The sequence below is a fragment of the Sander lucioperca genome, chromosome 10 (genome assembly GCF_008315115.2).
Source record: "Sander lucioperca isolate FBNREF2018 chromosome 10, SLUC_FBN_1.2, whole genome shotgun sequence".
In the NCBI taxonomy this organism is placed as follows: domain Eukaryota; kingdom Metazoa; phylum Chordata; class Actinopteri; order Perciformes; family Percidae; genus Sander; species Sander lucioperca.
In genome coordinates, this window is record NC_050182.1 from 16,686,119 (window position 1) to 16,758,207 (window position 72,089).

Here is a 72,089-nt window from a genome sequence, read left to right on the forward strand (position 1 = left end):
GTCACTTTCAAATTATTATAATACTACACAAGGAAAGTTGTGAAGGATAATTCACAAGGACTGACAACTGGGTGCTAAGAAAATCTAGCTGCCACTACATAGCCTACTTCTTACGGATCTACCCAAACTCTAGAACCCGAGACCCAAACCCGGACCCGTATGGGTTCAGATTCAGATCCACAGTTTATACCATGGAAGTAAAATTGTATTTATATTGTGTGTGTGTGTGTGTGTGTGTGTGTGTGTGTGTGTTCAAAGTGCATCTGTGGCCACAAGTACCAAATGACCTGCGCAAGTGAGTGCCCCTGCTCAGGAAGTGAAGGGTCAGAGAGCACAGGTCAGGCAGAAAATTAGCGATGCTGCAACGACAACGAGCAATGGTTATATTAGTTCAAAAGGGCAAATGGCCGAAGTTATCTTTTTTATGGTAGATGCAAAAAACTGAATTAAAGCTGATTCTAAATGAGCCGCGTTTGTCATGATCCGTCGCCATGACAGCAAGTGGACTTTTAAGATGAAGTGGATTAACAATGCTGTTACAATCAGCCAGAGAGGGATAACAGAAAACCTGGATGTAGCCTGTATATTACCAACTATCTTGGCAAGGAGGATGGCCAGGCCCAGGAGAGAAGGCTACTAACGTATTAGGTAAGACAAAGTTTTGTTTTGACAACTAAAATGAATGTTAACATGAATCAGCTGTCTCTTCTTGGATCCATGGCGACCCGGTGATTCTTCCTTCAGTTGCATATCCCGATATGGTCAACTACCTGGTTTTCCCGCCGAGCCCATACACAGCGGAAGACCTTAAATCCTACAAAAGTTTGGAGGCTTATAACCAGATGGTGTGTGGATGGATGAGGGAGACGCCGTACCAAGTCATTAACGACCAATGTGTTGTGAAGGCCAAAGTAAGTAACGCAATAACGTCTTTAATCAACCTAACCTTAACTGTATGATATAATTGCGATACTCAAGGTGTAGCCAAGTGACTCTCAATAGTTTTTTTTTTCATTTCAAAGACCGAACAAGACAGATTTTTCCCTCGTAGATCCTGGTTGAGCTTTGCCAACCACAAGCACCTCCTTTCCTCTGATAACTTCTGGCATTCCTCTCCCTGGTTTTTTTTCTTTTGGAAGTCGATAATATTCCAAATTTTTTTCTCGGTCTGACCTATTGGTACAACCTAAAACACGGCAATAATTAACCATTTTCCTTGACGCCGTTCGGGATCTACTTCAGCTACAAGCTTTCAAATAATAGACGGGTCCGGCTCGGTTCCGCGAGTACATTTCCTGGTATTTTTGGGTTTGGGCACGATTTTTTTGGACCCGTGAAGATGTACTTCCGTTAGGAACCATACCTATCAATGTTCCTAAGCAAAAAAGACTATTTGACCGCTAAGCCTTCTGTTGAAACAAACGTAGCCTACGTCCATTAATCAGACTTCATTATGGGTAGGCTCTATGCTAACCTCTGTGCCCTAAAATCTCAGAGATAGGCCTACATTAAGTCCCAAAGTCTATAACTGAGTTGTAATTTTGGGCAATTTATACTCAGTTTTCAAAATTAGCACCATTTACAAGCCAAATGCTGGTAAAATATGAATGTGGCTGGTAGATTTGCTTCACTCACCAGCCAAAAAAACAATGGTAATCTATTAAATTGCTGGTAAAACATTCACACGCCATTTGGCTGGTGGATGAAAATGTTAATTTTGGACCCTGGCTCCTCTGTTCTTGTACAAAATTAATGCATGGGGTACACAGGGGCGTTTTAACGTGAAACATAGGTCTACAGTAAATGTATACTGTATCAGCATTGACCAGGATTTCTAATCTGTTTGTGGATTTATACTAGTACACTTCAGTTTATAGCCTAAATGAGAGAGGTGAAAAGGCATTTGAGCACTGCCAACATTGGTTTCAAATAAAACCTTTCATCTCAGTTCATCACTGTAACATTTGTCTTTAAAATTAGGTCTTTTTTTAGGTGATTTTAATTCCCCACCTTGTGACCATGAATTGAGAGTAAACACTTTGAAGACAGAATGAGTTAATTAATTAAATAATGAATGAATGACCAACCTCATGTTTTTCATTTGCCAAACATCAAGGCAGACATATCAGAAAAAAACGTGTTCAAGCTTGAACCAGCAGCGGTAAGTGTTGCATCAAGTTAAGGTCACGTCATGTGCAATGTCTAGACAAGCACACAATAGTATGAGTCGGTTATACAATGTTACTGTTCACAGCCTGTTACATTCCATTAATCCCATGTACTGCAGGCATTACACTTCATCAGTTTAATTTATCAGGATGGTGGAATGGACAATTATTTGGTATGATCCCTTCCGTTCCTTATGAATGGCAACATAAAGCATTTGAAATATCTATTGTTTATTTCAGAGTCATTTATTTCCAGCATTGTTTTTAGTCCTATTGACTGTCTTTGTAGCAACTGACACACCTGGTAGGAATAATTGTGTCAAGAGGGTCTCACCTTGATTACTGATTGGGAAACCTGCTCTGGTGTGTATAGGGAGCTTCTCATGTCGCTTAAATTTCCTCTTCGACTCCTCCACTTGCCTCCCTTTCTCACGTCTTAGTCCCTCCCACTGAGGAGGCACGGGAGAGACGCGAGGAAATCATGGGAGGAGAGAGGAACCGAGGAAATGTGTCTTAGAGGGATGAGACATCCTTTCCTCTGAAGCGTCTCTGAATTTGTCAGCTGCATCGGCAGAGTTAGCAACTCCTTCAGCTGCACGGCTTCCGGGAAGGCTGCTCTTGTGTATCCTCGCCTCCTCGATGATTCTTCCTCGATGCTCGCTCCTCGGGGTAGAAATAAGAGCTTTGAGATGGCCTTCACCGAGGAGGGACAGAACAACTTCCGGTTCAGCAGAGGACCGAGGAGTCGAGGAGCTAGGGCTGGGCATTATATATCAATATTATATTGATATTGATATATGAAGCTAGATATCGTATTAAATTTTGGATATCGTAACATTGCAATATGACACAAGTGTTGTCTTTTCCTGGTTTCAAAGGCTACATTACAGTATATTAAGTGATGTCATTTTCTGAACCTACCAGACTGTTCTAGCTGTTCTTTTATTTGCCTTTACCCACTTAGTCATTATATCCAAGTTATTGATGATTATTTAGCAAAAATCTCATTGTGTAAATATTTTGTGAAAAATGATCAATCCTACAATATTGCCGCAATATCGACATTGATGTATTTGGTCAAAAATATTGTGATATTTGATTTTCTCCATATCGCCCAGCTCTACGAGAAGCTATCAAATAAGCGACATGAGAAGCATCCATAGTGAGGTGTGTCATTTGCTCTTCTTACTGCTTGACGAAGTTCAGTGTAATCAAGACACTGAATAAAATATTTTCTGCACTAACAATATTTTAAATTGTGGTTTTGACTGAGAAATGTAAGCAGTTTGGGGAATTTCCTCCAACGATCAACACCTCAAAGATTCCTCAAGCAAGATTGAAGTGTGTCGACAAATTGCAGTCAATATGTTAAAGCTCACTTATAATTTGTACTAACAGACCCACGTCCAAATATCTCATCATTAGTATGTAATTTCACTTGAAACAATACCGGAGTTCAGGCATTTTTCTGTGACTTTCCAACCTTGAATTAAGTTAATATCCGTTAGATGCCGTGTTGCTCCAGATGGTTAAGCGAGCAGGCCTAAGCGTTCTTAAAGCAATGTTTAATCAATGAAGACTCCAAAAAGAACTTTACTTGTCATTCTAACTCCCATGAATTAGGGGTCCATTGGGAGCTCCATCAGATAAAATTTCATATAATCTTTTTAATATTCCTACCCCAAAGAGTGTAACTGGAAGTGTGGGAGTCTACAGCCCAGTGATCAGCAGTGACTCAACAAAAGCTAAAAAACATTTCACTGAGGGGGGGGGAAAGATCTCTCCTTTCATCACTGGGGTTCTGTTTTGTGAGTGAGTCACTCTACAAGTGAGTGCAATAAAAAAAAATAAAAAAAAAATATCCTTGAACATTGTAGAAACAAGTCTGATTAATGCGGGAATCAAACGTTGTCATTTAGTGCTGTTAAAGTAATTACCTTTATTCCAACAATCCAATATTCTCATAGGATTTGACTTATTAAAAACATTCAAATACATTTTGCTATAAAGTGCAAGAGCTATGAGTTTATTCAACAAGCAAAGGTTGCAACCACAAACAGTAGCTAGCCAAAAAGTACAAAGAGTTTTCAAATATCAGATCATGTTAATACGTCAGAAACATACAATATACACTGTGTTCCAAATTATTATGCAAATTATATTTTACACTGATTTTCCTAAATAGTCGATGCAAATGATATAATATAATTTTCAAGTCATCAACCGTTAGGGTATAAGTCGAATTTCATTGAACAAACCACCCAATGAAAACAGTATTTTTTCAAAAATAAAAAATTCAAAATGCACTGTTCCAAAGTATTATGCACAACAGAGTTTCAAAACATTTTATAGGTTGTAAAGAACTGAAAATGGTCATTTGCTGAATTTGCAGCATTAGGAGATCATATTTACTGAAATCAAAAGCTATTTCAATCAAACACATCTTAACACAGCAAGTTACATGAAGAGATTTGTGGCTGATTCAGAGCATACATGGGTTTGTGCAGATAAAGGCATAATAAGGAAGGTTTCTGCCAGACAAATTCATCGGATTAAGAGAGCAGCTGCTAAAATGCCATTACAAAGCAGCAAACAGGTATTTTAAGCTGCTGGTCCCGTGAACCTCAAGGGTAGGATCCTCCAGAGGCTTGCAGTTGTGCATAAACCTACTATTCTGCCACCCCTAACCAATGCTCACAAGCAGAAACGGTTGCAGTGGGCCCAGAAATACATGAAGACTAATTTTCAAACAGTCTTGTTTACTGATGAGTGCCGTGCAACCCTTGGATGGTCCAGATGGATGGAGTAGTGGATGGTTGGTGGATGGCCACCATGTCCCAATAAGGCTACGACGTCAGCAAGGAGGTGGCGGAGTCATGTTTTGGTCTGGAATCATGGGGAGAGAGCTGGTAGGCCCCGTTAGGGTCCCTGAAGGTGTGAAAATGACCTCGGCAAAGTATGTAGAGTTTCTAACTGACCACTTTCTTCCATGGTACAAAAAGAAGAACCGTGCCTTCCGTAGAAAAATCAACTTCATGCATGACAATGCACCATCTCATGCTGCAAAGAATACCTCTGTGTCATTGGCTGCTATGGGCATACAAGGAGAGAAACTCATGGTGTGGCCCCCATCCTCCCCTGACCTCAACCCTATTGAGAACCTTTGGAGCATCCTCAAGCAAAAGATCTATGAGGGTGGGAGGCAGTTTGCATCAAAACAGCAGCTCTGGGAGGCTATTCTGACATCCTGCAAAGAAATTCAAGCAGAAACTCTCCATAAACTCACAAGTTCAATGGATGCAAGAATTGTGAAGGTGATATCAAAGAAGCTGTCCTATGTTAAGATGTAACGTGCCCTGTTAAGATGTGTTTGATTGAAATAGCTTTTGATTTCAGTAAATATGATCTCCTAATGCTGCAAATTCAGCAAATGACCATTTCACCGGTTGGTGACTTGAAAATTATATTGTATATATATATTATATTATTTGCATTGACTATTACTAGGAAAATCAGTGTAACATATAATTTCCATAATAATTTGGAACACAGTGTAGTGTTTACTAGTTTGAGAGACAAAAGAGACACATGTTTTGACAGACATATTACTTTCTAAATATTTTCCATAGTGGAAAAGGAGGCTACCACAGCTGTCAATGGACAGAAAGTTAAACCCTGTGCCCTCTGGTTTCCTCCTGCTCTCCCCTGGCCTGTGTCATTACTCAGTTTAGCGCTAGGTGTCCACTTGACAAAGTGCACTGGTCCACCGCAGTCATGTCTCTAGTATGTAACCTCAGTAGACGTGGGTTAACCCCAAATGTCTGAGAGATTACACTCTCATTGGTAATTTAGCATACCTCAGTGACTACTTAACTGCATGTTTGCTACTGGAGAAGCTGGAGGATGGAGTGATGATTCAGAATGAAATTAAGTTACAAAGCATGCCAGTTTACCGTTTAACTCAAATACCGGAAAGTTTCCATTTGATGACCAAAGCTGTGGAAAAATTGCGTTGCGAACACCAGTTTGAAGATGTATCTGTTCACTGATAGATAACACGCTGCTGCAAAGTAAGTCACATTTTCAGAGGTTACATGCATCGTCAATGAAAATTGATCTCCATGATGTCTTCAGGGTTTCCCGCAGAAAATGTGTTAGTTAAGGTGGTAGGGTTGCCATCTCGTAACTTGGTAGGGTAACTCGCCGTTACCTTGTTTCCTACAGACTGTGTTGATGCGACTTTTACATTACAGTCACTCAAACAGGACAGAGTAACACGGCGGATATTTATTTTTTTTATTTTAATTTTTTTAAAGACTTAGTTAAGGCGGCAGGCGCGTGTTGTTAAGGCGGCTGCCTTAACCGCAAAGTGCTGCGGGAAACCCTGTGGTTGAAAGATATTTTTGTACTTTTAGAATGGTTTTGATCTGGTAACTTCTATAGTATTTTAATATATGGTATTTTATATTTTCTGTTTAATTTTGGGTTATTGACATGACAGGACTGCTAAGCTATTGCTACACAATTATTGTGTATAGGTAAAGTATAACAGTACCGTTAACTTTGACCTAAAGGCTTTTTATTACAAAACTAAGTGTTTCCTAGTCGTTAGCAGCTGGATTAGCACCAGGTGTGTTGTGTAGCCATTGCCTTGTCCCCATGCATTCATCTTTAATGTTTTCCTTAAATTGTTTTTTTTTCTTATTATATGGCGTTTTTTTTTAGTGTGTTGGAGTGTGGCATATATACTATATATAGGCCATTGGTTAAAACCTTTGCAATCAACTGTATTCCTTCTAGTTGTTTCTAAAAATGTTATTGGTCATTTGGTATTTAGTTAGCGGTATACATTTTGTATTTTAATATCGGTGATCCCCTGACTCCTCCTCTAGCACCAGGTTAAAATTTCAGTGTGTCCAATACTTTGGTTTATGACCAAATACCTGCAAAACTAACAACCCTCCTATCAGCTTCAACTGTACTTTATGTTTATTGCTGACTTGCAAATGCCATATATGTTATATGGATGGAAGACTCTTACTCTTGTTTATCTTTTCTAATTCCCAGAGCAGTAATGTAACCACCAAGAGAAACGCTTTCTACTAGTTATATTTTCTTTGTCTAAATTTGTTCTGTTCCTTTGGCTGAAGTACCGTACCACAACAGAACTTAGGACTCCACAGCAGAGCAGCTGTAGCGTCTCACTGTGTACTGAAAGCCTATGTGCATAAAAACAACATACGTACATTTGTGTCCCAAGCTGACACTCACGGGACTGGTGCCTGTTGGCGAGGTTTAGAGTCTGCGTCTGTGGCTTGGCCCGAGCTCTTGTCCCCTCCATTCACTCCCATCTGAGGTCAAGGAGTTGTACTTGCTTGTGGGAAGCTCTTATACCGTCTTGTAATGAGCGCGCTCAGCAGGAAAACAAGGCCTTGTTTTTCCAGAGTTCAGGGTCGGATGCGTCCACCACTTTGATCCAACCTCTGTTAAATCCTTCCTTTCCTGAGGATGACTGATGGCATCTGCAACTTTGGACGGCATCCTAGTCGGTGTGCTGTTTAATATTCTCATAAAGCATACCTGACACTTCAGCTACAGTAACTGACCACATACTCTTGAATGTAAATAAAGAACCACCACAACTACTAGAAAAGTTTGTTAAAAAAAAATCCTGATCACCTCATGCTGATAATTGTGCAGTAAATGTTCTGTGTATAGGCAATTATACAGTAAATGCATTGTATTTGGATTTTACACCCACACTGCATTTCACACATTCTACAGTGAAAAATGTGTGAGGACACGGTTTGTTTGTTATGTTGCCGTTTTCTCCCTCCCCATACATTTTTTTTCTTCACTTTTAAGGGTTTGATGTGGTTTTGGAACTAAAGCAGTCTACAAACATCCTCGGGACACAAGAATATTAGTCACATCTATTGTCTGACTGTGGTTTTGAGCTCTGCCCTTCTTGGTAATTTCTCTGGTGAAAACCATAAAAAAAATATAATGTCTGAAATGTACAGTATGCAGTAAAAGCTTCTTTGTTCCTGGAGACAAAAGCAATTAGCTTCAGCAGATTATCATCTCAGCTTAGTTTGAGAGCTAGAATATGTATTTATTTACTTGTAATGCAGTTTGAAGAAATGTTTGGCAGCAGTTAAGGCAATATTCAAGCAGTGAAAAAAATAAAGATATATGTCCTGGACAAAACCTCCTGTCTGCTTTTGATTTTGTTTAGGTTTGGTTTTTTGGCATCAAATGAGCCAAAGCTGACGGAAAATGACAAACCTCCTGATCACTTTTCTGCTTCAACGGGACCAAAGGTTGTCTATAAAAACATTTCTAATGCAGGCTGTGTTTGAATCTGCATGGGTTTGTGAAACAGAGGTGAATCACAGGGTGAAGGGCAGTTTGCTGAGCACGCATGCAAACAATCTCATATTAATATTCCTACAATTGCATTGCTTTCCATCTTGGAGCAGCCCAGTATAACTACAGTCCTCTGCTGTTGGCAGCTGGGCAGCTCTATTTGGAACAGTTGTTTGCAGATGAGATGTTTGGAATGCAAAAAAGTTTGAGGAGTGGATTGACCATGATTGACTGTAATTCAAAACGTCAAGAAGATTTAGCATTGAAAAAAAGCAGATATGCTCTCCAGCTCTTTGTAAATAAGTGATGTTTAAAAAGAGAACTTGTATAAGAGAAAAGCAAGTACGAAGACCTTGGATATCTATCATTTGAACAAATCTCTTGAACTATCAAGATGATGTATGACATGTCAAGTGGATCAATAATAAAAGTCACATATCTATCATCAAAGGGACACCAGAAGAAGCAAAACATGTAGGTGTAAATCCTTTTGTTTTGATATTCTGGAAAAGAACAGAATTGTTTTGGGAAAATAGAGATGAAAAATAATATGCGTAATAATATACGGGTTACTTCTTCAATACAGTAATGAATGATTGTTATATTGAATTATTTTTTTTGTTTTTCTCTTTTCTTTTGGCTTTGCTGCTTTCTTTCCCAGTCCAAAGCCTTTCAAAACTCTTTTGACAAACCTCTGGAAAAGAAAATATTTTTTTTTTGGATTGCCAAATTGTACATCACATTTACTATGGTCTCATGAATAACAGTAAACCTAACATCAATTTCAAATGATAATGCCATATATAAGTTTTTTTTAAGTTTAATTACTAATGGCTAATTTGTCGGCTAAGACATGTTTGTGTGTGTATTCATGGCCCCCTCTTGTGGTTATTTCTTTCAATGCAGTTGTGTACCACCACAAGTGCATGAGACCTCAATCTACAATATGTTATTGTGAAAGTAAAATTAATGTCATGATATAAAGTGTTGCCTAGCCTTGGTGCCTGTATATTTACCTCCTACCAGCGACCATGTTTGTTGCTTATCTCCCTTTCTCCATCCTCACCCCCAAACTAATACATTCTTGATGAAGTCATGATTGTTGGGCTTAGAGCCAAATAGTGTGAAGTAATAATGTTGTGGTTCAATTATTAAATACATAATGTTCATGTCCATTATTAATTTTTGGTCACAAAATTGCCATTTGATATTAAGATCAGTGGTTCTAAACATAATGCAGGTTGTCATTTAAAAAACAAATCTAATAAATTAAAGTGGCCATATTATGCTCATTTTCAGGTTCATAATTGTAATTTGAGATTGTATCAGAATAGGTTTACATGGTTTAATTTTTAAAAAAACACCATCTTTTTGTTGTACTGCACATTGCTGCAGCTCCTCTTTTCACCCTGTGTCAGGTCTCTGTTTTAGCTACAGAGTGAGAACTCTCAACTTCTGTAACGTCTTTGTTGTCAGTCGCACATGCGCAGTAGCTAGCTAAGGATTACATGAGCTAGCTAGCTGTTTCTCCAACTTCGGCCTGTACAAGGCAGGATTAACCGGTAGACTTCTTCTATACGAGGGTGCACTTCCAACTTTGCGTGGAATACCTGCAGAACAGGGACATGTAAGTAGTTCTATACAATTTATTTTGTAGATTAGGGTGAATGTGTGTGTGTTGTAGCAGTGTTTTGCCATTGAGAACGAGCTAGCATGCTAACAGTTAACCCCCTCGTTTCGGCTAGTTACGTAGAAAGCCGTGCAGATTTTGAACAGCTCACCCGGAGACTGAAGGCAGGACACATTTAGAAACCCGTATCTCATTCAAAACAGCATGGATGTTTTTTTTTTCAAAGTTTGTATGCGTGTGGAAGCACCAGAGACACAAAATTACACCCCAAATCCCAGAAAGTGTTTTTTTCATAATATGGGCACTTTAAAGAAATGTTGAAAAATTGAGGCTAGTTTGATGCCACATTCTGGTTTCTTCCTGGTGTGCAGCAACATTAGACCTATTTTCACTGATCACAAACGCTCCACAGGGACAAATACATAAGTATGCTCTTTCCATTTTTATACATTGTATGAAAAGACTCTTTGCAGCTCCATTTTACAAACACAGTTATTTAAAATCACCTTGCAAAATGGTGTAGTTATTGTACATTTCAACATGTTAAAAACAACAAAGGTGTCACAGCACAGACAGTTAGAAACAGTGTCCTTTTCTCTATTGCTCTCCCTCTAAATATACAGTACAATGTACAGTATTGAAGACATTCTACTCAAACACATCTTAACAGAGCAAGTTACATGAAGAGATTTGTGGCTGATTCAGAGCACACACGGGTTTGTGCAGATAAAATTCATCGGATTAAGAGAGCAGCTGCTAAAATGCCATTACAAAGCAGCAAACAGGTATTTTAAGCTGCTGGTCCCGTGAACCTCAAGGGTAGGATCCTCCAGAGGCTTGCAGTTGTGCATAAACCTACTATTCTGCCACCCCTAACCAATGCTCACAAGCAGAAACGGTTGCAGTGGGCCCAGAAATACATGAAGACTAATTTTCAAACAGTCTTGTTTACTGATGAGTGCCGTGCAACCCTGGATGGTCCAGATGGATGGAATAGGGGATGGTTGGTGGATGGCCACCATGTCCCAATAAGGCTACGACGTCAGCAAGGAGGTGGCGGAGTCATGTTTTGGTCTGGAATCATGGGGAGAGAGCTGGTAGGCCCCGTTAGGGTCCCTGAAGGTGTGAAAATGACCTTGGCAAAGTATGTAGAGTTTCTAACTGACCACTTTCTTCCATGGTACAAAAAGACGAACCGTGCCTTCCGTAGAAAAATCAACTTCATGCATGACAATGCACCATCTCATGCTGCAAAGAATACCTCTGTGTCATTGGCTGCTATGGGCATAAAAGGAGAGAAACTCATGGTGTGGCCCCCATCCTCCCCTGACCTCAACCCTATTGAGAATCTTTGGAGCATCCTCAAGCAAAAGATCTATGAGGGTGGGAGGCAGTTTGCATCAAAACAGCAGCTCTGGGAGACTATTCTGACATCCTGCAAAGAAATTCAAGCAGAAACTCTCCATAAACTCACAAGTTCAATGGATGCAAGAATTGTGAAGGTGATATCAAAGAAGCTGTCCTATGTTAAGATGTAACGTGCCCTGTTAAGATGTGTTTGATTGAAATAGCTTGATTTCAGAAAATATGACCTCCTAATGCTGCAAATTCAGCAAATGACCATTTTCAGTTCTTTACAACCTATAAAATGCTTTGAAACTCTGTTGTGCATAATAATTCGGAACAGTTCATTTAGAGGTTTTTTATTTTTGAAAAAATACTGTTTTCATTGGGTTTTGTTCAATGAAATTCGACTTATACCCTAACGGTTGGTGACTTGAAAATTATATTGTATATATATTATATAATTTCCATCGACTATTACTAGGAAAATCAGTGTAACATATAATTTGCATAATAATTTGGAACACAGTGTATAGACAGGTTTCTTCCCATGTAGTACTGATTACTTCCAAAAGGAGGCAGTACATATCAAGTGTCCTATCTACAATTCCATAAGCATCTTTTAAACTTTTCCTCTCCTGCAAGAGCAGTTTCTGACCTTTTCCTGAGTTTCAGACACATTTGGGTTAAATTAAGCTTTGTAAACAGCAACATACCCTGGCGTTTCCATTTACTTATTTAAAAAATAATTGTTTGATACATCATTGTTTCTCCCTGGGAAATCCTACTTTTCCTTTTCTTTCTTCTGTAGTAAGCGTCAAGTATAGAGTCAGCTTCAGACCCTACATATGATACTGCATAAATTCAGTGAATATCTCACTTAAACATCTGGCACGGACACTGAACATTGGACCCTAGTTTTCCAAATTGGTACTCACTACACCACCCTGATGCCTCCTCAGTTATGATTCCTATTTCAAGTGACATGTCTTTTTTTATCTATCATCAGATGTAGATTTGTCTCTCTCACAAGGAGAGTTGGCTCCCCCAAAACATGAAACAGTTTTATTTTGATTTAGCAGCCCAACTTTTATAGATATCTGTTGCGGATCCATCATGTCAGGCTGTCAGTATTGATGTACAATTCTTTGGAATATTTTCGAATCGAAAAGGACATTTTCTCTTTGTAGATTTCCAGATGCATCCCCTCAGATCTTGAGCCACAGAGAGAGGACGGTTGTGAAGCTTCAGAGATGGAAATTATTATGGATCAGTGGGATTGCTGACAGGACATCTCCAAAGAGGCTAATCTTTAAAGATCTGGAAGCCACTGTGCTGGGAGGGAAGGGTCCAGTACATGCTGCTGGCAGTCACTGGGACTCAGTTGGAGACTCCAATGGCCTCATGTACCCCAGTACTTTTATTCACCCGGCTGATGCATAGGACGATTTCTGCACAAAAATAAGTCATTGAAGCTGTGCATTAAAATGGAACTGAAACCCATGACAAAGGGAATGCTATTGGAATCTTACAGGGTTTTCATAGAAATTTTATGTAATGCTAAAACAACGAATAGACATCAGAGTAAGAGATAAAGGGTCAAATCACCCAAACAATAACCTTGTGGAGGTATTTGCAGACATTTTTGAATATACACTAATGCACCAATACAGGTCATTGGAGGTGAATGGAATTATTTATTATCTTTATAATAGATTTAGTATGATATTTATAGTGGTGGTTATAGATATTTATGGTCCTCACAATTATTTTAGATCATTCACAGACCTTTTTGTGGACAGTGTCCAGTATGTGCTACTTGTAAAACATAATACTTCCTTATGAAAACTTTATAGTGAGGTCTGTCAGAGGATTATCCTCAGGAAGCAATATATCATTTCTGGAAAACGATGTTGCAGCTGAAGTTTATACCTTGCTACGCAAAATCAGCATTTGGTGTGTGTTTTTAAATTATCATAGGAAAATATAGCTGTTTTTCTTACACTTTTACTATAAAAGCCTTACTTGTACAAACAAACTATATTCACAAGCACAGAAGTTCAGCTTTGGCAATATGGAACAAGGGTGCCCTTTTCTCGTGTGTTTGCAAATGTTTTTGTGACAGCAATTCCTTCAGTTCTGCAATGTTCTCATTTGGTAGACAACAAAAGAGACCTTGAAACTTGATCATCTCAACTCAAAGGTCCACTCACTATTCTTTGGAGCTTTCAGCTGATGATAACGATAACACCTGATCCAGCGCCATTCCCTGAAGAAGTCTGTGAGATGCAGATTAGAACTCTGAAAAAGGTAGCATTTTGTGCTAATCTATGAATGTAAAAACATGTCAGTCCATTTGAGAGTGATATCAGGCTCTGATTATGAGTTGTGGTATAGTGGTGGTACCCTTTTGTTTATATTTGGATCAGGGATTGTGCATTTAAGTCAAGCAGACATGGACTGGGTGTTCCCTATTGACGTGATGCACTCCCTGGGGTCTGGCTTAAAGGCCAAACTAAAGTAATGAAATCATTCAGTGTTAAGGATCTTGGCAAATTGAGGGCACCCATATACTCCAAAGATTTACCATTAATTTCTCTTGGAAAACATGGGAGTGGGGAGCAACGGAGTGAAAAAAGGGAGAGTGGGAGGTGAGAGAGAGCTCCGTCCAATGGAGCCAGGGTAAGAATTTATGGTCAGGAAGAGCGATGAATGTGTAATTTACGGTGCATACTCTACCATTCCCCCTGCCCTCCCTTTTGGTAATGAGAAACGGCTGTTTTGTTGTAGGGCCAAGGCATGGTATACCCCCTCCCTTCTGGCTATGACACACCATTAGTTTTTATTTCTGTCTCTGCTTTTACGATCACTGCCCAGGCGCCAGCATTTGGCTAGTGATCGGGACCATCACACCATCTAAGCTCCTTCACCTCCCAAGATGGCCTCCTGTATCCTGAGGAAGACCATACCATAACTACTGAGGGCTCTCGACTGGAGATAGATAGCATTATACTCCCAGCAGACTTTTTTTTCTCATTCTTTGAGGGTTTGATTGAGTTCAGGTCAGAGAATAAGATATGGTTACTTAGTAGTTCAAAGTAGTATGCAAACTGTAAAAAATCAGTCACAAAATTGTCAAAATAACCCTTCTAAGGAAAATTCCTGTTAAGTGCCACTTGGGGCTTAATTTAATAGTTTGGGCCATTATTCCATTGGTTATGTAATTGTACTAGTGGTTAAAAACTGCTGACATCTGAGAACATGGTGAAATTGCTACAATGAAATCTGACTATGCATCCTGATAAAGTTCCCTTGGCCTTTGGAATTAAAATAGCCCCACATCATCACATACCCTTCACCATACCTAGAGATTGGCATGGTTTTATTTATCGAGATGATGTAAACCACTTTATTTGTAGGTAAAATCGCATGTGGGTGCACCTGAAATGTTGGTAACAACCCCTTATTGCTCAAGAATGCCGTGTATGCGCAGACTAGTTACAGCAGTTTTATTTTATTGTACTTTATTTTCATTTTTACAGTTTTTTAAATCATAAATTGTTTGTAGATGCTGTGTCCCGTTTGTCCTCATCCTTGTCCTGTATTGTTATCAACGCTATGTGCTGAAGCCAAAGACAATTTTCTTTTAGAAACAACCAACTATCTCACTAACTACTATTTGCCTTTGTGGTGTTTGTTTTTTTCATCCAAAAAGTTAGGCTAACCTTGTTTGATTGTGTCTTTGTGTGTCTTGCACCATCAACATCAACAACCAACTTTCCAGTTAGTTACAATAATCAATAGAAATAATGGGCAAAAATATGAAAATATAACCCTAATTGTAAAACTAAATGATCTAGTCTAGTAAGAATTTGTCCTTGTGTAAACGTGTCATACATGAAGACAATGGTATAGATTATGAATGACATTAGAGGACTTTGGAAGAATAAACGGTGGATCAATTCCAGACAAAATCATGAAAGTCATGATAAACTGAAATCAAACAAACTAATAGCAAAATCAGTGTATGACTTCATCTGAACTTTATTTAGGCTTTCACAGAATAAGCTTTACATGATGATTCTAATACTTTGTATGTTTAATGATAAGCACAGTTTGACATATTCACTATCACAATCCATAGTATGAATGAATAATGTAGCGTGTAACTTCTCCTGAAAGTAATATCTTGTGTAAAGCAAACAGACCCATGGAAAACATTCTATGAAAAAAAAAACTGAAACTTACGTCTGTTATGTCATGAAGCTTTTGGAGTATAAATGTGTAGAATGCTATGATTGTTCTGAAAGTTGAGCAGAAGGAAACATTATAGTTGTGCAAAATCTTCAAACCCTGTTGCAAACAGACATGATTACTGAGCAGCTGATGATTTGATGGCTTATATGATAATCAGTGGCTTGTAGTTACTGCATATTTGATATATCACTGTGCATTTACATTTCCTTCCTCTTTTTTTCCAGTACCTAATCCTTCAATCTATGAGACCAATATTAACACACATGTGCAGACTCATACACACATGTACAAACGACTAAGTTCCATTGACAAACAACTTGATCCCGTGCAGTAATGCATACAAAGTACACAAACACCCAGACGTTAGGTAGAGAGACACACACACACACACACACACACACACACACACACACACACATTTGCATGCACAAAGGCACGCACATGCAATCTTGTACACATGCAAATACTTGTGTTTTTATTCCTCGTTTTCGGTGCAGTTATTTTCTGATACAAACGCCAACATTTAATTCAGAACAAACAACTAGGCTATCAAATGGCAAAAGTTTGTGTCAAGACACCGGAGATGGATTTGAGCCAGTAATCCTCCATCTTCTCTTAGGCTTATTATTTTGTAATAGATTCCCTCGTTAGAATAATATACTGTGTAGAAGACCTTCTGTCCTCAACAACCACAAATGATTTCCAGTGCCTTTCTTTTTTTAGTTTCATCTCACAATAGGAAATAAAAGGTACCCAGACTTAATACTATTCATTGTCTTTACATCACGTACAGCGGTTGTTGAGAAAATTCATCTGCCACCTCTCGCAAACAAAGAAACAAATGAAAAACAGATTGTGATTAAAATTGGACTGGAACGAAATACATCATAGAACAGAGGAGACGGAAGAGACTCTTCATTCATTATTAGACTTCCAGCTTGAATGCTGCATTTCAAACGCAGCAATCCATTCTTAGTTCAAGAAGTGACACAGGTCGGGTTCATGACGCAAACTGTGACAAACCACAATCTTCAACGTGGCTTTGCAGTCCAACAGTGATCCCTCACGGTCAATTCAGCAAGTCTTTCTGAACACCACTAAGACACCAGTATCTTCCAGATATGTTCATCTATTCAAAAAGCTCAGAGAAGCCTTTTGTGTTGCAGCAGTCCTCCAGTTCTCTTTGCATCTTCTCCAATGCATAGCAGCATTAATTCCCTTCATTCCTTTATCACTTTGATCTTTGTCTATGGCTGGTGCTGCTGGGTGAGGCATTGTCTGTGTTTCTCTCAGCCCCATCCAGCGGGCGATAGAGTTTAGCTGACAGAGCTGGTTGTGATGCTAGGAGCAGCGGTGGTCCTGCTGTGGCCTTTTCGCCTCTTCCCCCCTCCCCCTCCCCCCCCCCCCCCTCCTCCTCCTCCTCCTCCTCCTCCTCCTTCTCTACTGCCATCTTTGCCTTCTCGTGCTCGCCCGCGTGCATTCTCCCTCTCTCTCCTGTTTGTGTCATCTTGTCGGTCTCCCTTACTCTTCCTCTCTGAAATGAGAATGCATTGAAGATATGATTAATAGTTTATACTACTTCTCAAATAAACTACTGTAAGATATCTCTCATCATCTGATGTTGTATGTAGAAGTGCCTTGGCTAAACAAAAGTAATAAAAACATGGATTCCTGAAGGATGAAGGGATATGTGTGACTTGTGGCTGTGTGGTTTTTAATCCAGGCAAAACCAGTGTAAACCATACACATTCAGTCCAGTAATATTCACAAATGCTAACATAATGCTATGTTTAGCCACGCTGACAGGATTTGTACAGCAGTGACCAGTGTGCCACTAGCGGTCAACAAATAATCAAATAGGACAAAGTAATAACTAAAAAAATGTAGTAGCCAAATGTTTTTAGCCATGTTAGTCAGTCGGTCGGTCTACCACTTCAGTCACTTCAGTCTGAACTGACTGTTGGATCAATTGCCATGAACTTTTACACCAACATTCATGGTCACCAGAGGCTGAATCCTAATCACATTGGTGATCAACATGTTTAACCTTCTATCTGCTAAACATCACCATGTTAGCATTGTCACAATGAGCATGCTAGCATTCTGACATTCGCATTTAGCTCAAAGCACCACTGTGCCTGACTGTAGACTCTTGCCATCTTTAACCCTAACCCTGTCGTGTTTGTACTGCATGGTACGGCTTGACTCACTTTTCTGGCAACATGGCATCATGACTTTGCGTAAACATACACGCCACTTTCCTAAAGCCAAATGGCATGTTATATGTACGCATTTTGAGCTATCCACGTGTATGTCTACGCTGTATACAGCAGATGTAAACATACACACATACACGTGGCGTGTAAAAAAAAAGGTTGGGTTTAGGGAAAGAACATTGGGAAAGGCTTTAGTAACACTAAAAAATGACAAAACCACGACAGTGACCAACGTCACACGCTTAGGAAAACAATAAATGGTTGGGTTTAGGAAAAGAACATTGGGGAAGGCTTTATCAAAAAAATAAATAAATAAATAAAAAAAATAACAGTTGATAAAGGCAAAACGCAGGACACAATCCCAGCTCTCCTGGGTGAAAGTCCTGTGTTTTACCCATCCGCCACCCCAACCAACCTCCATCCTTTAATACTACTCGCTATGGCGATAATTCACATGTAATGTAGGTCAATGGAGGCCAAACGGCATTGATAAACACGCTAAAAAACGATTATGCATCTTGATAACACGCCAAAATGGCATATGAATTGGCATGTCAGACATACGCCACTTAGTGAGATCAGTCTGTTTCTGGTACCAGTACTCTCCGGATAATACCCCCTCAATGTAGGTGGGATTCTCAGCTGATTCTGCCGTGACATCATCTTCAACACTCGCTGGATCCTTTTATCGGCAACTAAACAGGAAAGTCTGCACTTCGTCAAGTGTACGGCATAGTAAACATAATGTGGGTAACGTGGGTTTGTGCAAGTTGTCCCGTGTCGCTTTAATGATGATTCTCTCTGACCAATCAGTGGTCTGCAGTGTTTTTTTACTCCACCATTTAGTATCAGCTGAGCTCGCCTGGAACTTTGACCAAGGTGGTACAAAAGAAGTACCAGGTACTATCCACCATTTTGCTAATGGGAAAGTCAAGGTAAGGTAAGTCAAGCCTTTCCATGCGCCCCCCCCCCATCTACTCTCTGCTGATAAATCTTGCATTAGGATCTACACCTGTCACACATTTAAGAGTATAATTGCTCTCTAAACATCCATCACGGAGTGGTTAACGTCCACACGTAAACCATTCAGGAGAGGAAAGAGCTTAGTTCTGCTGCTGATTTGAAAATGCAGCACGTGACAGACTGTAAGAGCACTCAGGACAGTCAAGTGACACCATTTTCTGTCACATAAATCACTTTAAAATCACTTCTGGCATAATGAGTTAAACATTGTCAAGGGCCCAATAATGGCCCATAAGGACATGAAGAGCTGTCACAAAGTGGAAATGGACATTGTGTCTAGTGTCAGATGGCTATTGTTTAGGCAGCACTCAAAAGTATTCAGTTTTGTATATCTGAGGGAGTGTAGTTGCGCTGGAGGATGTTTGTTATGAATATGTGCGTTGAGAGTCTCTGCACATCCTGGAAACTGAGTGAACACTTGCCAAGGGCTGGACAGTGTTCACTACGCAGTTGACAACAGCAGGGCTTATGGCGCCACCATGTTTGTGTACTGCTGTGCAGTAATAACTGTAGGTCTGTGTTTATTTCCTGAGCAGCATTTTTAAAGTTGTTGTACAAACAGTTATGATTCTTTGTTTTAAGTGCAAAGTAGAAAAACAAGAAGTCCAAAGGTACAATGTTTCTCAAATTTCACCAAAAACATGTTTCTACATAGCCAGTTAAAAAAAATCATTATTTGGTGATAGAGTAGATTCAATTTAGTTGAATGTGGACAGACCTAACACAAAAAACATTTACTCACTGCAGGCCCATGAGTCACAATAACTTTACTCTCCAGTGGAAACTAGAAGGATCAGTCCCACACAGTAGTGCACAAACAGGAATAACTCATCCTTTTTAAGAGCCATTAGTGTGAAAATCATCATTTGTTGAGTTGGCTCAAAACGTATAAGAAGATTTTATGTCTGGCATGTTAATCAGTTAAATGTTGTCTTGAATCAATAAACATATTTCTGAGCTTTAATGACCACATTTCAAACAAACACTTAATATTGAACCGTAATAGTTTCAAATTATTTCAATGAGGCACAATGAACGAGAGTGAAGCATGAGTGAAGAGTCCTCTCACACACGCACACACACACGCACACACACACACACACACACACACACACACACACACACACACACACACACACACACACACACACTGCAGTATCTGAGCTGATGTGCTTACTGTGTAAGGACTTAATTACTCCTCTAACAAATCACTAATGGAGCCAAGAGAGGGGGACTCCATCAGTTTATGACAGCCTTGATTGTACCTCCTCTCCATCCAAGCTAAACAATTTTGCCTGACAAATGCAATAACACATCCAGAAAATTCTGTTTTCACGTGAGACCCTTTTGTGGGGTTTCAGGAAAAGGGGAAAAAATGTGCAGCCAAATCAACACAAAGCGTGAGTTCCGCAGACCACTAAATCACTAATGTTATACAAGGTCTGCCCCCTGTGTTATATTATTATATAGCCAGCCTGCCAGCCAACTCCCACAGATGAATCCACAGCTGCACTCTTTTTGCACAGAGTGAGTTTACCCACATGAACTGGTTCACCGGAGTCATGGTACCATCACCCATGAATTACCTCACAGAGGAAAAATCATTCCTGTGCATTTTGGCAGTAGTATGTCTTATTTTCATACTAAAGTATTTAGCGGCAGTATAGAGAAAATACAGGACTAAAAATCTCCTTAACATCAACAATCGACTACGACTCTACACTCGTCAGGTGACACTCGCATGTCATTTTTGCCTTTCTGAAAAGACCTACCATTGCTCCAAGTTTAGAAATGTGACAGTTTACATAGCAGTTTTAAAGGGAAGATTATAATACTTTACTGTTAATTGTTCATCTGAACCCACGGTTGACATTCTTTCCAGGATGCGGGCATCAGACAAGAGTATATTTGCCTCGCATTTCTCAACTTGTGCTGTCACAGCCTGTCCAACGAAGATCCTGCTCCTCACAGAGCATTTATACACCTTGCCAGCCTCCTTTCCCTCTAGACATGACCACAGATCTATATGGGACGATGTCAGATCATGTTCTGTTCTTTAGACCCAGAGCCCTATAGGAACTGTTCCAGAGTAGAAGATGTTGCTTGAATATGCAAGCCTCCTACGTGTTTACTCACATAGATCAAGGCATATCATCTGTTACATGTTGCAACATCTGTACAGTTGCCAACACTGTGCAAATATTGTTACGCAATGTGGCTGCTGTGCCTGAAATCTCCTAAGCGTGCCACCGTCCAATAAAGGCCTTAAATACAGCTTGTTTACAATTCTCTCTGTCCTTGTAAATGAGTGTAAGTTTCCAACTTTGTTTAAAATTGGCACACTATGCAACACAGATTGGTGACATTTAGAGACAGAAAAAATGTCTAAGACTTCATTAGAAATAATGATTTTGCAGTACAGGAGAACAAACCCTATAGCTTGAATTAACATTGTGCTCCCTGATATTTCTGTTTCGTAAGGTTTATCATCCCAACACCATTGTGGCTAAATATTGCCTCACTACTAAGGACAAACGTTTAAAAGCAAACCTTTTTGTTGCACTTTTCAACAACCTCCAGACCAATTGGCCAGATTTGTCATTTATTAGCTGCACTTGAGGAGAAACAGCGACTAATGTAACAAGCTGTTACGAAAGTTGATAATGGCCATAGAGTGGTTAGAATGACTGTTGACCTGCTGGAGAGCAAGCTGCTGTGTGGATGATAAGAGCCCAAGCAAACATGGCATGGCCGTGTAAACCTCACGCTTCAATGGTCCTCAGAACAAATAGCTCTTTCTAGCTCTGATCCTTGTCCAGCTTTGCAGTGCGTAATGCCCGCCCTTCATCTGCTTGGCTCATAGATGGTGTTTATTGTTTACATGCTGAGAAGTCAAGAGATTCTGTATCCTTCTGTGAGCTCAGCCAAACCAAACCCAATCAACACGCTGCGGGTCACAGACACGCTGGCGGGAATGCAGGCCTTTGGACGTTGAGTAATGGTTCCATCAGTCATCATGTTAACTGGTGGAGGCATTTCATGAAGCACATGGACTTTATTGCTTGTTGGTCTGCAAGCTGTACTGTCACAGTACTGTCACCTGATTTGAACTATTACTTAGTGTACCTTTTAATTTGTCCTTACTACATCTAATTTCCTCCTTAGTGTATCTGTTTTCTGCACTATATGTGTATTTGGCTTTACCTTTCAAACAGGGCGTCTTGGCCACATTGCACTTCCTCCTCTCTGTCTGTGGAGTGCAGGTCTGTGAGGGTACAAAGGCCGGGGAGGTGTCTGGGCTGTGGACCGGCAGAAGGGGCTCGCGGAGCCGAGACTGCGAGCCTTTTTTAAATCCACATGTTTTGTTCTTCTTCATACATGAACCCCATTGGCTCCACTCGCCCAGTTCACACTGTGCAGGACGCTGACCTGAAAAAAAAATGGGACTAAGGTAGTGAGTGAATGTTCCACAGCTCCAACATCTCACATTTTTTTTGCAGCCTTCACGTCTGCTTTTTTACAGCTCAGCAGTTCTAGCTCACAATAATGACCTTAAGTAATTTCCCAATCTGAAAGAAATTTTAACTTTTGGGGGTTTCTTTGTACTTGAGAGGGACAGATTTAGAGAGTTGCTGTGAACCTGAAGGCTATTAAATATACTACTACTACTAATAATAATAATAATCATAAAAAGTATACTGCACTCACAACAGAAGCCATTTTTTTAGGGTAACGTTAGGGTAACCATTTTAGAACAACTGTTATTTTTTTTTTTATTTATTTGTTTCACCTTTATTTTTACAGGCAAGTCATTAAGAACAGGTTCTTATTTACAATGGCGGCCTGAAAATGCTGTTAATGCTGTTGTTGTTACTAACTCATGACAGAATTATTTTTAACAACAACAAAAAGAAACGAAAAAGAGCTGAAAGGAAAGATAAAAAAAGATCTTGGGATTATTCTCAAGAGTTTACTTTCCCTTTTCCAGGCCTGACTGTTGAACCTAATCGGCTGCTTAGATGAAGTGATAAAAAAAAATGGAGTCAACATGTGGCTCACACCTGTGAGCGTCTTCAGTAGGTGAAAGACCCTGAAACAATACTTTCTGTTTCATTACAGGAGCAGAGATGCTATGGCTAATGTTTTGAAATTAGTAAACAGTTAAGGTCAAAGGTCACTCACCGACACACTCCATGGTCTCATTGGCGGTGCGCTGGCCTGGAGGGCAGCTGACATAACATCGCCCACTGTGTGAATACAAGCCCTCCTTACATTTTGTGCAAAAATTGCGATTGAAACACGCTTCACAATTGTCTATTTTACATTCTGAAAGACAAAAAGAGAGGATCAAATTAAAGGATCAAATCACAAGTCACATTGTGTCTGGTGATGGTGAGAGTTAATTTTATCATCTTCAGATTTTTTGTTTTAAAGAATTTCTGGTGGAAACATAGAAATCTCTACTGTTTTCATGGAATATTCATTGCATTTTTGGCTGAAAAAAAGCAAATGGTTCTCCAGAGACAGGACAAGAGGAACTGAACTGTATTTCCTCTGAGAGATTTATTAGGGATTAAACAACACAGGGTCTATTTAGGGGGAGTAACACTCTTCTCTTACAAACACATGCACCACAGGGCTTGTTTTTTTGGAAAGCGGGTGTGAATGAGTACAGCCAGGAGTGTATCGCTTCAGTGGTTTTCTCAAGAGTTTCTGCACACCTCAGTTTCAATAAAATCTCGAACTCTCCAGTTAAACAAGCAACTTTTGGAAATTTGGGTAATTACTAGCACATGAGGATAAAAGCCAGACATCTTAAAATACTTTGGTCTCATCTTGAAAGGCACATCCTTATTCTCATGAAAAACCGTAGAGAGAGATGGAAATCTTCCTGTCAATATTTCTATATAAGAAATGCCAAGATGCCAAGGTCAGAAATGATCTAACACTGACTACATTTACATGCACATAATATTCCGACTGTTGACATGGCTAATGATAGTGAATATTCCACTAATATTCCTGTTTACATGTAGCCATGCAAACATTTTTCAAAGTTTTCCAGCGGTGGTGGACTTGTACTGTGCGAACACAGCCTCCCTCTTTCATTCCTTCAACCAGCTTCTTGAAAAGGTCGGCGTAGCGATGTGTGCGCATATCCAACAACCTGTTGACATCCAAGTCTTTGATAATGTTTAAAAGTAGCTGTGTTTCTCCTTCTTATCAGGTCTGCAGCCCTGCAAACTGTTGGCTGGTTGGTTTGTTTATAGCAACCATAGCAACGCAAAGAGCTGACCACGAGCAGGCAAGAGGCCGTAAACTGCGGTAAAAACCCAGATTGAGACGCATATTACGAAAGTGCTGTATACATGTCCAAAGAATGCCTCTAAAACCTGAAAAATACCGGAATATCCCACGTCTTAATCGGAAAATGCTATATTCGGAAAAAGCCCTTTTTCGGAAACTATAGTTCCATCATTATAGTGTGACAGCTTGAGCAGACAATTACAGCTCATGTTTTTCAGAAACCCTAAATCTAAAATATATAAATATAATATACAAATGATTGCATCTCCCTAACCAGAGTTAAGGGTTGTATCTGTTTGGGGTTATGTAAACTAACTAAATAATTTAGCACATCTGACAAGTAATTATGTGATGCAGAAATGTCAAGGAAAAACATCTTAAAAGAGAAGAATAGCCTGTGTTTTTCTGTAGCAGAAAATCACAACAGGCTAGTGGGCATTTTTGTTGCTACCCACTAAACACCTACAACTACCTTGAAGCCATGAATATGATTAAACTTTAATCATTTGAGTTAATTATGAATTTATAAATGTTTTACTGTACAAAGAATAATCCTTTTAGACCCGCTTACATTCATACTTCAGAGACTATACACTGTATATGGTGCAGATAGTATCAGGGTGTATCAGAATGAAATGTGTGTAAAAGTGAAAGCATAACAAATATGGATTGAGTCCTGGCATGAACTTCACATATGAGGGCCAAATAAAAAATAAAATCCTCTTAAAAACAGACAAACAACAATGTTTTTGTTGGGATTTTGTTCCAATCCTGTTTTCTGTCCACGCGTAAGGGGAAACAGACTGAAGTGCTGGCACTCCTCGGCTGATAGTACGGGACCGGTGCCACCAGAACCAACTAAGTAAGTTGGGTAAGTACCGTGAGTGTGGCCACCCTTTCACCCACCCACCTAAATGAGTCAAACCTGTCTATAACCATAACGAAGACTAGTTCAATTAAAAAATTTCACTGACTTTCCTCCAGTTCAGCACATACTTTGGTGGCTATTTGTGTGCCCTTTTCCACAGGGATAAGTAGCCACAACAGAAGGATTTCATTAAGTGGCCATTCTTATTCACCCACAAGCACTGAAAAATAGTGTGGTATACTGACATTCTATAACTTTCTATGCACTTTGACTTAAGAGTTGGTATAAGGAGGATAAGTTTTGTCCACACAAAGAAAAGGCAGAGCGGCAAATTTTGAGGTTTGGGTTGGTCGTTCTCCAAGCTCTCTGCAGGAGTTTGTAAAATTGATGCTGAATCTTTGCTTGTAATAAACCTTTTTATAATCAAGAACAGTGTCGGTGGATTCCTCTTCATACAGCATCACAGCATTACTATTTAAGGCACCACAATAGTAGCACAGATTGGTAATGATCTGTATTATATGTTGTTGTCTTTGACCTGAAATAGGTCTTCGTGATGTGTTGCATGTTTTAACACCAAGGACCATGTTGGAAATAAGTGTTTACACTTTAACATGCTATCCTTTGGATTATGTTGTTTTGTGAAATCCAAAATAAATCAAATGAAATCAAAAAAAAAAAATTGGTTGAAAAGATGAGGCAGTATGAAATGATTTGGGAGAATAAAGGGTGTGGCAAATGGTAGGATAGCTATTTTCTGCATTCATATTTTAGATCTTTGTTAAACATAAAGTGGAAATATACAAATAAGATACACATGGCTGATGAACTAGCAGGGTATCCCTCTACTCCTCTAAATACCCCCATATTGTACACAAACAGGAGATGATGAGCCAAAGACAAACAGATCGTTTACACTTCTGCAGGCTTGATTTGACATCAGCTGTGTGGATTTTCATGGAGTAGGCTGTTGCCAGCATGTTAGCTCTAGCCTACATGTATTTGGAAGCTTCCAGATGTGTATCTGGATCAAAAGTCTAAAACACAAAGCAAAACTCACGGGTGCATCTGTTGTTGCCCTCTGGGTTCCTCATGCCAAAGTATCCCATAGGGCAGGAGGCGAGGCACACGCCTATCTGACGGATGTCATTGCGCTCCAGGAAGATGAAGAGCTTGGGCCTACATTTAATGCAGCCGTTATACTCCGAGCATCGGTCACAGCCTTTGGGGCAAGATGGTGGCCCCTCAGTACTAACTGTGGAAACAACAAGCGCAATTAACAGAGAGAAAGGAACAGTCAGGTTTGAGGTATGCAACAGAACAGCATGGTGTACTATCACATAAAAAGATTAATTGTTTCCAGCCAGATATGAATTTTAACAAGGAAATAAAAAGGGCATTTGTTAACATTCTGCCTATGAGAACAACATTGGGGGAACTTTAATATTTTGCTGGCATCTCCAGAGATCCAGCCATAAACCTACCAACGCTTTATCACTCCAACAAGCAGGGGTTAATGATTGCAGCTTAATCTAACCGGGAGCCAGGCCAAACATCTTTGTTTGAACAGTTACTCACTGTTTACTTCAAACCGCTTGCCGAAGATCCTTAACATATTTTAATTTGGAGAAACCAGGGTTATTGGGGCTGACAGCCGACCAAGAGCCAGTCAAAATCAGGCAACTAACATCACACAAGGCTCTCTCACTCTACTGGGTTCGGTGTGAAATTAACTGGGTATCAGAAAAGTGCAATAGTGATAGACATGGCCAATAATCAAATACTGCCAGTGTTTTTCTATAGTGGTACCAAACAGCATGTAGTCTAAAAATGCACTGCAGATGCATTTACACTTCACACCCTTGTAATCCCAGACATTAATCAAATTCCCTCACCTTCCAAAAAGGCACAACCGGTCTATCACCGGTTGCCATACATGCAACCACTAAATTATTTCTAGGAAAAGTGTGTCAAAGTGCACCTCCTTTTTCTAGGAGCCATTCAGAGACAAAAACACAGTCATCAGAGTGATTTACATTCCTGTACTGTATCACCTCTGAATATACATAGTCTCACACAGCGTTTCCATCTGCCGCCCTGACTCCCAGAGATAAGTTGGATGGTAAAAGGGTTCTCCTATGAACAGATTACACCAATGCCAGTCACGGTAACCTCAAATGCAGCAATTACAGCCAGGTCTTGTTGCTTACTATCACAGATGAAAAAAAAACTAATAATAGCCCTGGGGAGTGTATGAATCAGAGTGTGGTGTTGTAAATTGTGACACGTGGTGGACTGAAAAAAGAAGCTGTTCTCCTCTCTGATGGTTTCAGTTTGATCTTTGCATTACACTGCAGTACTTCAGAAAAAGAAATCGGATTGCATTAGGATGCAAAAGCTTCAAATCAGAGGTGTAAAATCATAGACCCCTTTCATATCTGGAGGGGAGAAGCCTCAACTGACTGTGACACTGTAGAGGGCGCTCATGTATGTAATGAGTGACCCAAATCCTTCTGTCCTCAATACAATAGCACATGACAAACTGCGACAGCATTTAAGGTCATATGAGTGCATACTGTGAAAGATATACCATTTCTAACACAAATGACCGTTCTTCCTTTGTGCGATTTTAATAAAATCACATCTGTTACTGTGGCCAGTCATGGTATTATATAAATTCTGGTTCACAGAGGTTGGGGCGAGCTTGGCATTGGCTGAAAGCTCCTTGTGTGTAAAGGAATAATTATTTCAAAGCTGACAGTAACACCAGCACTGAGGATCTAAGGCCAGAGATACACTGCAAGTCGGCCTGAGCACCATCTTTGTGGTTGCGTGAAGTCAGAAAAATGCTTGCAACAACACTGGTAGCACGGTCCGATTGAGGGCTTAGAACTGTCAGGTACTCGTTCCATAATGTGCTCACAGAGCCAGACACAAAAAAGAGTGATGGCTTTGAGGGCGAATCCATCAAAAACCCCTCTATAAACAATTCTTACACCCATCAAAGTTTTACATAAACTGAGAGAGGCGTAATCTTAAAAAGAGGAAGAAAGATGAGCCATTCAGGGGAAACACTGAACCTTACATAACCCGTTTAGAAAAAACAAATAAGAATGATGAGAAAATAAACAATATGTTATCTTTACTTTGCTTGTTAAATGTTTCAGTACGCAGAAAAGAAAAAAGGCAGCAGTGCTGAAGAGGAAGAAAAAAACAAAGTGAGAACTCACCCCGCCTCTGCCTTCTCGCTTTGGAGAGCTTGAGAGCATCGCTGTGACCCATGGAGCTGAGGAAGACCATTGCCAGCGCCACCAGTCTCAACTGCATAGTCCCTGTTGCCTTCACGGCCACGCAGGGTCCCCCCCTGCGACCAGATGGATCAGGTGGGGGGGCCCCCCTTCCTCTGTGGGACAGGTGGATCCCTCTGCTGATGGGACAGATGATTCCTCCTCTCTCCTGTGGTACTGCTCTCTTTCTCGGTCTTTCTCTCCCTTTTCCTCCCCTCTGTCTCTCTGTATCGGTCACTCTAGTGGCTGCTGCGTCCGCGAGTCTGTGTAGTGGAGGGGGATGCCGCTCCACTACACAGCAAGTCCAAACAAGCCCGAGGCACAACAAGCCATCACGCTGGTGGTGGTACTGGCAAAGGGAGTAGACAGCGTGGGGCTGGGTGGAGGGAGGGGAAAGTGGAGGTTGTGCAGAGGATGAAGAGGAGGAGAGATTGGAGAGGATATTGTCAAACTTCTGGTGGTTCAACCCATGAAGCTCGGGGTGGGCTGGCAGGGAAGCAGGGAACCCGCTGTTTGAGGAGGGTTTGTTGTCAGTGACTGCCTGAGCTCACAAGCATGCGTCCTATTAAAGATGCTCGAAGGCGGAACAAAAATACGAGCTTGCAGATTGAAAGAAGATGGATGCAGGTTCTTGACTATGTGTGACACACACATCTGCTAGTACCAGGGCCTGCTGCGAGAAAAGAATAAAAGGAGGCAGAGAAGAGAGACAGATGGGGAACAGGTTAAGGAGAAGGGTTGTTACAGGTAACATTAAAGGAATACTTTGACCTTTTGGGTAATACACTTATTTGCTTTCTTGCTGAGAGTTAGATGAGATGCTCGATACATCTGTCATGCCTGTATGATAAATACAGAGCTACATCCAGCAGCCCGTTAGCTTAGCTTTGCATAAAGACTGGAAACAGTGGGGAAACAGCTAACAAGGCTCCGTCCAAAAGGTGACAAAATCAGCCTACCAGCACCTCTAAAGCTCACAGATTAACCCACGGTATACATGAGAGAGGAATGCATCTTCTCATGTAACTCCAAAGCCAATTAGCCTTTTTTTCCAAAATGTGAAATTATTCCTTCATCTTGTTTTTCCAATAGTCATAGAATAATATCAGTGTGCTATCAACACATTTACATACTCCAACCAGCGACATTCAATTCTAACCCAATGCAACAAGAATATATTGTTTGGCCTAAACTGCATTCATTCAAGTATATCAGAAATCTTTGTAATCTGAAGAACCTGATCATGATCATGATGTTGCGGAAGGCATTTCAAGATGGATTTGGATGATGAATCGAGCATGAAGTCAAATGCAACACACACACGACTGAAGGCCTTTATCATATTTGGTACTGAGATCTTTTTATAGATAGTGTCATACGCTGCCTGTATTTACGGCGCTTGTGTGAAGAGGACACACAGAACATGTTAGGATCTGAGCAATGGGAGGTCCTCCCTCGCAGCTCAATAAAGAAAAATAGGACCATATTTGGCTGTCGAGTTGGTTGTGGCTCTGAATCAAACTAAGGACAATGCCATTTGGTGTGTCTAAACATTCCAGCAGGCAACGTTACATTATTTGTTTAAGCATAAATCAAAACGGACGAAATCATTTCCCTTTTAACTGGACTGACCCCAAATATTTTGAGCATCCGCAATAGGAGTTATGCTCGACTCCAGAAATAACATACAATCTTTAAAATACAAATAAGTACAAATAAATAAAAATAAATCCAGACTGATTTCCAGTCCATGTGATAATGATGAGACACCTTGTCTTGTACTCGAGAAAAAGACAAAAATGACTTATTATGTTAAACATGAATGTGACATTACTACATTTCTTGAGCAAAATTAAGTTTAGAGCTGCTTGTAAACGGGAGCATCAGTCGAAGTCTGTTGGTGCTGAATGAGCCACAGAATACAGAATTTCTTAATCCTGAAGAATTCAGAAAAAAGGAAGTTCCTTTTGTAATTCTTACAATTCCATAGCATTGCTTTACACCCAACAGAGGACAGGGGTACTGTACTTGTATCCTCTCCTAATTGGGAAACACTTCAGACTCTCCTCCCCACTCGTATTTATTTCTTAACACTTAACGATTCACAATGTCACTGACACCTCTCGGCTAAAGTCATATTTACAGGAATGAGCCAAAAGAGTTTCTTCTGCAGCACCTGTTACTTGAGAGAGTGATGATTGGAGAATGGGACATGCTAAGTCTCTGGATCACTCAGTCAGAACATAACCTTTCCAGCACTGAGTAACTCAAGACATGTGCCAGAGACTCTTTCATAACCCAGCACTCCCACGACTCTTCGCTACCTGCCAGAAGCACACCTCAGCCCATCCATTTCTGCTCTCACACACCATGGAGAGAAGAGACAGGATTGGGCTGTTAACTTAGGGAGAAAATGGATTGTTGTACTCGTCCACATTACAAGGCCCATTTTTAACAAACAGTCATCTAAGCAGGCAACTGTGGTGCTACTGTGGCACCTGTATGTTTTGAAAGTTGTCTGTCTCTGCTCCCTCATCCATTAAACTGTGTGCCTTTCCTCACCATCAGCCACATTCAGCTGAGCCCAATGAAACTAAGCCCCACTCATCAAATAGTCAGGAGATTAAATTGCCTCCTTTGAAAGTCCAAAGTTTGATCTATCAATTATTCAAGCAGTGAAAGGGAGCTCCCACACAGGGAATTTATTGAACTCGAGAAGGTGCCACAACTCTGAGCTCAGAGTTACAAATGCAACCTGTCGATGAACTTTCTGCCTATGACTGAACCTACTGGCTTTTTTAACCATTTGTAAGAGCTAAAAAAAAGATTTACATGTATTGTGCCAAAATGCCTCAATCACACACAAATTGAGAAGATAATACCTGCATTTGCAATGTGCAACAAGAGACACAGAAGGCAAAAAAGGATAAAAAGGAAGATTTAATAGATTTTATTGTCAGTTCATAAATCATAACACCTTTATCCTCACACAGGAATGACCAAACATTGAATCAACATTTCCCTGTTCCCTGCAACATGTGGCCCCATACTAACCTCCAATCACTCATTTTCAAAACGACATTTTTTGGGCATCTGCTACATGGACTCAGTAAGCGGTAAATTCTGGCTTTTAAATAGGCACTTTTTCCAATGTTGGCTGCCCATGTGCGCAGCAAACAAAGCTACAGGAATTTGTGGGTGATTTCACCCAGACATAGTGACCATTCATGTTCAATTTATTTTGCTCTTTTTAAAATCCCATATTTGTACATCCAAGCCATAAGCTCTAGCGGTGCTAGCCAATCCAGCCCACAATGAAAAGCAGAAAGGGAAGACGAAATGAAAGAGCTGATGCAACAGAACAATGGGAAAATGAGGTGTTAACTGAGACATCATCCTTATGCACGTGCACACGCTCTCAACACCTTTCAATCTAAATCTGTGGATCGGATATCTTCAACAGGGGGTCCAGGACCCCTAGGGGGTCCTCAGAGTCATGGCAGGGGGGCCTACGAATTATTGTTAATTTTTGAAAGTTTTTTCAAAAATTAAAATGTCTTAACATGAATCCAACATATTATTAGCAAATATAAATCCCCACCGATGATAGGCTTACTGGCCTATAAGGTAGTCACTAAAATAGCCATCCGTAGATACAGTTAATCCTAAGGATTCACTGTGCCACATGTATGTTCAATATTAAAAGATGATTTATAAAATCATGCCAACAATTATTATTTTAATAGCTTAGTATTCTATGCAAAAACAGTATTTTATAAAAGCTTTAGGCCTCCCTACATGTATTCCCAGTTTAATATGCAACTTCATTTTATACAATAGATGTAGTAGGGGATCCCTGCTCTGTCTCTCTTTCAGTTAAGGGGTCCTTGGTTTAAAAAAACGTTGAAGACCCCTGCTGTAGATGAATACTAGCCTGTCCACCTCATCTACCTGCAGAGTGTGGAGAAACACCTGGCTGCACCACCACCACCACCACCCACAGAAGCCCCAAACATTTTGGTAATCACTTCCTCTGCAGCTCAAAGAGTTCAGGCAGTGAGAGGTCATTTGTGCTGCAGTTGGAAAACACTCAACACTCAGATCAGAGCAGAGCATCGTCGGCCTCTTCCTCCAATCTAACCACCACCAGACTCTCTCTTTTTGGAGTTGTAGGACTAAAGCCCTGCACAGCTCCAGCAGTCAGAGGACTGATCTTGTACAGCTCAGTTGAGCACAGTTCAGCTTTGCCTCGGAGGCTCGCACACCATGTTGCAGTACAGCTGTTTGCATTGCACGGCTCCACAAGGGGATGGAAAATCAAGTGCATATGGTGTTAAAACAGTCTCATAAGTATTTGCAACTTGTAAAACAGAATTCACAAATAAATACAGAGTGATTTGCATTTGTAAATCTGTGTTGTATCTGTGCCTCTAATTTGTGACTTGTGAAACACAATGCAGAAATGAATGCAGAGCGATTTGTATCCGCAAATGCGTATCTGTGTCCGTGCGTCTAATTTGTAACTCGTATTTCATCATTTGTAAATGAACTTAGTATTTTTCAATGTGAATATATTTGTAAATTTCCTTCTATATGTGTGGGTACTTTTGCAACTGTTTTTCCGCGCCATTGTTGTCACAAAACAATTTGTGTCTCAAGTGACGATCCCAGCACTCTCCAGTAGATGGCGGTAATGCAACACTTATGGATGCCAACCGCTGTTAAACTACATGAAGATGGTTAAGAAGCCTTGTCAAATGTTTCAGAGACAGTTGGCAGAAACTACTTGACGTTCCTCTGGGGTAGGTTTATATTATTAGGACTTTGTCGTCAAATAAATTACATTTATGTTTTCATCATCATTGTTGCAGTGCATTTACAATTTGCTTTATGTTGTTATAGCGGCAGTGAGTTTGCTACATTTTGGAGCGTGCCAACGTTCACCTTCTTGTACAGCTTGAACAGCGATGCTAACTTAGCTCGTTAAAGTCAGCTCTGTAACATGGGCGTTGCCTGGTCTTTGTATGGAATTGTCTGAAATATTATTTCAGAGCGCTGTTTAAGCGCTGCTTAAACGGTTAAGGCCGTTTTACAGTTGTGCGGAGGCTCCACGTAGAGCTCTCGCCGTAGCCTATGTAAGTGGCCTGATGTTTATACTTGTGCGCTGGTGTGTGCTTCGAGCCGGCATGTGTGTTTGTGGGGAGTGGGTGATAGAGCAAGGGAGAAGTGAGAGAGTGACGGTGATTAACTTTGGAGCGAGTACCAACTCTAGAGTCATAGTGAGAGAAACAAAAGTGTCTCCCCTGTTCTTTCTCCCCAGCCGGGGGAAATGCAACGCTACCAAGCCACGGCTGAGCGACGTGCGTCGCTGCGACGTGTAGTTAAATTTTTCGAGAGGTGAGCATCAGGCTACGGCGTAGGGTCTGGCGTAGACGCAGAGGGGTCTGCGGGGGTCTGCGGGGCTACGCCGTCGATTTTACGCACGACTATAAAATGGCCTTTAGTGGGCCCAGTTGTAAAGCTAGTGAATATATTTGGTATCATATGAAACTAGATGAAATAAGGACTCAATCGATGATGTTCTAAGTTAAACTATGAACAATTTAAATGTAACATTTGCTCGACATATTGTAACCATGTTTATTAGTACAGTAATTGCCACGTACCGGGTTAAATACATGCTGCTCCTTTATTCAAGACTAAATGTATGTGCAGTTGTACACCGTGATAAAAAATGATAGCCTAGTTTAATCGCACACTAAATCTGCCATGTTTTACAGATCTGACTGACCACTGATGAGGTGTACTTGGACCCACCAGACTCTCCTCACAGTATGAGAAACCATCAGGAGGAAGTTATTGCTCGACAGGTGTCATACTTGTCAACTGTTCAGTAACTAAAGTATCAACAGCTACTGCGAGGACTGTACTGTGTCCATAGACATTGATCAGGCTGTGTGAAAGGGACTCTTGTTTCACAAAGTAACTTAGAGATTTTCACTTGAAGTTTTTATTTGTCCGTTATTGTCATATTTATGCTGTGAAATGTTTTTCAAGCTGCAGATTAGATTTAATACCCTTTCAAAAATACTTTCGTTTTATTCATATTGTCATCTGTCAAAACAATAGTTTAACTGTTAAACAAATGTTTTGTGTTGCTTACAGTCACTATTACCTGTCTTAAAGGATTACATGTTCATAGTCAGGATGTTAAATGGACTTAGTGACAAATTAGAGGCACAGATACAACACAGATTTACGAATACAAATCACCCTGTATTCATTTGTGAATTGAGTTTTACAAGTTGCAAATACTTATGAGACTGTTTTAGCACCATAAGTGCAGATCCCCACCTGTCCGCAGTCCAGCATCTGCTGTCACGTCACTGTCCTGTTGTTTTTCTAAATCTCTCCCTGCCTGTCTCTTTGAAGCTGGGGAGGCATGTATAGCTCTGTGGATAGAAGCTGTAGAATGTAATCCTAAAGAGTAAACCGACAGCATGTTAACTCTATCCCACTCTAATGTTCAGTTTAGCAAGTAGAATATAAAATATGACAATGATCAGCCTCCTATTTGGTTAAATATTGAAAATGTTTTTGAGGAAAAAGTTACAGCACTCATGATGGATAAAAGATGGGGCACTTGGAGCCTCAAGTTTAAATCTTCCAACAGGGAAAATATTATTGATTGCAAAATAAAACGAATTAAGGTCGTCACAGGTAGTGTGTAATAAAAGTGTAATACAAAATAAGAATAGGCCTAGTTATAATAATAACGATAATAATGCTCAATTAACATATTAAAACGAGAACGTTTTCTATTTGTTTAGGGTACCATAGAGTAACTTTTACACAAACAAAATTCTAGATCCGTTACAACAAAGTTTAACCCCAAATTTGGATATGTATTCATAAAAAATCGCGGTAATCGCGTAAATGGTAAAATATGAAATAAGAATCAACCCACCTGTAAAGCGGGATCTCCGAATAATGCTGTTCATTGAGCGGTCGGCACTCAATTTCCTTTTTTATAAGGGAAAATCCGTTACATGTTTGGTCACAAAGAACTCCTCCTACAGGATACCCCCATGCAACCTTTTTCTGTCATCATTTCAAAAGACATATGATTTCATTTCTTTCACATCTGTCACAATTTAGAGGCAACGTCCTAGCAGGCTGTGTAGAGGATGCACAAGACAGAAAACGTGTGCAATGGATTAAAAAATAAATTCCTCCAGTTAAAGATGATGTGCATAACAAAATATATATCCCGATGAACTAAGTCACTCAGACTTTTTATTTCGTCTTCTTAGGCCAGGATGCCTGTTTGCACTGAAGCTCCTGCGAGTTGCGCTTTTTAAATCCACTTTGGAGCGTCGAACAGCATCCAACTCAGACAAGTTACAAAGCCGTGGTATTTGCATCCAAACCCCAACACTGCCAACGGGCATTACAGGCCCCACCCCTCGAATTCTCACTGAGAGATGAAAAACCTGCGGTGGACTTGTGTAAGTGTTGCTGTTAAACAACTAATATTGTGTGCAAATTCACATGTATTCCCTGATTTGGTGCGATTTGATGAAATATTGTTCTTTCTCTACTGGGCCTTCATCCTGTCAGAGAGAAAACTATATAATAATACAACACAAATAAGGCCTTAATATGTCATAATTTCATGCCCCCCTATATACTACAGATGAGCCTCTAAATTACCTTTAGCACCTGTAAGTTACTTTCATTTCCCAAGTTTTGCCCCATTTTGATTCTGCGTGTGCAGCTACAACTTTTCTGACTTCTGATTTAACAACAAAGCAAAAAGTTAAAAAAAAACAAACACCGAAGCTAGTCCCATACTTACTTCATTAATACAACCTTTATTTAACCAGTTCCAAAGTCCTATTGAGCTTGAAAAATGCCTAACCCTGTGCAGAAAAGATGTAGCACAGAAAGTTAATCACAGAAAAAATGAGACAATGAGGTTATTTCATATATACCACAAGTTATTTGGTTCTTAGATCAATGGTTTATAATTTATTTATTTTAAGCCTTTAACAGTGATTTTTTCAAACCAAGTTACTCACCATACTTACTGCCCTTCATGCCTACCGTCACGTGGGACAGCAACAAAGGATTTTCACTTCTGTCTGTTTAGGGCAAATGTTTGGCTGGCACCCCAGGTCTGCTTTAGGGCTTTCAGTTCTCTCTCCACTGTTTTTTTTGGGTCTTCCCATTATACGCCTTCCTGCTGGTGTCCAGTGGAGGGCAGCTCTTGTGATGTCATTCTGTCCGATCCATCTCCAAAGTAGTTGTTGGTTGGAGATGTGTATGAGAAGATACACAGGAGTTTTCTGAGGCTCCTTTTGTGGAACGTTGACATCTTTGGTACTGTTTTAGCTTGGTGTTGATGCTGTACAGGGACTTCCACACATTGTTCACCTGAATGTGTTTCTGGCCTTCGCGGAGTCACGTTTTGATGTCACTGCCTGCCAGTGGTGGAATGTAACTAAGTATATTTACTTAAGTACTGTACTTAAGTACAAATTGGAAGTACTTGTACTTTACTTGAGTCTTTTCTTTTCATGCCACTTTGTACTTATACTCCACTACATTTCAGAGAGAAATATTGTACTTTTTACTCCACTACAATAATCTGACATCTTTAGTTACTAGTTACTTTACAAATCAAGAGTTTTGCACACATAACACATGTAGTTTATAAAATACAATGTTTTATTATAAATTAAACTAGCCAACAATATAACGGCCTACAAGTCCAGCTGAAATTATTAGCGGATTGAACGCTTGATTGACAGAACTGTTTGGATTTTTTCCAATTTCTAAAATGTGAGGATGTTTCTGCATTGGGTGCTTTTACTTTTAATACTTTAAGTACATTTTCCTGATGATACTTATATACTATTCAGTCAGGAACACTCTCGTCATAGATTTAACCATTTATTGCAACAAATGGAAATACAGTTATACTTGGCGATGAAGGCTCTGTTCTGATGATGCTCCCTGGATCAGCCAAGCCGCATGCTAAGATGACACAGGGAGCACACTGCTGAGACCCCCCTGTACACAAGAGTAGGCCCAATCCAAGACATAGTTATGATGACACCCAAAACCGGGAAGGTGGAGGCTGGGGCGGTGGAGGCAAGCTTTGCCAGCAGCAGCGGTGTGAGGCAGCATTGGAGTTTCAGGAAGCAGAGAGCACTAGGGAGACATCTAAATGGACCACCTGATGTGAAAACCGCTGTGATTGGTTGTGACTGGCTGGAATGATGATTCAATTAGTGGGCCTTTGACTTCCGTGTCCTGCATGAACTAACGCAATGCTTAATTTACTCAAGTAACATTTTCAATGCAGGACTTTTACTTGTAACAGAGTATTTTTTACACTGTAGTATTAGTACTTTTACTTAAGTAAAGGATCTGAATACTTCTTCCACTGCTGCCTGCTCCTGCTGTATCTAACAATGCTTCCCAGATATGCAAACTATTCTGTCCTAGGTAGGATTGCTCCATCAACCTGTATCGGAGGGGTTTTCCGAATTTTCAGTCCTATTTGCTGAGTAAAGGTGTTGAGATGGGATGTTTTTTTCTTGCATATGGTGTTGGGCGTGGGAGACCACATAGTCAACATAGTGTCGCTGGAAATGTTGTACGTTTAAGTACGTTTTTTGTTAGCATAACTCTGAGATGGAAAAGATAATAATTCTACCAAGAGATGTTTTTGATTGAAACAAAAAAACGGAAACTGAAATCGTTGAAAAACTAAAAAAAAAAACAATAGGACTGTTGATCATGTTAGCATATAATCAGTAGATATTTGCACAAATAGAGATAAAGAGAAGTCTCCGTTTCCTTGTTATCCAACAGGGGGCCATAAACAACAATTCTTAGAGATCACGCAAAGCAGCATTCTTTGTTTTTAAACTGTGACATTTCTCAACAGTGTTGTCATGAGAAGGACTACTGGATAAACACCATCCACATTCAGCTACACTTACTCTGCTGAAGGATTTATCTTGAGAATGAAGTTACAGTGCGGGCTGTTTGTTTTTTTGCAGAGTCGCCAGGAAATAAACAGAGCCAGAACCCTGAAAATAACACATCATCACTTCATCTTTATGATGGCCTGTGATGCAGTTTGACGTCTGCCATCATAGAAGAACAGAGATGACACTGTAGCTTAAATGTGAAATGACTAAGTCGAGCATGCGGGCAGTTTGAGTTTGATGCATTTTTTAAGAAGAAGAAACTTTAGTATTTTTCACATACACTCGTACAGTACAATGTAGTGAAATTCAATCTGTGCATTTAATGGGCTAAAGGTTAGAGAAGCGAGCCGGGAGGTCGTCGGTTCAATCCCCAGACCGACAGGATAAAATCTGGATGGGGAAAGTGAAAAGAGCAGTGCTTGTCCCTTGAGCAAGGCCCTTAACCCCAACCGCTCGGTACCGGTATGAATGTGTAACTGTGTGAATGTGATCAGGGTGAACCTTCCTGAATAAATAAAGGTAAAAAAAACCATCCTGACCTAGATGCCAGGGAACCCACTCTGAGCTACAGCCACCCCATGCAATTTTTAGTTAGCTTTTTTATTCGGGTGTAAAAATGCACCAGCTAACTAGTAGGCCTACATTCTGACCTAAATATTTTTCAGCTTTGATAAACCCTTTGTGCCTTTGTCGAATTTTAAAAGTGATGAATGCGAAGACTCATTGGAACAAGATAAGGAATCTCACCTTACTCCACAGCACTGTGGAGGTAGGTCTGGCAATGCCAGACTACACCTTACATAATGTCTGATGCAAATTTTTTACATTAAGAGGGTAAATGACAAGTGGTACTTCTGAACTGGCCAGTTGGACTTTTATTCTGTAAGTATCTTTGAGTCACTTTGACAGCCCGTTAAGTCATGAAGACATCCACTGCCTGCCAAGAGACGGCCCCAGGGGAGCCCTAAAACAGAGCCAGACAGTCTTTTTGTATCAGCTGTAAGATGCTTATGTATGCAAATATTGCAAAGTCGACTTTATTAAGGTCATAATTTCTGTCATAGCCTAAAAGCCAAGTATAGTTATGGGCAATGTAATACCTCCAGGGTAGACTGCAGAGCAGCCAGTTTCAAGAGAGACCTGTGGATTAATGATGGCTAATGATAGGTTTATGACTCCAACATTGTGACTGTGCAGAACAGTAAGAATGTCAGAGAAAAATATACAGATCTTCTTCATATCCATCATCTGACAATAAAACAAAATAATACCACTGTCCCAAAAAGAATTGTAAATCAAAAAGAGCTGATTTTAAAACCATATAATACATTGCAAAAGGTCGTTATTTAAACCATCATACAGATTTTGAACTAAACGAAATACAGTTTTGAGGATTTACATGACAGGTTTGGATTTCCCTTCACTGTCTGCATATATAAATCTCAGATGGGATCGGAAAAGATCATTGTTCACCCTGTCTTCCTCCAATCATGTATTCACAATTCACGTATGTTAATATGCTTTTTGAAACACTGGTAATCGTGACAGGATATTCTCACAATAAGGGGACTTATTCCCTACTGAAACACTCCAGATGTCTGCAAGGTCTTTCATCTTAATCACTTTTGCTTTCCATGAACATCTTTTCAGCTCCATTTATACTGTTTCTGCAAGGGACACAGTGCTAAAAAGCTTCATTAAGCGTTTATACCCATTATAGCTATTTTATTGGTTATAGATCATTTTGGGGTAAAATTAATAATTAACTGAAATGACCATACAAGTAATTATAATCCTATTTGCATTAGGAATGTAGTGTCCATAAAATATATGCTAAAACAAACCAAATTAAAGCTGCAAGCAGCGATGGACGGGCCCTCGCTCCTTTGCGCGCGTCGGGGTCACCGGCGGTCGCCGCTCCTTGCGACCGTGCATTTGCGCGGCACTCATACACCGCAAATCGTCACCAATGAAAAGGGAACTCCCTGCTGCGTTCAATGATACCTCACACAAGACTCTACCTTAGATGGTTCAAATGTTATGAAAGGGGGCGTGGCTTAAGCATAGGGGGCGGGCCAAACCATCACCAATGAAGAAGCAACTCTCTGCTGAGTTCAATGACACCTCACACAAGACTCTTCCTTAAATGGGTCACCAGTTATAAAAAGGGGCGTGGCTAAATTATAGGGGCCGGGTCAACCCATCACCAATTAAAAAGGAAGTCTCTGCTGAGTTCAATGATACCTCACACAAGGGTCTACCTTAATCAGTTCAAATGTTATGAAAGGGGCGTGGCTTAAGCATAGGGGGCGGGGCAAAACATCACCAATGAAGAAGGAACTCTCTGCTGAGTTCAATGACACCTCACACAAGACTCTACCTTAGATGGATCAGCATTCATGAAAGGGGGCGTGGCTTAAGCATAGGGGGCGGGCCAAACCATCACCAATGAGATACGACAACGTACACTCAAGTTACAACAATTTATTTGTTCATCGCTCAACACTCAAAATGGCCGCCACACCACGCCCACACCGTCAGACGAAAAGTTTTTCTTTTAATAACTTTTCATCTTTAAGGTGTTGGGATGATAGAGACCAAGTTTGAAGTACATCGGATGAAATCTCTAGGAGGAGTTCGTTAAAGTATAGCACCTTGACTTTTAGGCCTACTTCCTGTTGCCACTAGGGGGCGCTATGACTTTAAGTAAATATCGGCCTTTATTTGTCCTCAGGGTTGGACTCTTATGAATCCTGAAAAGTTTCGAGCCAATCGGACAATGTACACTCGAGGTACACCCACTTCCTGTTTCGGCGGCGAAACACACAAAATGGCCGCCACGCCCTATGACGAAAAGTTTTTCTTTTAACAACTTTTCATCTTTAATGTCTTAAGATGGCACAGACCGAATTTGAAGTTGATCGGATGAAATCTCTAGGAGGAGTTCGTTAAAGTACGACATGTGGAAATGGCCAAAATCGCACTAATTTCGAACTTTGAAATCAAAATGGCGGACTTCCTGTTGGGCTTAGGGTATGGCTTCGTATGACGTTATGACGTTTTTTGTACATCTTGACATGATACACATGTGTACCAAGTTTCGTGAGTCTACGTTAAACGCACTGCAGGGGCTCAATTTTTTTAACATTGTAAGGGGCGCTAGCGAGCCATTTTTGCGCGCCTATTCCCGAAACCCTTAAAATACGTAAATTTTCACCAGACTTGATGCGACCACCAAATTTGGTGAGTTTTTGAATATGTTAAGCCCCTCAAAAAGCCAATTAATTTGCCGGGAAAATAATAATTCCTTCAGTTTCAATAGGGCCTTCGCCGCTGTTGGCGCTCGGGCCCTAATAAAAATCATTCTCAACCAAATTTTCTGTTTTTTATGCTTTTTGTTTTTTGTGTTGTGGTACGCTCGGCTTTGTTCTCAAGGCTTTCATTTCATCCTACACATTTTAATACCCCATAAAAACAAAAAAAAAACAGACTTGGCCATACTTGCATGATGTGTCAAACATAAATGGTTTGGTTAAACAGGGTTTTGCATATTTTGTGTGTGTGCCATACTGTGCTGTCACAAACTCCTCATCCAACAGCTCGTTACCACATTCAGTTCCCTCCTAATGCCTGACAAAACCACAGCAGAGCTTTGCTCCAAAGTCAATTATCTCCCCAGTCATCTGTGCAGAAATCCTCATGACCCCGGGCTGTTATGTCCAGAGTACACACAAACTGTAGCTCAGTTACAATAGCTTACGCATGTTACACATCAGAAGTCTGAACAAGGTATTGGTGATGATGAATTTAAGCATTACAATATAACTTATAATAATACACCCATTGGGCAGACAAACCAAGGAAAACATGATTGGAAGGGAACTCTAAACTATGAAGGAAGTACTGTGTGTACTTTCCAAATGTATTCTTCATTATCAAAGCCAGCCTTTCATCCCTTTGAAATCTAAATCAAATGTGGTGTATTATTATATAGAAGAACAACAACAGTACCCACTGTCACTAACTGCCTTAATTCATCAAAATGCTATTCTGGATGAAATTAAATCTCACACTAAGTAGTGGTTTCTATTTTTAAAGAATAAAACCAAATAGCCACAATTTTCTCTGCAAATTTGACTGGCATTGAATGACAGAATTGTTGTAGATGGAATAAAATTCCCGGAGGAAGGAGAGGCCTGGACACCCGGCCTTTCATCATAAAGTTTTACTTTACTTTTAACCCCCCAAAAAAATAATAATTCCAAATTATTATTAGCAAACAATCACACTCTAGGCTACACTTATATATGTGTGTATATCTAACAAAACTAAAACAAAAGCATACAACTTGACAAAAGAAAGACTGTTGTTAGGAGCTGTAATGTCTCTCTGTCTCCAGGCGAGTATGACCACTTTATTGGACTGTCAGTAGTACTAAAATAATCACAGGGTTCCGATTTTTCAGTGTTTGAAGACAGAACACTTTGATTGTTGAATTTCAAAATAAGAGGGATAATTACTGCTATGCAGCCCCATTGTAACTGGATAAGTAAACAAAAAAAGATATCCCGAACTGTTGCCTGTTGTTTATTGCTTCACCAGTCTTCTTGTCTACTCCGTCCTGGTGAAGTGCAGACACAATAATGGGAATGGGAAGAACACAGCATTTCTGCCAGGGTGTTGATATGTGAATGGTTACATTTTGTAACCCTAGATCTATGAAAACAGCCAGAGACTGATGACAGGACTTTGAAGATTGTCCAACTGAAAATGTCAGCCTGTCCTCACACAGAAAATGTTGGTATTATTATTATGCAAGCAGCTCATAACGACCGACAATTATGTTTCTTGTTAGGCAGCGACCTCTCATGGCTGTAGTAATTATCTCGAGAGCAAACGAGGAAGTGAGATGACAAAGTATCACCAAATCGCGCGTAAGGGATGGGTGGGTCAAACAAACACAGGATTTTCACTAAAGGGATAGGTTTCGTGTTCCATGTGGAAACAAAAAATCAGCTGTCATTTTGGAATTTAATGAGTTTTATACAGACCTTAGTTAGTGACGCAATGACGCCCATGACGTCACGTTATGTCCTCATTTTAGTAGTTTTAAGTGGCTCATTTTAAGCCAATCCCTGATGTTTTGCTAACCTTAACTAAGTATTTTTTTTGCCTAAACCTAACTAGTTTGCGCCTGTTACGTTAGGTAGAAAGGTCACATGTTCACGGTCACAGGTTTAAACCCCCACCGCGCGGTAATACTGTAAATAGAACAGTCGCACGTGTCTTTGGAAATCGATCTATAATGTTGTTTAGGTATGAGGATGTGATGGACAATTTGCATAGAGAATGATATGTGTACATTGCATGTATGTATTATGACTAATTAGTTTATTTGTAAGGGACAGTTGCAGAAGCAGTGTCCCTGAAAGAGTGAAACCCTTAGGGACTTCTAGGACTTCAGAAGCATTTTAAATGTCATATTTACCATATTTCAATTAAAGATAATTCTCTCTTTTAATTCTAATTTTAGCTTTTTCTATCAAATTTGCTTCAGAAATGACTGTGTCATGAATGTGTTAAAACCTTAAAAATAGAGTTATCCAATCAGATTTAGTTGTTGTTGTCTCTAGGCAGAAAAAAGGTTACAGCTCGGTCACTCATTGGTTAGGACTTCATGACCGGGACAGAAGTCAGCGTGTGTGTGTGTGTTAGTTTAGTAGTAGACAGGTGAATCAGCCAATCACATTTTGCTATTGTAGTGGGGAGGAACAAAAAAACATTGTTCTACGCCTTGCAGAAGGCCGCAGCAATTGACGCCCCTAGTAATACATTTTCAATGAGAGGCGAGCAGGCAGGTAGGGGGGCTCAGGCAATCTGACAGGCGGAGCCACAAGCGAATTCCTACGCGAGCAACGCAGAGTACAAATCAATGGACAAGACACTTGCTCTCTGTGAGTTCCCTAAAATACAAAACGGTTTTCTAAACAGGACATAAACAGTGGGGATTTTGCTTGTCAGAGATTATAGGCAAAAATACTGGATGTATCGGGTAATGTTACGTAACGTTATAGTTTGAATTACGATTAGCTAACTTTAGCTATCAACAACAACAGTCTGTGGTTTGGAAGACTATTGCCACTATTTGTTTTAAATCAACATGCGATTAGGGATATATGATACCACTGTCCACTAATGTCAATCCGTTGTACTGGCAGGGATATAGCAGTGTGCGTGTGTGTGTGTGTGTGTGTGTGTGTGTGTGTGTGTGTGTGTGTGTGTGTGTTTGCCTGCCCACGGTGTTGAAGGCCCAGTACCAGACCTCACTGTTCGCTACTGCTGTATACCGTTCTCTTAATACATCCATGCTGTACACGTGTAGGCTATATAGCTGAAGTTAATTTCCAACACCAGTGCACTTGATCATTAAGTTAGCATAGGTGTCATGTCTGGTTTTCGTAAGAACTCAAAGAAATACCTACAAAAAATACCTACATACTGCTATCTGGTACCCAGTCTTTTTTATTTTACATAGACATGACGTTTCTACACCAAATGGTCATTACTGGGAATGGTTAGACAATACACATGTAAATACAACATCAACATGGCATTAAAAGTTCAGGATTTGTTCCATAGACCATTACTTATATTGCTGTGCTATAATCAATGCTTTTGGGCATTTGTGGACAAGTGCATGAGCCTCCTGATGATTGCCCTTTCTTAAGAATGCAGAAATAGCCAGTGTCCTGCATTACTTATTAGAGAAATTGTTTCACTTACTTTTGAGACTTTTCATTGTAGTTTCTTTCACAGGTACAATTTGACACCGCATAGAAAGAAAAGAAAACATCTAACTCATCAATGAAAAATCAATATTCACATACAGACCAAAAAATGTTTCTCAGACGTCATGGCTCACGGTTATGTGAAGGAGGAAAAAGATTAAAATAAAAATACAAAAAACTCCCAATGCCCATTCTAGCATTTTCAGAATTGGTGTGAGTAGTTATGGAGAAGTAGTGGTGTGGGGGTGTAATTGTTGTACATTGTGATTGGCTCAATGGATGAGGGCATCATTTGTTTGGAGACAAAATGTTAAATCACCGTAACTAATGACTGCCCCAGTCAAAAATGTATAAACAACTGTGTAGTATTTGTGAAATGGAGTACTTTGTGTATGGTTGGGGCTTTTGTTTAAAAAATAAAGTTGAACTTCAATCTTTACTGTAACTGTGCTACTTCTGAAACCCAACACAGAGCCATGTTTACTAAAGAAGGGAACTCTTTCATTTTTGGACCTGCAAGAAGTTCATGGCCATCTGAATAGTCATAAACATCATGCACACTGCAATTTATCACAACAATGTATTCAACATCGACATTATGATGGAGAACACTTAAATATATGCCACCCTGTCAAGTGTATAAAAGATGTAATGTATGTGTGTGTAGTGTGTAGTAAGTGTTATGGGAAGCATTTTCTTTGAAACTCTTCCCACTATTTGAAAATAAAGATTGATCACATTTGAAACAATGTGCCCAGAAAGTTAGCTGCTGCCAACATGTGTTTGCCATATTGGTGTTCAAACGAAAAACCCGAATATCACCTTATTTTGTATACACGCAGCAGGGCATGTGGTTCCTTTGTGTGGATGTGCAACACGGTCTCACGGCAGTTCGTGAAATGGTCACGTTATTTTTGATCTATTGATTTGTGTACACGGCCATGTTAATCTTGTTTATTTCGTGGTGGTCAGCACGTAATGGGAAGCATCTATACGGAGGTTGGGTAAGGAAAAGAACAACGGGGAAAGTTAACGTCACACGCCGGGACAAGATCCACGGTTTCTGGAGGACGCGGGACAACAAACAAATGAGTCCCTTAAGACTCTCCAGCTGATCCAGAACGCTACAGTGCGTGTTCTGACAAGAACTAAGAAAAGAGATCATATTTCTCCTGCATTGGTTTCCTGTAAAAACCCAGGATTGAATTTTAAATCCTTCTCCTGACCTACAAAGCTCTAAATGGTCTAGCACCATCATATCTAGAAGAGCTCTTAGTACCTTATTGTCCCACTAGAGCACTACACTCCCAGAATTCAGAGCTACTTGTGGTTCCTAGAATCTCTAAAAGTAGGATGGGAGCCAGAGCCTTCAGCTACCAGGCTCCTCTCCTGTGGAACCAGCTCCCAGTCTGGGTTCTGGGGGCAGACACCGTCACCATATTTAAGAATAAACTGAAAACACTCCTCTTTGATAAAGCTTATAGTTAGGGAGTGAGGAGTTGCAGCGTCCACCTAGCCCGGCCCACCTGCTTCTCTTCATAGTCGTCAGATTCATCTACCATATAATCAATAATATAATAAAAGTAGAGGGAGGCAGGCCAGTACGGCCTGATCCGGTTGGGGAAGAGTTCTAGCCCGACCAGGCTCCTCTCCTTAACCTGTCTCTCTTAGTTATGCTGTTATAGTTTTAGACTTCCGGGGGACTTCCTTCCTTCCTTTGACACACTGAGCTGCTCTCTCCTCTCTCTTTCCATTTGTTTCCATTTGTGTGCATCCTTGTCCCAGAAATGCTTGTTACTAACCTAGCTCTGGGGAGTTTACTCACCGGAGTCCTTATGTTTTTTTTTTCGCCCAGCATATTTCCTTGGATTAGGATGGCACCAAGATCTTGGTTGCAACTGTCGCCGTGGTCCTGCTGCACTCCCTGCTACGCCCTGCGGTGCCCTGCAGTGTCCTGCTGCGTCCTGCTACGTCCAGCTATGCTCTGCTGTGCCACGCTACATCCTGTAACGCCCTGCAGTGCCCTGCTATAACATGAACTACTACGACTACCATTTGTAGTCACTGTTCCATTATCTTTATTGTGAATATTATTGCCACTGTTCATCACATCCCCAACCGGCACCGTCAGACACCGCCTACCAAGAGGGTGGGTCTGCCAAGGTTTCTTCCTAAAAGGGAGTTTTTCCTCGCCACTGTCGCACTAAATGCTTGCTCTTGGGGGAATTACTAGAATTGTTGGGGCTTTGTAAATTATAGAGTGTGGTCTAGACCTACTCTATCTGTAAAGTGTCTCAATATAACTCTTGTTATGATTTAATACTATAAATAAAATTGAATTGAATTGAACAATGGGACTGTTGAGTTTAGGAAAAGAACAACGAGGAAAGTTAACGTCACACAGGGGACACGATCCCTGGCCTCCAGGGTAAAGGTCGTGTTGTTTAACCCATCCACCACCACAACCAACCTCCCTGCGCGGATTTTTGGCATTTCATACTACTCACTACCGTAGTTGTGCTGTGATCACGAAAGATGCTTCCCATTGAAATACATTAGTTTAAAATACGTGCTGACCACCACAAAATAAACGACATTAACGTGTCCGTGTACACGAATTAATAGATTAAATAACATGACCATTTCACGAACTGCCGTGAGACTGGGTTGGGATGTGCAATGCCAATCACTCCATGCTCTTTTATAAGATAGCCTACAAAGTGCACATACCTAAATCAATCTGAAATGATTAAATTATCTCATTATCATTTGATTACCATTATCTCAGGGAAGAAATGTCAAATTCATAGGGTGCAGTTCTGAATAGGAAGAATGCAGTTTCTACCACAGCTCTAAAATGTGTCAATATTTAAACATAGAGTGGGCAGATGCAATGTTAGCATGCAAAATGCAATAGATGTTTTTTTATTTAGGAAAGAAATTAGTAACAGCCCCTTTATTTTAGAAGAGAATAATTCATTTATTTTAAATTCCCTTTTGGACGTCTTCTTGCATAACACATAAACGTGTATGTGTTATTCTCAGACAATTTGAACCAGGTGAGCTGCATGCTCTAAGATTTCAACTGAGAAAAAAGTCCCAAAGTAAACTAATTTAATTTACTCACTACAAAGGATTCTAAATAATCTGCAATTTCATCTTGGTCCGTATGATTTGAATTACGGTTAAGATAAATTTTATTTTCAGGGTATCTGCCAATGTAAACTCAGGTGAAAGAGTCTCATGTCATGAAGATTTGAGACATAACATCATTGAGCCAGAGAGCCAAAGAGGCCTGCGAATGTACAAGGCAAATAGTTAGACTGCAACAGATGTTTGAACAATCCAGATGTGAAACTTAGAAATATTGCAGGTACTTTCTTGAATTCTCAAACTTCAAAAAACTGGGATTGGAAACCCATAGGCTTTAAGTTGTAAAAGATGTTCATGATAACTGGACCTATTTTCATCAGTAGCCAAACAATGTATTTGCATTCTGTATACGCTTTTCTATTTTTTTATTGTTACTGGCGGAGTTTTTCCTGTTCCGTCTTCCTTTTTTTTGTGATTAACTTTTTTTATTGGCACCTTCAGACATACAAAACAAATTCCACACCATGTGACAGGTAATAGCAGATGGTGCACAGAACAGATCAATACAAATTGAACAAGAACAAAAACCCTCTTTACAGCAAGGTTATAATCGTTAATGAAAATGAACGAAATAACGAAAACTAGGTGGGAAAAAACATTGTCGTTAACTGAAATAATAATAAAAACGAGGCATTACAAAAAAACGATAACTAACTAAAACTGTAATGTCTGTTTGCAAAACTAACTAAAATAAAATAAAATAATCGTGTAAATGTCCTTAGTTTTCGTCTTTGTTAAGTTAATGTCTTTCACGGAGCAAATAACGTTATATCTTTCATAGTTGACATTTCCGACCATAGACCTGTTTTATTCAGTGTATGCCGTAGACATGTATAGTTTCCGACTGGGATCCCAGAAACTCCGACATTCCATGTTAAATTGAACACAACATAGTCCGTACCCCTCGCCTGGCATCATGGCGATACCGAAAGTTGGAAGAAAGCGGCAGAGTCCTATTTGATTATGACTGTGTCAGATAAAAGCAACTGTCTTGCAGTGGAAGGTGGTAACATATGTGGACAATTTCTTAAAGGGAAAAATCCCACGAATTTGAAAGTACATTTGAGAAGCGCGCACAAGGAGGCTAACCTAGCTTACCTTAACAAGCAGTGACAGGGCAAGGAGAACGCAAAGCCCCCCTTCCCCGAAACAGAAGCTAACCCTGGTACAGGGCATGGATGAATGGATACAGGGCCAGGCAGCATGACGGAGACAACAGCAGGACAGAGAACACTACAGGCAGGCAGGCTTTCACCGGCGACCCGATAGCTGCTGGTTAGTAAATACGCAGGAACACAAGCTGGGGGAAGCGTGGGTTAATATGTGGATTGATACTGGGATGTCTACACAACTGTGTGTAGACTCTGTGACTTCAAAAAGTTCGCAACTTTACTCGAACCAAAGTTCAAAACACCTGTTCATGTATATCTTCTTTAGTCTATTGGCTATTTAGGTTTTTTCCTGGAACACGCCACTTACACATTTTGCACTTTCTGCGGCGTCTTGTGTAGACTGTTTTACATATTTATGACCATATGTAGGCTACATTTTATGTACTGGTGTTATTGTTGAATACATTGTGAATACATATTTCTAAAATTGTATGATGTTTTTGTTGAGTTATTATTACACAATACTTTTTCTGACCTTTTTGAATCTTGCCCCTGACAAATAACCCATATTACAAAAAAAGACTAAAACTAATAAAAACTAAACTAAAACTAAGTGTTTTCAAAAAATAACAGCAAAAATAGCAAACCTGCTTTAAAACTAAACTGAATTTGAAAACAAAAAGTCAAAACGAAATAAAAATAATGAAACTAACTAATAAAAATAATGAAACTAATGAAAAATGCAAAGCTATAATAACCTTGGTTTACAGTCATTAAAATAATAATTTTGCCTCACTCTGTGCATTATGAACTCAGCTCTCCTTAGCAGATCATTCAGCTCTGTTCGAATTGTGACTAGAAGAGTATGTGTAGATTTAGAAAAACAAGTCTTAAGAGACTGCTGTAAAGATTTACAGCGTTCTTCCAACTCCACAATCCTTGCCTCTCTTTTCCTCTTCAAGTTGACCGCGAAGGAAGATGTGAAATCTCTAATAAATCCTTTAGTTGCCTGCCAGATAAATGCAGGGTCAGAAACTGAGTCGGTATTGATTGATATAAACTCAGCCAGTTTGGCTCTAAATTCTGCATCATCTGGTTCTATTGCTATGGTGTGGAACATTGCCTTAAGCTCACTGGAGCACAAAATATAATCAATGCGGGGAGTGGGTGAGGTGACGTGTGGAAAAGAAGGTGTAATCCTTGCTAATAGGGTTGTGCATCCTCCATCTGTAAGATGGTGGGATTCCACAACTGCTCTAAACATGTCTGATATATGTTTTTGGGCTCTATCTATCTATCCTGATTTTAAATCTAGTACTGCATTCATGTATCCCCCTATAATTAGTGAATATTCATTGAGAGAAAGCAATTCATTGGTTAGGCGCAAAAAACTTTCATTATATGTAGACGGTGCATATACCAAAACAAAGGCTATTGTCCTACTCCTTATCATAGTACATATATAAGATATCCTGCCTGATAGGTCTTTACTACTTTTGTCTACGGTGAATGCACATTTCCGTGACAGCAACACAATGGAGCCCTTGGTTTTGGTGGCGTCACTAGATGAGGCAGCAACCTTGAAGTTTTTATTTTGTAGATGGTTTTTCATCTCTTTTACGTAAATATGACTCTTGTATAGGCGCCACATCTATGTTCTTCCTTCTTAAATAGTCCAGGAATTTAGCTCGTTTGATTGGCCCGTTTAGCCCCCTGATGTTAACTGAAAGGATTGAAAGCTCAGCCATCTTCAAAATTTACACGCATACATGTCTCGAGTACCCTACCGGAATTGCCTGATAAATTTGTAGCAAAGGGTGAACTGTTAGCTCTTAGCAAAGTGTGGTAAAAACATAAAAAATAAAATAAATCCCCTAACCCTCTAAGACCGCAGACCCCAACCCCTATCTGCAAGATACATGGCCACATCAAACGCAGCTCATGCAAACTCCAGCCCACAATTACCCTGAAGTCACAGGTATGTTGAAACAGGTCTAGTGAACTTATTATGCTAAACATGAACGGTGTTAAAAAAAAAAATTAGAATTAGGCCTCAACCAGCTATCAAATGTGAAAAACACACCAATCTGGTTGGAGTAATAAACATAGATTATAAGCTGGACAGGCAGCATTTATCATGTTTTTTTCAGTCTGGTTAACTGTTAACAAACATATATTATAAACTGGATGGTCAGCATCCATCATGTTTTTTCAGTCTGGTTAAATGTTCCTTTAAAGCTTGGCTCCAAAACTTACATACAGTGTCCTCGAGACAAATTTAGCACGGTAGCCCAGACATCGCTAGTCCACAGCCACTGGGTCCACCAGCCACTGGGTCCGCCAGCCACGGCCCTGCCGCCGGCTCCGGCTGCAGTGAAGGTGAACTCTCTCCCTCCGTGGGTAACTCTCAGGGTGGCCGGGTGGATGAGCAGGTCCGTCGTGCTCCTAGCATGTATCTCGTGTTGTGCTTCTTCAAGCTCCCGATGCCGCTGGGTCGTGTATGCGCCGCAGTCAGGTTGCATCAGATCACGCACCGTAGTTCCCTCCGTCTCAAGATGTGCCCTGATGTGTTGCAGTGAGGTATTAATTTCCATTAGCGCTCCCTTTATTGTGTTGTAAACCACTGATTCAAGCACACTTAGTTGCTTTTCCAAGACCTAAGCGATCAAGGCCTCCATGTTTGGGAATGCGCTAGCATCGGTCGCTATGTTAGCCACCGCTCTATTAGCCGCTGCCATGTTTGCAGATTTTTGTGTCCGAGAACGTAGCTTAGACGACAACAGGACCTGTTTTCTCGCACTTGCTGGTAGTTCACTGAGTCACTTTGATAGCAGATAAAACGATTTGGCGTTGAAGAAAAAGGAATAGACCTGGTTATTCAATGAAATGCGGAGGTGGGTACGAGAGCCCTAGTTTTCTGCGACCATTGCGGCTGCTGGTCACGTGATCTCTTCCATCTTCCTTTCTAAAACAATGTGATGCGATGAATCCACTCCGCCCACAATGTGAGTGGGTGCACTGTAAACAGAGATTCTTATTATGTGACATTTATGACAGAGTAGCTACGTAAAGAGTAATACCAGGCTAAAAAGCAATGTTTCACTGCCCTTTTGGAAAGTTTCAAGTATCTTTCACCTCTGATGACACAGCATCACTGATGGAAATGGTAGACCTAGTGTATTCCAACATACCATTGAAAAAAGCCAAATTACGTTTAGGCCCTATAATTTCATTTCTACTCCCAATTTTCTGTACTGTAATGAAACATGCGTGCAGATCATAAATGGCACAATCACTCTCCAATTTTCAACAATGTTTCTTAAGGGCAATATACCTTTTTCATTCCCACATTGGAAGAACGGGGGAGTTTATGTTTTAAAAGACCTGTATTGTGACCATGGCGTAAAAGCCTTTAATTGATTTACAGGCTGAGTATGATCTTCCGGGATCATCTTTTTTTCTTCTACCTGCAGTTAAGGTCAGCCATGAGGGCATATGGTGTCCCATGGGGATCAGCACTCCCCACACATCCTCTTCATATACTATTAGCCTCAGTGGGACCAACACAAGGGAGGGTCTCTAAACTTTACACTTTGGTTTTAGTTTTGGAATGTTTTACATTGTATGTGTGTTAAGGGATAGGGGGGGTGAAAAAAAGGAAAGAAAGAAAGGGCTAAATCTGTGATGTGTAATGTTGTTAAAAAAAATTATAAAAAAAAAGGATTATAACTTAATAGCTGTATTAACAAGGGCTGCTTGTAGTAACAAACCCACAGAGAATTATCTGCAGTTTCTCTCAGCTCTATGGAGCTTTATAGCATCTTTCAGCTTATTGTCTAGGTTTTATGACCCACAAGCTAGCGACTAAGTGGTGAACAAGCGCATTTGTTACCTAAAGAGCTAGATATTTGTCTCAGGAGTTATTTCTCTCAGGAGTTGGTGTGAAGAGCAAAATAGAGCTAAAAAGAAAGTGAAAACTGTGAAATACTTGCATTTATAACAGAGAAGTAACAGAGTGAGGTATTATGAGCTAGAACTCCTGGGTGCAGCTTCATTTAGAAACATCCAAAGCAACGGCAAAGGTATTTTAAGGTGAGCATGGTCATGAGGGTCAATGCCATAAACCTGCAGTTGTGCTCTGGCAGGTGCACAACAAGATGATGTATATTAGCCAGTGGAACATAAAACAGCAGCTCTCTGGGATATTATGCAAAATTGATGAAGGCACAGAAATGATACACATATGAATAGGTTCTTAAAATAGGCATCAGTTTTGTCTGATGGTAAATTTGATACAGTCAAAATACATTTGATATGTGATCTGCATGTGACAGAGGACAGCCTAAAATAAAATTAGATGCCAACACTTGGTCAAATTTTACAGTGCAATCCTACTTAACCATAAGCCTTTAATAGCCTGATTGGATGGGGTTTTAATACATGTGAAGTGTCAACAAGTGCTCTTGCAATCTCCCTCCATGTTTAGTTGTTATGGATTTTACAGAGGATCAAACTGGGAATTCTAACATCTGTTAGGTATGTCAGAAGAAAGACTAATTTGATCCAATAATCTTAGATGTTGTTTCAATTTGTTTGCAGACAGATCCAGAAATTAGTTTTCCCTTTTCTGTGCAATTCAAAAAATAAAAAAATAAACTGCTACAGTTCAATATAAAAATAAATAAGGGATCAAATTAGGGTGGGAATGGTAATTGTCTGTATTGGATCTTACATTTAATGTTTTTGGATTCCTTCTGTAAATGTTTCCCTAAGCCACGAGAACACAGTTCTTTAGTTCAATGGTTGTCCACATCTCAGTTTTGCGAGTATAAGCTTGAAGAACTGAAAATATGCATAATAAATATGATCTGCCTAACCATAGTTTGTGGTTCTGCATTGTTATGACAAACTGTTGCGTGACAGCAGATACTACTACCAAATACTATGTTGTTTCATATTTGATAATAATTCCTTGCAATGATGACATATAAGCAGCACTGTGAATGATTACAATTAAAAAACATAACTAATGCTCATGTCTATAACAATGCACTGAAATAACTGTAAACTATTGGAAACTGCCCACAGAATCTCAAGGTAATTATACCTGAAATTTTCCAGAAGAAAATAAAACAAAAGTTTAAATCAGATTGACTATTAACAAGAATATAGCAAATTACATCAACATACACAACAGTTCAAACTAATTAATGCATTAGGAAAACATTTAGAAGACAAAGTTGCAGTTTCATGGGCTGCCATTTTACCTCAAATCATGATCATTTGTATCAATAACTACTTTCTAAAACTCACTAAACAAGAAGTTTGTTTTTTTTATTTATAGAAAATGCTACAAAATATGTCTCTGCCCAGACACATTGGCATATCCAATAAGAATTGATGGATACAGGTTATGGCAAACACAATTGTCATTTTCCCTCTGTTAGATATTCCCTGATATGTTTCCCAAATAGAAAAAAAAATTATTGGAATATAGCTAATAAGTAATGTAACAGCAATTTCAACAAAATAACTTTATTATATTTGCATATGTATCAATACACACTTTCATAATTCACTAAACAAGAACTCTTTCTCATAGAAAATGCAAAAAAAAGTCCTGACACACTATTGGCGTATCCAATATAATAAATAATTAAAAAAAAAAAAAATAATAATAATAATAATAATAATAAATGTTGATTGAATATGTATGTTGGATACAGGTCATGCCAAACATTTTTCTTGAGGTACCACAAATAAATTGTAATAACAGGTTTCCTCTGTTAGATATTCTCTAATATCTTTCACAGATAAAAAGGAATTCATTGGCTGGTTTCAAACGGACAGTTGGGGTCTAGTCTGAGAGAAGACTCCAGCCCTGCAGCTGAGCAGGTTTCAAAATATGTTTCAAATTTCTGTCAAATAAGAATCCAGATGATATGCGATAAGGCATCAACATAATTGTTTCATTTAATAACATGTCAATAATCATTATGTCTCACACAACCTGTATTTTGTTAAGTGGTGCACTAAAAACCTAAACAATTTAAGAGCCATTGAGGTGCACTTTAGGAGATAATAAGATTATAAATCTCAGTTTTTGCAAAACTTCTATTCAATTTTTCTGCTTCTGCTCCTTCACTCTCTCTGCTGTTTTCTCTCATCCCCTTTCCCTGCATGGATTACACAGATCCAGTCATGCTTCTTCTCTCTGACCGATATTGTTTATGTTTCACTCGACCATGATTCGCCTCCCACAGATGTTCTGGAACTGTCCAGGGTGTTAATCACAAGTGACGTCCTCCATGGTGTAAAGGAGCCTGGCGTCATTTCAACCTTCCCCAAACGTCTCTGTAAGGCTGGTGTGTTTTTCTCATCCAGAGGCTAATGAGTTCATTAACACTTCAAACTGAAAGGGGCCTTCTTAAAGTGTCTAAAGTCAGCAGACAAAATACTTTTAGTACTGGGATCATTCACGACTGTATAACAAACGGTATTTTTCTGCAATATTTTAGGTGTAAAAAAAGACAATACTTGCCAGTACGCCTGGGATTTCTATTTACACTTTAAAATTTCTCAAGTATGTTACTTTAATAGTTCATGTGTTTTGTCTCTCTTTGCCATTACTGAAATTAGGTGACATTAATAGATAATATTATAGTTGTATGATTTCTGTTTGGGATTAATTTATCAATGCCACAATCTTCGGGTCACATTGACCCGTTTTAAATTTTTGTTTTATATCAGAAAATATGGGACGTAGAAATAAGCGCTGAAAATGTGTAGAAGAAAAATTAAAAAATTTAAAACGTTGAAAAAAGTAAAAACAAACTGTGAAAAAAGGCGTCAAAAACATTGGAAAAAAAGTGTTTTTTGCAAGGTTGAAGGGAAGACAACACAAGGGTTAAACACTGTCCCAAACCAAGCCATTGCCTAATAAAAATAAACCCTAAATTTAATTTAAAGTAATTTATTATTATTAAATGGATCACGTGAGTCTGGATTATTTAGCATGAGTTGTCTCTTTGACTTACTGCAAGTGAGTGATACATTAAAGTAACATGCATTAGATATGGAAACTCTGATGTGGCAATTGCTCTGCTTCTCTCCTCTTAAAAAATGAAATAAATTAAATTATATTTCAGAGTAATGGTTAAGCTCTTCAATGCTACTTGACCAACTGACGAATCCATTATTACAAACGCAAGCTTTGGTCAAACCAACTCACATGAATTTTTTAATTATGGGATAATGCATAAACAACTAGAAACTAGAAAAAAACATTCATTAGGCATAATACTTGACATAATACATAATGCATAGTCATTAATACAAAACATATTTGATTTGAACTTACAATGAGAAAAGAACAATTCTTCATGGCTTACAAGGAAACATTTTTCACATTTATTCATTTTCTGATTTTCTGGAGCATATAAGCACCAGCCCCGACTACAATTCCCATGAACACAAAGTCTCCAAAAAACAGGTCATAGACGTGCCGTATCACAGTTGTGCCCTTCATCAAAGACCACATTTGGCCTGTAGTTTTGACATTTAATAACAAACATCCAAATAAATAATCTGAGCTTCAATGTTTGGAGTTCGGTAATTGGCTTAGAGTTAGTCCGTTGAAAGACATGAGCAGCTGCTGATCTGCAGCTTTACAATACTGCTTAACTAGCAACAGACAAGAAAGCAACCACACCGGAGCAAAGTTTTTTTTTTAATTTGAAATCCCTAATGGCATGGCCTGATGATGTCAACACAAAAACATTGCATTGCCTTGCGTGACTTTACAAAATTGACGTCAATTATGTAACCTCCACCCCTCTGTTAGCTTGAATGACAACCAGAAGCCACGTCTGGTGCTAACCCTGGTTCTGTGAGCCATGGCTGGAAAGCTGTTCTGATTAGGGTTGAATTGTTATTAAGGGAACATTGAGGACAGATGTCATGGCTGTTGGAAATGTGGTAAGACCCAAAAGCACTGTGCGGGCAACAGAAGTCTAAATAGCTCTGCAGAGACATGCAGTTTGTAAGACACTTTTTTCTTCTTCTTGTAAGTAGTCCTTTCCAACAGTTCACTAGATAGTTCCAGATACATTTAATTGAATCAGAAAAGGGACAACCTTTTGAAGGAATCAAGGTACATTACAGCTGTGATTATACTTGATTCAAGACCAAATAAAGCATTTAACCATATGTGGACACTGATCTTCAGACGATACCAAAAGATGTACCAACTGCAGAAAATAACACACAGACATGTTTTTCATGTTTTTATTGCATTTGCTAGGTGTTAACTAATCAGAGTCTGGACATGCTCAGGTTTCATACGACACTTTAACTGGAAGTAATACAAAATTAATTGTGCTATTTCGCAGCTGCTGTTTATTTCCCATAAGATAAATCATAGCAGCACGCATATGTTTGAAGCCAGCTGTGGTACATGCACATTTCCGCCCATCATCAAATTGTAAAAAAAAGAAAACGTTGACACTCAATAATTCTTTTATAGAAGAGCAACCAGATGGAAAGAATGCATCTGCAGCTATTTAGAGGCTTCAACTTGTCACATCTTTATTGTGATCAAATACATCCAATAGCACCTGCGGAGAGAATGTGCAGGGTGCCTTTAAATGGATTTATTCAATAACTACTACTGACTTACTCAGTGGAATTATGTAGCCCATTCACCAGGCTGTGCCCTCTATTTCCAGAATAACCCTGTTTGTAGACATACTGGGAATCCTCCTACATTTTGTTTTAATCCTCCACAAAATAAGGAACTGGAGAAGCAGCAGCGTCATAACAGAAAAGCACTTGTGTTAGCGGCCTTGAGCTTATTTAAGCTTTGGCAGGGGACAGTATTGAAGTTCCCCACTGTGGAAGCTTATAACTAACTTTGAACTAGAAATATTTTATCCTAGAGTTCTCTCTTCAGTACCAGTTATTGGGATGATCTAGTTCTTTAAAAATGTACCGTGTCTAGGTAGGAATCGCTAATTTCAAGATTGTTGTATTTTTTTGATTTTCAGAATTTTCTTTAGACTCAGAGAAGATAAACTGTAACAAAGCCTGCCTAATGCAATCTCAAAGGCCACACATTAAAAACAGCACAATATGACTCAGTTATGAAAATGGGTAACATCATCTTTTAAATTGTTTAGTGAAGCTGACATGAGATGATTAGTGACTGTGGAGTTTTTGCCAGAGCCAAATGTGTTCCATTGTCATCCAGTATTAAACAGCTCTCAGGACTTTTTTTTGTTTGTTTTAAACATAAACTGTTATTGTTATTTCTAAAGTGTACAGAATCATTTACTGTTGAAAATGTGTTATTTTTTGGTCGGTCGGTCCACCACTTTGGTCCAGACTGAAATATCGCAAAAAATATTTGATGGATTACCATGAACTTTTTGTACAGATATTCAGGATCCCTAAAAGATCAATCCTAACGACTTTGGTGATCCACTGACTTTTCATTTAGCTCCACCAGCAAGGCAAGGTTTGCACTTCCAGCGATATATCTTGATTTCTAGAAGATGGGCACCAAATGTTGTATAGACATTCATGATTCCCAGTAATCCTCTGACTTTGGGGATCCCCCTAAATGTTTTCTCTTGTGCCACCATCGACATTTTTAGTTTTGAAGCTTTAGTGCGTACATCTTGAATGATGGTCCATTACATTCAAGCCAAAGAGTTGATACAAAGCTAATTAAGACTATATCAGCTCCACACAACTCTCTGTATTTCTCAGCATGGCTGTGTTTAGAAAATGGTGTCGTCCGGCGACTTTCACGCGCAGCAACTCAAGTGATGAGAATGACCTTTTCTCATGTTTTTTTAATTCTCCGTGTCCTCCTTGGTTACAAGCAACTGCATGGAGGACAGGGGTGGGGGTGGTGCGTGATCACAGAAGGTATCATGTGAATGCAACGACAGTGTTGTTGTCATTACTTAGAATTCCTCATGGGGGAGACAAAAACTACGCACTATAGCTTTGAGTGAAATATCTCAACAACTATTGCCATGTAACAAAGTACATTCCCATCAGCCTCAGCTGTACTTGGTGTTTAGTGCCTATTTTCAAATGTTAGCATGCTAACATGCTAAACTACGTTTGTGATAATGGTAAATATTATACCTGCTAAACATCTAATATTGTACATATTTTATTTTGATATATATATACTATGTATAGGTTGTCAATTTTATTCTACACTTGTATCTACATGTACATTCTTTTCATTCCTCTAAGTATTTTTTAGTAGTTCTTGTATTTTGATCTTTTGATATCTTATTTTATCAAATTTTTTAATTTATCTTATTTATTATTTCTAGTATATTTCTTTATTTTCTGTATGTGTTTGAGTGAGTGTGTATGTCCTTGTAACTTGCTGCTGTAACAGAGTAATTCCCAGTTTGGGATTAATAAAGTACATCTATCTATCTATCTATCTATCTATCTGTCTATCTATCTATCTATCTATCTATCTATCTGTCTATCTGTCTATCTGTCTGTCTGTCTGTCTGTGATGTTAGCATTTAGCTTAAAGCACCCCTGTGTCTAAATACAGCCTCAGAGCTGTTAGCGTGGCTGTAGCCTCAAAGGCCTATTCACGGTTGCCACAAGGTTCCGAAGTCAGTATGCACTCCGCACACACAAGCTGTGTGTGCACTATAAAGGCTAAATGGACGCCTGTTTTATGTACTGTATATATGTACTTTATTCTCCATTCCTTGGTCCTATTTGTGTTAAGCGGTCGCACATACCTTTTTGCTTTTTACGACTTTTTCTTGTTCAGCCGAATACAAAAAACAAAGGACCCCTTCTTTTTGCTCTCGTAAACTTGCCATTTCGATCTCTTGTGCACATGTTTGGAATGTGTACACAGACCCCCAATAGTGCGTCCACGTCTGCTGTCCACATGCAAGTCTGTAGCATACACTACAACCTTATTTCCTCACATAGAAAATATCAATTTAATAATTTTTCATCTGACTGACAAAGCATCTACATGAAGAAAAAAAGAAAATGCAACCTTTATGTCCAGCCTCTAGATCCTCTGAAACAGGTTTTGGGCAGAAGGAAACAGTATAATATTTCTTCATTTCTGAACTCAGCTGTTAATCATAGGAAACACTTCCCATATTCACGCTTTGTTGATAATGTAGTGATAAGGAATGAATAATAGTGGTGTGGAAACGGCTCTGCTAATGGAGCAAAGCTCTTTGCACTTGAGGGAAGCTGTGACTCACCCTAATTCTTTTCTCAGATATGGGGCATAGACCTAAATGTGGGTAAAATTGCTCCTATATTGTGGGGTAATGTCTATTCCTTTGTTTTCTGTGCCCACTGATCATCACTGATATCATGCTGATATTGTTCAAACATGGAAAATAAATAGCATGTGCCATTCCAGCATAGTTCAGTTTCAGATTTTTTGAGTGGGTTTAAGATCAGTAGCATTTTGGGGTCCTGTTTTGTTGATCCAAACTTCAAAACATATTTCTCAAAATTACACAGTTAAATGTGTTTATACCAAATAGTACAAATCTATGTTAAAGCAGCACAGCATTCTTTATACACCATGGAATTATTGCAAATACAACCCCCTTCCCCCGCCCTATGCATTTTGTATGAACATAATGCAGTAAGTATACTGTCACTCAGTGTTAAAAAAATATTCTTCCTGTGATGAGACTACACATTTTAGGACCTCTAATATGCAATAAAATGTTTTTTTGAAGTACTTTTTCTTTAATCTCGGTTTGCAATCATAGTGAAAATGTGTTTATTATTCTATGCCTGAGATGGTGATCACATCTTTGAGCATGTCTGAAGCACTAAGCAATTTACCTGCCCATTGCATATACTTGACAACTTGTTAGGATTGGAAAGGCCATTAAAAACACACTCCAAAATAAACACATTTTTGTAAGTTAAGTCCTTTTTCTTGGTTGAGCCAGGAACAGATGTCCAATCCGGCTGATGAATCGGAACCATCTGAAACAACTCTTTTAGCCTTAGTTCAATAAATATGCCTTTCAACACATTCACAGGAGAAACATGTGGAGTCACAATACAGGCTTTGCTTTTGTGGTAGCCTGTACCTGCAACCTGCAGAGTACATTTTCCAGTTAGTAAAAAATGTGTATATTATCTTTTTCAAATGTTTACCAAGCTCTAAAGAAACTGTTTATCTGTTCATAATAGTGAGAAAAAAAACATTTCTGAAGATCTCAAATGACACCATTACAGAAAACATGCTTGTAATAGCCCGTTTACAGGATTTTCTCGCCAACTGTTAAACAAGAACAGATTTCCAAGAGTGGTAGTAGTGTCTCCTCCGGCAATGGAAGGAGAAGAGTGTTCTTTTCTGTTTTTTATTTGACATGGCTCTCCCTCTTCAGAGCCGTTGACTTGTGCCTTCTCTTTGCCGGACAGGTGTCAGACAAGTCAAACAAATATTTTTGTTCACAGTGTATATTCTGCATCTGTAGTGTAAAGACAGTGTTTTGAGAGTCAGCGCCATCAGACCAGACACTTAACATCTACAGCTTTTCTGTACATTCAAAGAAGAATAACTGCATGTTTAGAGCTTGACTAATGACTCCGTAAGGTCATTTCATTTTTTAATACCAGTATATAAGAAGACAGTCTTTATAAAGCAGATGGGTCCAGTGCTTCAGGTGGCAGCATGATTTATTTTATTTTAAAAGCAACTATTACTAGTTATACATTTCAAAGTGTTAGTGTTTGTGTGTGTGTGTGTGTGTGTGTGTGCGTGCGTGCGTGCGTGCGTGCGTGCGTGCGTGCGTGTTTTGGGAACAAATAAATCATCCATATGCTGCAGACTCATTCTTTGAACACGCATGTGTGTCTCCCACTCAAAAGATGTTTGATAGCAGAAGACAGTAATGGAACTTGTTTCCCATCTGTACAAGTAAAACATAAGAGGAGCTGTGTGTTGGAAATCTGAATGTGCTAGTGATTTAGTATGTCATTCTGCAGTAAACACCATGATTCAAAACCCCATATGACCCCCTACTGCTAAGAAATCAAGACTGATCACACATCTACTGCCGACATATGCACCCCCAATGGCCCAAATAAACACGCCACATTTGTCCTAACAACTCCTAATTGACCTGCAAAGAATGACTTTGCCTTTGATTTGATTTGTATGTGAGTTTGTAAGTACGAGGAAGGAAAAGAAAAGAAGCAAACCTCGGACAGGATTCGGTTTCCCCCAAAGGGCTTGAGAGTCAGTTAAACTGTCTATAAATTGCTCACAGCCCAATAATTGAGCTCAAGTGCTGCAGTAGGAGATAGGCCCTATGGAGGATCAAATAACTGATTACTTAGGAAAAGAAAGTGAGGGTGCCAGTGAAGATTTGTCGAGGAACAGAAAAGATCAGTTGTGTAACAAAAGATATGGCACAGACTGGAAATTCCTTAAATCAAATCTTGTGTATTTGAGATGAAAGTTTGGGAGAGGTACACAGGAAGGATGCCATCGCTGTGGCTGCAAATTCAGTTGCACAACTTCTGTAGAATGCTTTAGAGTACAGATCGGTTCTTGCTTCCTTAGACAAATACCTTATTGTCAGCTTTCGCTCAAAGTTCTCATTAGATATCTGATGGGAATTTAAGCCATTGCAAACCACCAGAGAGATGGTCATGACTACATGCAACCCTGCATGACAACCTCAGTAAGTGGTTAACATCAGAATATTGTCCACAGATTGAACATGATGTACAGATTATATGTAGTGGTTACAGAAGGCAGCGGTTTTATATCAAATAAGGACTAAAAGTATTTCTGAAAAAGCAACAAGTACAGATTTATTTTTGGCGAGAAGTAAGTAGTAAGAATTAGGAAGTAAGAAGTAAGAATTCTCAATAGGGCACTTTTTGTTTTGCAGATATGACTGAACAGATACAATCAATACAGATACTGAGCAAAACACAAAGAGACTGAGACATCAATGGAACCCCAGATTTGCACACAAAAGAACAACAAAAATAGGATCTCGGTTTCTTCCAAATTCATCCCAGCTGTCTCAAATGAAACCCCTATTTTGTTGCTAAAGACAACATTCAATATCCTGTATCGTGGGCTTGATAGACTGCAAAAGCATCTTACATGTCACATATGCAGACCTTTGACCCTGTGCTTCCTTTAGCATACATGTAGACTGATGTTATCTGTTGGGTGGTCAGCATTATGGACTTTACTACTTTATACTTTGGTCACTAAAGTCTCCTTTTTGAAAAAAACTGTTTTGGAAAGTTTCAGTGTTCTTTTTAAATAGTTGGGTATTCATGATTTCCAATGTGAAAAAAAAAAACAACCTTGAAATGGCTGTGCTTGGTTGGGGAATTAAGGAATGAGGTGGAATGGACATTCTCTTTTTTTGCCTCTTTACCTCAAATCTAATCTTTGTCATAATCATGATCCTTAAATAAATACAGAGGAACACTAAAGGAGAGTAGGTGTGTGATTTTGACATTGCTCAGCTTGCCATATTTACATTTTCCATATTATGACTCTATAATATAATACAAAATTCAGTGTAAAGGAAAAAATCATATTTCCCCTAATATAATCAAAGGATTTCTTTGAAGAATTGTAAAGAAAGTGCCATTGTTTTGTGGCCGGGTTGGCTCAGCAGGCGCACATATACCGAGAGGATTGTGCCTCGACGCAGACTGTTCAAATCCGACCTGTGACGATTTCCTGCATGTCTTCCCCCTCTCTCTCCCCTTTCTCACCTAGGTGTCCTGTCAAAAATTAAAGGTGGAAAAGCCCCAAAAAATAATCTTTTAAAAAAAGAAAATAAAGTGCCATTGTTTTTATATGTTGCTGCTATATGTTGCGCTAGTTAGCTTAAGACACAGACAAACCTAAAGCTTTTAAATAATGGTTGGCACTGGCATGTCCATCCCAAAAATCTGTGTTTATATTTTATTGGATATTATTTCAACATAAACTTGACACTTCACACATGGAAACAATGGAAGCTGGGGTAAAAGGTATTTTTCATTTTATGGCCCTGTAACATCGTAACTGCGTATTAGAACAAAACCATAAAGGAGCACGAGGAGTGGAGAGAGAGGAAACGAGGGATGCATGTTCCACAGATTCTCCAGTTTCACATTCCTGCAGTGCAAGGAGGTGTAGTTCACACATCCTATCTGCTCGCTCAATTTAAATATTTTGCTCTGTTTTAAGTGCTTCTTAATTTTTCATGGTCTCCAGCCCTTCCAGCTGATCCCTTCCAGATGTGGTTAAAGTGGGAAGGGGAGTGAGGAAGCAGGGGCAAACTCACTCCTCCCTATACACACATATAAGCACACACACACACACACACACACTCTGAAACTCATCCTTTTTTATGCTCATATAAAACAGCTTCACCCCTTTATTTATTTCTCCATTTTAGGTCAGCAAAGATACATTAAACACACAAAAGAACACACACGCAAAGGCAAGGGTATGGGAGGGGAGTCATGTCCAATGTTTTCCTCAAATTCTATGAGAATCACAGATAAACTTAAAAAAATCACAAAAATGGAGGGAAATCTTTTTTTTTTTTTTTTATTTAACCTTTATTTAACCAGGTTAGTCTCATTGAGATATAAAATCTCTTTTTCAAGAGAGACCTGGCCAAGATAGCAGAACAAGTTTGTTACATATAAAAACAATTTACAATCACAAAACAATCACAAAAGAGGCCAAGACATCTCAAGTGCATTTCAATTAAATAAAAGTACCATAAGTTAAAACATTTGCACGTGTGGATGGACTCATGTTCTATGGTTTTAACATAACCTTTAAAATCATTTAAGGAAATTAGACACTGTAGTTTGAGTGTTTTCTGTAGGTCATTCCAAGTAGAAGGTGCAGCAAACATGAAAACCTTTTTAAACAATTCTGTCCGAGCTTGAGGTACATTCAATGAAATAGTGTTCTGGGACCGTAAACCATAAGTACTCTGTGTAAAAGAAAGAAATTCAGATATGTAACATGGGAGCCTGCCTAAAATGCCTTTGTATATGAACATATAAAGGTGAGTAAGCGGCGATTTGACAGAGAGGGCAAATTTACTGTGGAGTAAAGTATACAGTGATGAGTGAAGGGTCTGCAATTTGAAATGAACCTTAAAGCTCCATGATACACAGCATCCAACATCTGAAGACACTTTGATTGGGCATTCATGTACAGCAGATCACCATAATCAATAATAGAGAGAAATGTAGCATCAACTAGCCTTTTTCTGGCAGAAAAAGTAAAACAAGATTTGTTCCTAAAGAAAAAACCTAGCTTCAATTTCAACTTTTTTACTAGGTACTGTATATGAAGCTTAAAAGAAAGGTGATCAATTAAAAATCCTAAATATTTATAAGATGAAACAACCTCAATTGTTTTACCCTGATCAGTAACAATAGTCAGGTCGAACTCTTTTTTCCTTGAGTTTGAAAAGACCATTATTTTGGTCTTCTCAGCATTAAGCACAAGCTTTAATTGATAAATTTAATTGGACAATCAACAAAGGCAAAAAGTAAAACTAGACATGACAGGACAGAAAACAGACTATCAAAATAAAACAGGAAACAGGGACCCCTTACAAAAACCTGAAATCAACTAAACACAAAAACTTGACAACACAGAATACAATAAACCAGGAGATAACTGAACAGAAATATACAGAAAATACAAACACAGGGAACATGAACAAATAAACAATAAAGACAACAGAAATGAACAAACTGGTAACAGAAATATCCCAAAACCATAACAGAAAGCAGTTTGCAAGCATTCATACGCCTTCTTAATGGCAGCTGCACAACAATAAATAACAGTGTCATCTGCATAAAAATGGAAAAATGCATGTTGGACATTTTCCCCCCAGACAGTTTACATAAATAGTGAATAAAAGTGTCCCTAGAATGGAGCCCTGGGGAACCCCTTTACAGATTGATACATATTTTGACGTTAGGTCTTCAACTTGCGTAGCTTGAGTCTTATCAGTGAGGTAGTTGATAACCCAACATTAACATTCTGTTTCAAAAGGTCAACTCCAAAATGTTGCACAGGAGCTATTGGTCACAAACATGAGGGAATGTCCTCGCTCACAAGAAAATGTTTTTCCTGCCATTTAGTTTGGATTAACAATCATAACTAGTTTCTTCTGATATTAATAAGGCTTAATATATTCTGTGAGTTCTACTACAAGAGAAAAATGTGATTAGCTGTCATACTTTGATAAATTCACACCATTTTTTTTTAATCAATTTTTGTATTGTGAAAGGCACAAGATTAACAACATTACACATCACAGATTTAGCCCTTTTATCCCTTAACACACATACAATGTAAAACTAAAACCAAAACAGTGTATACCTCCCCCAAAAAATAAAGTGACAAATCACAATGTTCCCTGTGATTTATTACCAATATCAAGTTTCTTTTCACATTGTGCTGACTGTACTGAATTCAAACCAGAGCCTGAAAGAAAGATCTTTATTAATTTGTTCACAACGTGATTAATTTAGTTAAAAGTTGCATTTACATTTTGCTTGATTTTCTTATTACTGTGTTTAGTTTTCTACCTAAAAAGTTGAGTTTCTTTGGTTAAGTTCTCATTGTGTTCTAATCATACTTAGTATTTTGTTTCTCTTGGTTTATTGAAGTGTTTTCTTTTGAATTTATATTCTTTTGTTTTGCACTGCCTTCCTGGAACCACTGGTGGTTCTGGCAGTTTATATTGTGCTTATATTGTGTAATAAGAATAAGTTTCTTTTCATATATAATTTCATATATTGATTTTCTTTCTGCTGAGTGAATCCCCATCAATCGTGTGTGTGTGTCCCATTTTTGTCCCCGTTTCAGTTGCTGAGAGCCGAAGGTGGTGGTGCTGGTGTCCGGGTGGTGGTATCCCCTTCCTGTGTGCTGTGTTGTCTACCCCGTTTTCTTTGCTGTGTTCACTGTTGTGTGTGTTTGTGTGTGTTCACGGGTGGCTCTCCCTGGGATCCCTCACTGCCCTCATGACCCTCCTCCACTGGTAAGCCTCAGCAGCAATTATAATTTCCCCCCCTTTCCCCTCCACAAGGTATGAATGTGTTTTAAATTGTTTTAAAATTATTAAAAAATAAAATTTGTTGTTCCTTTAAAATTGAACCTCGTCTCTGGCTAAATTGTATACGTACCTGTGTGTCCTTAATTGTATCAATAACATTGCAATTAGTAAGTAAAATCATTCTCTGGGCGAAATTCCCAGGGTGGCGTTGTCGGTGTTTTTGGGGCAGGTTCCACCTAGACCACAACCTCCTCTGTTCTGTCCGCTCTCGTGCTGCTACATATGCTTGAAGATGAATGTGATCCCTTTCATCATGGTTGGAAGCCATCTACAACATGTCCTAGCCTACATAACCTAATGTGAAATAAAGAAAAATGTTCTGTTCAAGTGTTTTTGACCATGATTCGGAATGATTGAGATTTCTCTTGGCACAGCTACCAGAAGACTTACAAATTTCAGACAGGTTGCTCACATCACAACTACGTCGTCAAGCTCAGTTTGAGGCTGCACAGTACGCTCAGCCATCACCGGAAAAGTGCTTCTAATTGACTTCACTGGTCTCCGTCGAAGTCTATGGCGTCGCTGTGTCCATTTCTTTCACTGTCTATGATATAGACTAGTATTCCCCCAACATGTACTATAAACGCAGTAGATGGACAGCTATATTGACCAGATACTAGTCTTTAAACATTTTTTATTTTTTATATTTTTAAGTTTTTTGTTGATCTTATGTTCTGTACATATTGTATGACCACAAAGAAGACATGCAGTCACAAACGTGTCAAAATTGCATCCAAGATTCTGAGACTGGAAAGAGTGATCTAAGGAATCTTACATCCATCTACACCAAACTTAATGGTGCACAAATGATGGAATGTTTTTAAAAGTAGGTGAGGCATGAAAATGGCCCATAAATAGGCTACCAGGCCCAGGATTTGGGAGAGGTTCAATGCAACATTACCCCAGTGCAAAACAACACAGGAGTGAGCTGAGTGTCTTCATCTCTCCTCATCCTCCAGACAGACAGAGTGAGGGGAAAGGCAGATCGACCTCAGTAAAACCAAAACTTAACACAAAATTTATGGGACCCTGCACAGCGAGATAGTCACTGTGATGCCAAATCCGCCGTTTTTGCCTGCCCAGTTAGAAAATACCATTAGACTCTTCAGTCAATTCATCAAAAAACAGGGGATTTGGGGGAGCTTGTCTAATTTACAGGTCCTCAGGCCCACCGTGGAGAGAGTGTTGTGGTTGGCTGGGGATCCCTCAGCGCCAAAACTGCAGCCAATGGCAAATTGTTCCTTTCTCTTTAGGTTCAGGAAGGGCAAGGCAGTAAAAGAACTTAGGTCAAAAGTGTTCTTGAGAAATATGGCACTAACAAGCATCTGCAGGCCAACGTCATGGAAACAGGTTTTTTTTTTTTTTTTTTTACATCCTACCAACACATCAAACCAACACTACACAAGCTGAGTCATGTAGTTAGTGGACATGAATCTTTTAAGAGCAGAACCTAATTTTCTCAGCTCAATGGACCCAGGGAGTAGAGTCAGACACAAAGACGAGTGCTGAGAAGGAAAAGGGGGGTTAGAGGGCATAAGGACTACATGGGAACTAATAATCCCCTCACAATAGTCTGCATGTCTGGGTTCTGATCTGCACCACAGAAACTCTCTATGGTCTGGAACATTCCTTCAGACTCAGGTTTAGTTCCTCCTGGAGACAGACGCAGGTTGGCTCTTTATTCTAACTCTCCTGTCGAAGCCAATATTTCAGATCTTATATAGCTCATGGCAGGGGGCCGGCAGTCTAATTGCTTATCATTTGCAGAACAATTTTAGACAACTAAACTATAAGGAGTTCAATAAGGTGACTAAATCAGTTCATTCAAATTCTTTTTGTTTTTTCGCCATATGTAAGGCAATAATTAAGCTTCCCCTCCCTTAGGATCTTCTCTTAAAAGACTGTCTTGCTAATCTGTCTGGGTGCCAAATATTCGTTCTGGCCTCAGGTATGGAGGCCTTGGCTGCAGAAATCGTTGTTTTTGCATATTTGTGGACAATACTCTAAGCTCCAGCCAAGCATGCCAAGAAAGTGTTTGAGATTGCATGTCATTCCTGACTTTTTCTATGAAATTCTGGTCTCTGAAGTCTGGACTGAAAAATATACTCAAGCAAGCCCTGCAGCCCTAGTGCCACATAGCACTCATACATTCAGATTCCACTGCGGCAAAGTGTAGATTTTTATTTACAACAATTCATTTTTTGACTGCATTCAGTCCTGGTCGACTTTCAGAAAGCAGTGCACTCAGTTATCTCTCTACTCAGAAAGCCTGGTCAGCATGTCCTTACCCAGCACGCAATGCCATGAATTGTTGATTGTTCCGAAAGGCAAACTCATTTGTCTTTTTCATTGGAACAACTTCACTGTATGCATAGAATACACTGCTTATTTACAAGCCTCATGGTCTTTGTATCTTTTAGACTTTTTATTCAGTCTAAATTTGGTCTTCTATTTGTAATCCAACCTCCCATAAAGTGGTACGTGCTCAGCAGACACCTAGCCACGCAGACCAAGAGGAGGTCAAAGAGTACTGAGTACTTCTGGGGTGCTGGAGGAGAAATAAATCACTCTCTTCCCAATTAATCTTTATTTATTTAATCAGCCAAAAGAAGAGCCACTAGAGAGAGTGTCACCTCTGTAAAATCACAGAAAACAAGAAGAGGCACTTCTCCCAAACATGGTGCAGGTTGAGTGGATTAGCCTTTGTTTGTTATGATCACCTTTGAAGCCAGAACAACGGCATCATGGTTAGCAGGACCAAGACAGCTCTTTGATAAACATGTCTGAGAGCTATGCAAAAGAGGGCCAATAATGACGCTCATTCTAAGTTGCTGTGTCCTTTAATGGTAACATTTGAACCATAGTGACACTGTCTTGTTTGCCAAGGATAAATGGTTGGGAAACAATCACATCTAGTATTAACGTGGGGACACAGATAAAACCTTAGCTGGTGGAAACAAACACACCTCTGTTTCTATTCGTAACTCGTGAGGATATTAAGCATTTACTTCCGCTGGTGTTCAGTAACACAAACTGTCTACCACAGAATCATGGATGAACGCAATGGAAACAGAAACAAACAAAACCATTAGGTCTGACAAATCTCACTTTTAGAGTTTGTGTAGACAAGTGTGTAACATTTATAGACTATTGAACTCGCCACTACTCTTTTAGTGTCTTTGCTCAGAAAATGCTGAGCACAATTGTACTGCATGCCATGCATAGCAACAGACCAAGATAGCGTCAAACCACATTATGCAATCAATGTATTGTTTAGCAGTTTGGTATGGCCTTAATAAAGCACACAACATGGATTTTGTATGGTCAAGTAAAGACTATGTATACCACTGCCATCTGTACAAAATATTGCCTGTATGCGTGCAGAATCAATTTGCTTGTAGACATATTGTCAGACCACGAGGAACACTGTGTATCCCATTCCTTTTTATTCCAATGTGTAACTTGTATGTACAGATTTCTCGGCCATTCACACAGTCCCAACCCTGCGATTCAGCACTAAATGTATCCTGTCTTTTCTCTTGCATTGAGTGCACATTTGGGTATGTTTGTCATAGAGTAGAATGAGGGGTAATGTGTTCGCCAAACCACACTACTGGCCCATAGATAGGAATTTAGGATCTAAATGGTCCAATATTTTACTTACTCTTGTTACGTCCCTCTGTGACTTGCAGTATTTTTCCACATTTCTTCACTTAAACAGCTTTTAATGCACTTAGATGAAATTTCTTTTACTGTTGAGTGTATGGCGTTATATATGTGTCACATTCCTGAGCGGGTAATTGTATGTTTTGAGCACAGAGAACTATATTTTGCAAGCACATTACATTGCATTTTGAACAGAAATGTACACTCGCAAAAAACAATTCAGTTTGAGTAAACAAAAACCTATTTCGTGCACAATAAATGTATTTGCATGTCTTTCTCTGCTCGCAGGTAGACGCTGCTGCGCTCCGGTCATGTCTCCCTCGCTCTCAACCTCTTCTCTCTACGCGCTCAACTCTAGACACGCTCGCTCAGATTTTCACAGCGTTACAAGTGTGCCACAAAACCAACCAATCGCAGAATCAAAAGGTCAATTCTGATTGGCTGTTCGTTTCCAATTAGATCGCAAGTAGCAGGAAACAAAAATCTAGGAGGAACAGTCTTTTTCAGTTTACACCTGTTGGTACAGCAAATACTGACTACAGTGGAGCTGTTCGACTAATGTTACTGGATTAAAACACATTTCGGTCAGTATTTTGTATTATTGACTTATCACAGAAATGTCTTAATATTTGTGTGTACTATAATGCCGTTGTTTTCTTTGACTTATATCTCCTTGTGTGTTTAACGTTAGTTTGACTCATCCTTCACAAGCAATCTAGCTCACACACTGCAGCCGACA

At 39.4% G+C, this 72,089-nt stretch overlaps 1 protein-coding gene and 1 long non-coding RNA gene across 2 annotated transcripts in view; both read right to left on the reverse strand.

The window, feature by feature from the left end:
- Positions 1-15,537: 15,537 nt before the first annotated feature.
- Positions 15,538-35,569, reverse strand: rspo1 (R-spondin 1). The gene is made up of 6 exons (XM_031314756.2): positions 35,437-35,569; positions 28,413-28,978; positions 26,243-26,437; positions 23,190-23,333; positions 22,212-22,436; positions 15,538-17,302 (listed from the first exon to the last, which is right to left on the reverse strand). Exons 2-6 carry the CDS (start codon positions 28,507-28,509, stop codon positions 17,085-17,087), a joined length of 879 nt encoding a protein of 292 aa, XP_031170616.2. The 5' UTR covers positions 28,510-28,978; positions 35,437-35,569; the 3' UTR covers positions 15,538-17,084.
- Positions 35,570-67,834: 32,265 nt separating this feature from the next.
- LOC118496049 overlaps positions 67,835-72,089 on the reverse strand; it is a 19,777-nt gene continuing 15,522 nt past the window's right edge. The window contains exon 3 of the long non-coding RNA XR_004898520.1: positions 67,835-67,897. This is a non-coding gene — a long non-coding RNA (uncharacterized LOC118496049). The remainder of the gene's footprint in view (positions 67,898-72,089) is intronic.

What these genes read in the sequence shown, in the direction of transcription:
- rspo1 (XM_031314756.2), bottom strand. Translation starts at nt 28,509, where the DNA reads ATGCAGTTGAGACTGGTGGCGCTGGCAATGGTCTTCCTCAGCTCCATG. An exon ending in AGCGAGAAGGCAGAGGCGGG is followed by an intron (nt 26,438 to 28,412) that starts GTGAGTTCTCAC and finishes TTGTTTCCACAG; the next exon opens with TTAGTACTGAGGGGCCACCA. An exon ending in GGGCAACAACAGATGCACCC is followed by an intron (nt 23,334 to 26,242) that starts GTGAGTTTTGCT and finishes TTTGTCTTTCAG; the next exon opens with AATGTAAAATAGACAATTGT.